The following is a 72,089-nucleotide window of genomic DNA, read 5'->3' as shown; positions in this document are numbered from 1 at the left end:
AATTTAATTAATAGATGAAATGAATTTCTTCACATATTTTTTCTAATGATTTTTTCCCATATCTATTAAAGATTTTTAAGATTTTTATATTTTTAATGTTTAATGTGAAAAGTTAGGTTTTCTATAGGTGTTGAGTCTATTTATGTATTCAAAAGTGCATTTTAAATAACAAAAAATCACAATCTTGCTCAAAATTGAATTGTGAGATTCTAACCAAAAAAGTCATTTTCCCTATTAGTTAGACTACACCATTATTACATTTATTTATTACAAATTTAAATCATTAAAGATACATGAAAAAATTGATAAAATAAAATGAGAATAAACATCATACCATTAAAACTAATATACTTATAACATTGCACTATATTAAAAAGAAAGCACTAATTATATCTACAAAATATATGACTAAAAATAATATTTAACATATCTACGCTAAAAAACTATTTTGGTAAAATAAGATGAGACTAAACATAATACCATTAAAATTAATGTACTCATAACATTACACAATATTTAAAAAAAAATAAAAAAATCACTAATTATATATACAGAATGTATGGCTACAAGTAATATTCAACATATCCACACTATAAAAACTCTATATTGACTTAAACTGTTAGGATGAAATATATTGACATGTAAAATCATTGTAAACCTTTATTATCTCCTTAAAGTAAGATTCCCACCTCTATAAGATAATAATAGTATATTCATAATCTTGTTTTCCCCTCCATAAGCCAATAATAGTATATTCATAATTTTGTTTTTATTTGCATGAGATATATACGATTCAATAAATATGTTTACGAACCAGTATGATCTTAATTATAATTTTTAAAAAGGTATATATATGTATATTCAAATTAGAAAGAAAAAATATATAAATTCCTCTGTTTTCTAAATGCATAAATAAATTAAAAAGAAATACAAATTTTCCCAAAATTTAAAGGAAAAAAGGCATTTATAATAAGGGGACAAATTTTTATGATTAAATACAAGATTCCGTAGTAAAAAGGTTACATGTCACTTATATTAAATAATTTTGTTAATTAATCGTGCAAACTATTGGATGAATGAGTGGGAAATTTTAAGCAAATATTTTCATAAAAATTTGATATGAATAAGGGGTGAATAAATATACATACCAATAGTTATATCTGGCCATTATTTATGTTTTTCTAGTCACTTATGAGTAGTAAAACTATAAATGTGTAGATTTACTAGTGGTTACTACTCACCAAAATTTATGTAAGTCCTTTTCATGACATCTCATTTATTAGTTCTTTTTTCTCATCACTTAAGAGGAGTAAAACTATAAATGTGTAGATTTACTAGTGGTTACTACCCACCAAAATTTATGGAAGTTCTTTAGAAACTTGCTCATCCATTTCACATCTCATTTTATTAGTTGAAAGACTATAAGATGATTTTCATATGGATAAATATTAGTTAGCATTCACCAATGTACATTATAATTATTTATGCAATTATTCCCAAAGAATAATTTCTAACTTGAGTTGGAGAGACTACATTACCCTCCAAAATTGGACTACAATACAAAAAATTGAATTTTATTATTTTTTATTACTTTTAAATTTCAATTATTAATTTACCAACATTTAAGTGTTTATATTCATTTAAAAACACTACAAAATCTCATAACTAGATTACTTTTAACCTTTTATTCTCTATATTACTTTTAACCTTTTAATTTTTTTTAATTGAGTTGATATATGAATGTTAAATTTAAATTTTTACAAACATTTAATTGAGCTGATATATGAATGTCAAATTTAAATGTTTAAAAACATTTTTACAACCCAATATTGGGGGATGATATAGTGATGTAAATGTTTGTAAAAATTTAATATTTAACACTTGTATGACATCTCAATTAGACCATCCTAGATGCAATTTAACCCCTATTCTATCAAGTGTCCAAAGGGATCAAATCTTTAGATGTGCAAACTTTTTTTTGAGTGCAAAACATGAGGAAGTATTTACAAATTGAGAGATTCCCAATGCCTAATAGATATTTGGTTAAGATGGATCTAAGTTGGTTTCATTCATGCATGGTCACACAAAATTTGTTGGCCATCTTATTATTCTGATCATTTTAAATATGCTAAATATGTCTAAGATTAATCTAGTCATTTTAATTTTAAATTACTTTGTTACCTTTTTTTATTTAGATGAAAAAGAATGTTAATAAATTTAATGATGAAAAGTTCTTAAATAAAATTTGAATGTAAAATTACATTGCAATAATGTTCAATAACAGAAAATGTGAATAATAACAATAATGTAATCAATTACAAATAGTCTTCATTGTGATCAATCTCAAACTATTTTCTTCTACTATTCTTATTGTCACACTTGTTAGCTTTTCCATATGAAAAAGGAGGTTGAAACTGTATACCATTCAAATCTTTAACTCTATCTATTGTATTAAATGTCATACATTGTCTCTCTTGCTCTCCAATATTAATAGTACATTTCTGCAATATTAATCATTGTGATTTATAGACTGTTAAATCCAAAATGTCAATGAGGGAAAATTGAAATAATAAGAATGTATTCAATCACAAATAGTTTAGTTTCAAGAAGGAAACATTTCAGGAAAGCGAACATTTTATTAAGATGAAAATTCAAGTATTTATTTATTGTTGAATTATTGTAACACATAAATCAATGCATGTCATCAAAAAAACATTTGTTCTTACACTAAAATCAACATACACTATTAATCAAATTACTTTGGAATTGATAAACATCATACATCTAGTTACATCTATAATAAGTCAACATATACACTGAAATCAACATGTTCAGTGTAAGAAATCAAATAGGATTAAAAATCAAAATTTATTATGAAATCAATGCATCTAGTGGAAGTAATCAAATTGGATTAGAAATCAACATATACACTAAAATCAATGTATCTAGGGAAAGAAATATAATAAGATTAGAAATGAACAACTACACTAAAATCAATGCTTCAATTGCAATCAAATATATATGATTAGAAATGAACATCTACACTTAAATCAATGTGTCTATTTTAGTAAAAAAAATAAAATATTTATGGATTTCTGAATCCAACTTCTTTTACATTTCGTAAAAGCATTAATTCCTCTTCCTCTATTATTAATAATATTCAATATTATATAATACTATATAATATATGTATTTGTCTCTATGTAAATGACAACTCCTATGTTTATAGACACTAGAACACGTCTTTGGCCTAGACGTCTAGATGTTTGTGTTAATGTTCAAATGCTCCTTAAGATTTATTCAATAAATTTTAAAGTTTATTTTGAATTATGTTTCAATTTTTAAGGCTCGCCATGAATTTCACTTGAATATCCTAAAGATGAAATCTATAATGACAAAATGAAATCTTATTTTCAATGCAAATCTATCTACATGAGGAAGGAGAAAAAAGAGTGGTGTAGCATCCAAGATGAAGCAAACAATTTTTTTTAATCAATTCCCCTAATGAAATTGTTCCAATTTGCAATTTCATACACAAAACCATAAATGCAATGCAAAATGCATGAGATTTTTCTTTTCAATCCTCTTAATTTTAAAATGAGATGAAAACTAAGATACTTGCTTAATAATTGATAAAAAAGTATTCATAAGGTGACTGAAACGATGATTCTTTCAGGCAATCAACGATCAAGCAATCAATTTGCTAATGATCTAATTGGCAAGAACAAAGAAAAATCCAAACAAATTCTTATCAAAGGCAATAAAAACCAAAAGAAAACAAGATGAATGCTTTTCAGAGACCAAGACACACTCGGTGACATAAGGAGAACTAGCTGGAACAAAGAAAATAGGAGAGCAAAGTATAAAAATGACATTGTTTTCATCAAACAAGGGTCAAAATAGGTGTTGAAAGGGCACCAGTGCTCTGCAGTGTAGGTGTAGAGAAGGCTAGGGTGCGTTGCAATGCTGTGTCTCCAGACCAGGGGGAGCGTTGATCAATATTTAGCTAAATTCTGACACAAAAAATCAAATCATGCTCAATGAAAGGTCTACCTAGGGTCAATCCAATTTGAGTGAGGCAATGAAGGTATGTTCAAGAGGTGAAACAAGAGCTAAGTTTAAGGAAACCACTAAGGGAAATAAACGATCCTGAGTGGAGTCACTAATTTATGATGCGAAATTTATGATTGCAAACAAAAGTATCTTCCCTAGACCTAGTGGACTGGTCTAGAACAACAAAAAGCAAAGAATATAAAGTTTCCCTTAGAGAAATTGAATAATGGGAAAGAGGCTTACTTGGGATCTATCGCAACCTTTACTTTCCTCCTAGATTGTAAGCTCCAATCGTAGCTCTGATTGCTATAATTTGAATATGCACATACATTCATAACAAGCCAAATATCCACAACATCTACATAGAATAATTCAATTACTCTATTCAATGGATCAATAAAGCATTGAAATACATAAATGTAAATGTAACATAACACGTATAGGAAAATAGTATATTATTTATATTAATAGAAATAAGAGAGAGATTACAACCAAGAATAGTAGTTGATCTTGTATAGATCTCCCCATGTTCACTTGTCCTTCCTTGTCACAAAGCACACCTCAATGTCACCCTAACGCATGAAGATGATGACTCTCCTATATTCAAGGAAACTACATGAGGGCATGATCAGCCTCCAAAATCCAACCCTGATGTTATAGATGGCATTAAATTTATAGGAGAGGGATGGTAGTTTAGGAATTCTTATCCATTTACCAATCTAGGCTTGAGATCCACTTAATATGGGAGGATGAGCTCAAGGAATAAGATTTGAAGTCTCCAAGGTAGGATTAGATAGGATTCTAAGTTTTTATCCAAGGTAAATGGTTAAAAAAACTCTTGGAATCTTCTAGAAGAGGAAGCTTTGGGATCCTTTTTAATTTTCACGAACTTCTAGAATCAACACACCCCCAGTAAGGAGCAAGCTATTGTTGATCAGTGCTAGTGTAGAAAGGAGAAACTTTCAATTGAACACAGGTCCCTAAATTGGCAGGGTGTGTTGGGCCTTAAAAGCATTGATTTGAAGCAGTTAGACCCAAAAAGTTAGTTATTTGGAAAGGTCATGCTTAGGACTTTGTGTAGGGATGATGAAAACATGTTCAAGAATGATGATTGATATTTTTGTAGTATTATTGACCAAATTTGATAAAATTTCCTATAACACACTCCTCCAATGCAACTCGCATCAAGCCCTAACTACCAGTATAGGGTTAAGGATGAAATTTAGAAAGAGGAGAAAAAGAGAAAGAAAAGGAGGGTGATCACCAAGATTCCTCATATCATTTCCTTGTACTTAGGTTATTAAGTCTATGTGATTTTAAATTTGGCCAAAATCATCTTTATGGAGGCTAGAAAATGATGCTATAGCAAGAACTCTCTAACATTTACCCACCCAATATTTATGGACTTTCATGGAAAGAAAACAAGTTCTACTCCACTAGGAACATTCATCTATTTGTTATCATTAAGTAACATGCACACAATTTCAATCTAAGAATCTTATACATTGATATTCAATAATTAGGTTACAAAAGGAGAGAGCTAGTTACAACATTTCGACACATTAGACATTTTTCATGCAAAAATCTTCCATAAGATTAGTTACAAGACAAAAAGAGACATATCAAAATCCAAAATCAACAAGATGACTCTAAGTGAATGAAAATTTCATCTCCAAAGATATCAAAATGCATCAATTAATCTCCAATACAACCAAGAAAAAAATGTGAAATTGTCTTCGAGAGAGTTAATCCAAGAATGATGATGATAATCAATACAAATGAGGTTTTCCTTTATTTATATGAGCCTTTACAAGTTTGAATTACCATAATTAGTATAATTAAAGCTCCTAATAATATTTTAATGTGAAAATAGCATGTATTTGTGACAATCCCACCAAATAGCTACTAAAGTTAAAGATAAGCCATCCCAAGAGGCCCAAAATAGTGCAAAATGGAGTAAGAAGGGACATTGGAAGCCCAATATGAATCCTCTATGTGTGATGATGAAGAGGAGGGCTCCATAAAGGGTGATCAAGTAGGTCGCCCCTTTATTTCTAAGAAAAACATCATGTGGTGCTCCCAAATGGTTGTGGGGCACACTAAATGGTCTCATGGGTCTCCAGTGGCTCAATACCAAGTTGATGCTCCATCAATTAGGGCTAGAATATGATACATGCTCTCCCACACCTATTTGGATGAGAAAAAACCTCATCTGGGCCCTGGATCAATATTCAAGTGTTAGCAGAAAATGTGTGGATGGTTGGGAAGCGTGATCCAAGTGCATCATCATCATCTCCATATGGTTGGGACATGAAAAATCAATGTTTGGTGCTTAAGAATCCCATGGCATGGAAATCAATGTTGTGCAATGGTGAAGGCCCATTGCTCTCAACACTCACCCTACAAGTGCCATTATGACCCTCTGGAGGGCTTGGATCCCATATAGGGATGCCAAGTCCAAGATGGAGACCCATATGTAATCATGTATAAGATCTAATGCTTCTCCTCACCTTCCAATACAACAATCCATTAGTGCAATTGAGTAAATAATCTTGCTAATCAGGGGTAAAAGTGGACACTTCATAGTTGTACGCCCTTCCAGATGGGCTTTAGAATGTACAGGTGTTACCTTTATCAACAAGAAAGGTTATTAAAACACCCTATTAGATGGTTTCAGCGTCTAAGGGAGTGGCAGGTCTATGGTACATCCATCAAATGGAAAGTGTCATATGAATTAATAATGGAACAGAGTGGGTGCAAAAGGGAAGGCTCCAAGCCACATGCCATGGTACAAGGGTAGCTATTATGATAAGGGAAGACCACACCTTGGGTGTATGAATGCAGGAGGGAGAAATCATGGTACATGAGTTATCCTGGCTTTTCTTCTCTACCCTTATTTATATCCATTTTTCCTTTTATTGATTTATCTTCCTTTTACTACTCGAGGCTCTAGTGGATGAGAGCGTGATGCATATTATGTAGAATTTATTACCCCATTAAGGTTGGGAATTTCATCACCCACTAGGGACATGGGTTCCTTAATTATGCAAGGGGTGCTCATAGGGACCCTACGTACTAGGGTGATGGCCATAGTGATAGGGGGTAGAGCTCATGTTTGGTTTTTTTCCACATGTTAAATTTTTTATGTCCTAGCCATATTTTGCATTTTATGGTATATTTCCTATTGTAAGTGACCAAATTATGCTTTTAACTTTCGTTTTAGCTGCATAAACCTCTAGGTCATTATTCAGGATTGACCCAAAGTGTGGATAAGGGGAGGGGAAAGCTAACACCTTGTGGACCCAATGGAAAATTATGGACCCAGATGGGAAAAGTGTGAAAAGGGGTTACAATGAGCAGAGTGGAGTGAGAAATATGGTGTCAGAAATTGGGACCGTGCAACCAAAATTAGGGTTTCCCATGTAGTGCCACTCCTAAAGCTAGTAAACCATAAAGGATATCCCACAAGACTAGGATACAAGATTAGCCACCAAGTTGAGGCAAGGGAAAAAGAGTACAGTCCAAGCTCATTCTTTCCATTGAATCCGACCACTAATCCATGTCGAAGTGTACCTAAGAAAAGAAAGCATAAACACCCAATTACATAATGGAAAATCATACCTTCGATGTTAGAAGGACCACCTTCAAACATATGGTCATAATAGATGAGTGAGGGAACATAATGGCTAATTTAGGTGGTGGAGAATGGTGTCACATCGAGCTATCTGGTGGCTGCAAAGGGTTGTTGGTCGCTAGCTCAGGACAAATCTAAGTGAAAATTTCTCCTATAAGGGTTACCCATTGGTGGTGGGTAACAAATCCCAATACGAGGGATATGTTTTAGTTTATGTAAATGAGTGTAAACATTTTTATGTCAGCTCAGTTAATAATAAAATGTTAAAAGTAATAAAACTAATAAAATTCAATTTTTTATATTGTAATTTTGTTTTGCAGGGAATCTTAGTCCCTCCAACTCAAGTTAGAAATTATGCTTTGGTAAAAATTGCATAAATAATTATAACCTGCATTGGTAAATGATAAATTAATATTTTTCCATAGGAAAATCATCCTATCGTCTTGCTTTGGTAGGTAATAACCACTAGTAATTCTATACATTTATAGTTTTACTCCTACATAAGTGTTGAGTATAACACAAATAATGGTGGAGAGTAACTCTCGGTAATTATATTTATTTACATATTATTCTTATCCATTTTTTATGAAAAAAATTCTTAAATTATGGCAAGAAGTAATTGAGGGTACATACGTTATTTACATGAGTAACAACTATTTTCAAGGATTTCTTTTTTGGATGGTTTTCCTGCAAATATTAATAATAAAAAATCATTACACAAATATTTTAAAATCATGCATGAATATTGCAACCATGTCCATAAATTATGGTCTATGGCATTATATTATTCAAAGGAAAATTACTAGAGCCTTCCCTTTCTAGTGACTAATAGTGATTCTATAACCATATTTAAATTTAATTAATAAGCACCTAAAAACTGAATACTTACAATAATATTACAATATATCAAGATTCTTAACCATCGATATCCACCACCACTTTACCATGGATATTATTAACTTGTAAATAGATTTTCTTACAATACCATGGGCCAATACATTGGCTTATCAATACCACATGCCAAAAAAACATAACTCATTTCACAATAAAAATTTAAAATGTAAGATATAATGCAAAATGTAAAATGTAAGGCACAGAGCTACCAATTTGATTAGAAGAAACTAGTATATCTATAATGTAAAGTTAACATAATATTGTTTCATTAATAGATTATTTCTTTATATATTATTAATGGTATAATAATCAATAATATTGATTATTATTATTCCAATATATTATAATAATAATATCCATTTAAGTATTATTATATTATACGCTACATATATTATTTTTTACACTGAGTGACAATTCTTAATCATATGGATGGATACAAGGGATAGAGGGAAAAAGATAAATGGATAGAGAGTGATTGGAGTGAGAGAGAAAGATAGGGAGGTGGGAGAGAAAGGTAGATAGATGGAAGGGGAAAGAGAGGAGAGAGAGAATGAGTGAAGAACAAATACATAGAAAGGTAGAGGTGGAGAGAGAAAGATAGAGTGAAAAGGGAGAGATGGAGAGAGAGTGAAGGATAGAGGAGAGAAGGAGGAAAGAGAGAGAGAGAGATAATTGGAAGAGAGTGAGAGGATGAAACAATGATGGAGGGGGAGAGAGTGGGAGGGAGATAGGGAGATAGGGAGAGTTATAGTGATAAAGTTGGAGGGAAGGGAGAGAGAGAGGGAGGAAGAGAGAAAGGACTTGAGAGAGAGAAGGAGAGATGGAGGGAGATATATATGGATATATAAGTGGAGAGAGAGGGAGGGAAGAAAAAATACATAGAGAGATAAAGGTGGAGGGATAGAGGGAGTGACAAGGGAGAGATGGAGAGAGAGTGAGGGAGAGAGCAGAGAAGGAGGGAAGAGAGATAGAAGGAGAGAAGAGGTAGAGGGAGAGAAGGGGGAGAGAGAGAGATGAAGGCATAGAGATGGAGAGAGAGAGAGAGAGAGAGAGAGAATTATGGGGTGGAGAGACAGAGGGAGTTGGGAGAGAAAGAGAGAGAGAGTAATTGAGAGAGAAAAGGAGAGAGTTAGGGAGAAATATATGGAGTTATATGCGGAGAGAGGTAGGGAAGAAGAAATAAATAGAGAGAGAAATTTTGAGAGAGAGGGGGAATGAAAAGGGAGAAATGGAGAGAGCGTGAGGGAGAGAAGAGAGTAGGAGGGAATAGAGAGAGAAGGAGAGAGGAACGGAGATAAAGCAGAGAGAGAGATAGAAAGAGAGATGGAGAGAGGGAGATATGTTGAAGAGAGAGGGAGAGAGTGAGTGTATGTTTCAATGATGATATAGAGAGAAGAAAAAAGGAGAAATGGAGGAAGATGGAGATATAGATGGACATGGGAGAGAGGGAATAAGAGAGAGACAAAAAGAGGGAGGGAGCGATAGATAGATAGATGGAGAGAGAGAGAGAGAGAGAGAGAGAGAGAGAGAGAGAGAGAGAGGGGTCATGTGTGTTTTTCGAGTGAGATAGAGGGACAAAGAAGGAGATATGGAAGGAGATATAGTTATAGATAGTTGGGGTAAAGAGAGGGAAGAATAGAGAGACAAAGAGAGGGAGGGAGAGGCAAAGAGAGAGAGAGAGATAGAGAGAGAGAAATGGTAGAGAGAGGGAAGAAGAAAGAGGTACACAAAGAAAAATACATAGTATATAGTGTTATATAATATAGAACATTATTAACCATATAGGAAGAGGAATTAATGATTTTACAAAATGTAAAAGAAGTTGATTTAGTAAGCCATGAATGTATTTATTTTCAATGAAATAGATGCATTTATTTGAGTGTAGAAATTGATTTCTAATCCTATTTGATTGGTTACACTTGATGCATTGACTTAGTGTGTTTTTTGACTTATAATACTATTTGATCACTTGCACTAGATGCATTAATTTCAATGTAGATATTTCTTTTTGAATTGATGTAACTAGATGTATGATGTACATATTTTCAAAGTAATTATATTAATAATGTACATTGGTTTTAGTCTAAGCAAAAAAAAATTATTGACTATTTGCATTGATTCTTATGTTACAGTAATTCAACAATAAATAAAATACTTCAATTTTAATCTTAAATAAATTGTTCACTTACCTAAAATGTTTGCTTCTTGAAACTATAAACTATTTGTAATTGAATACAATCTTATTATTCCTGTTTCCCATCACTCAGCATTGTTAGTCACTTGTCATTCAAATGAGGTAATAGAAAAAAATACCATTGACAATTACTTGGTATTTAACACTCCATAAGTTGAAATGATTAGCACTGGAGAAAGCTACCATTAATGTCGGAAATCAAGAGAGGAAAGGCATGATGTTTATTACAATAGATTGAGTTAAATATTTTAATGGTCTACAATTTCAACCACCCTTTTCATATTATAGATATGCAAATATGGAAAAATTAACAAGTGTGACAATACCAATAGTAGAAGAAAATAGCTTGAGATTGATCACAATGAAGACTATTTCTAATTGACAACACTCTTATTGTAGAAGAAAGTCTTTCGGATTAATCACATAGTTAGGACTCAGTCAACGTTTTGAACCAACTAATGTGGTTCATCCTCACGACAAGGTGAGAAATCCATAGATCAGAAGGAATAAATAGCAAGGATGTAGCATTGCCTAGAGTTAGCAATTAAAAATTAGCTTTTGGTGGATTAGTTAGAAGGTAAAGAAAATAATTATTTAGGGGCTAGAGGTAACGAAAAATATTCTATATTTAGTTAAAAATAGTTGTTGGAAAAGAAAAAAAATAGCAACTAAATATTATCTTGTCTGTTATGGATTGACTTATTCATATTAGAAAACTAGTGTTAGGAAAATAAATTTAATAAAAATGGATCAAAAATAATATTAACATGTTTAAAATTATCTAATAGAGGGGCGCAATAAAACAAATTAGAGTTATATTATATATATGTTAGTAAAAAATAAATAAAAGAATATAAAATAGAGCAGTTAAAAAGAAATATAAGTAAAAATAAATATATATATATATATATATATATATATATATATATATATATATATATATATATATATGAAGAAAAAAAATTATAAAAAGAAATAAAAAGATAGAAAATAAAGGGAAAAATTTTATTAAAAAATTAATATATATATATATATATATATGAACAAACATATAAATAAAAATTGATAAAAAAAATAAAAATAGGGAACCAGGCAAAAACAGAAGAAAGTAAATCAAAAAGAGAAGAGGAGGAGAGAGGAAAAGAAGAATGATGAGTTATGATGAGAGAGATGGAATCCAACTCTTACTCAATTTCCAACCATCATCCCTGTTAAGATTTATGGCATTCCTTTCGATCTCAATCACCTCGCTAAGCTTCCTGTGGTGGAAATGATCTACTTTAGCGATAACTTTGGATTCTTCAATGCAAACATCGTGCTTCGATTTTTCTGCATGTTCAACTAAGGTTGATGAGCGGGAGCGATTGTGTCTGATGTCTGTTGCATGCTCATTGATCCTCTATTTAATAGATCTACCTGTTTCTCTAATGTAGGGGATACCACAGGAGCAGGGAACAAGGTAGACCCCTTTTGAGTCCTTAGGGTCAATAGGGTCTTTAACAGATCTAAGAGAATTTTTAATGGTATTGAGAGGCTTGAATGAAGAAGAAACATTCATATTCTTGAGGATATGGGAAATCCTATCTGTGGTTCCTTGGATATAAGGAATATGAACTTTAGAGATAGGATTGTTATGAGCAGATTTAACACTCGGCGCTTTGCATGCCTTATGAAAGACCTTGAGGCTTTGAGATCTGCTATACCCATTATTTCGAAAAAAATTCAAGGAGATGAGATTTTTCTTGCTCGAGGTGGCTTTCATCAGAGATTCTTAGAGCACGGGTAGCAAGAGTGCTGAGAACCCTGAATTTCTGAGCCAGGAAATGATGAGAACTGGCATGGAGATACTATTCCGTGTGAGTCTTTTTTCCGAAATACCTAGTGACAAATGGAGCCATCATCCATCCTCGAGAGGAGAATGTCGAGAAAGGGAAGGTGACCTTCCACCTCAACTTCCATCGTGAACTTGATGGAGTCAGATAGAGAATTGAGGTGGTTGAGAAACAGGTCGAGTTTCTCTCGACCATGAGGCCAGATGACACAGGTATCATCAACAAACCTCTTCCATTTTTTAGGAAGAAACTGAGTAGTGGCTAAGGCCCTGGTCTCAAAATCTTCCATGAACAAGTTAGCGACGATAGGGGAAAGAGGGGAGCCCATCGCCACACCGCAAGTTTGCTCATAAAACTCACCTTGGAAACTAAAGAAAGTCGAGGTGAGGCAGAGGCCAACCAACTTGGCAGTGTCTTGGTCAGTGATGTGATTTATGATATCAATGGCTTCTTGGATGGGGATTTTGGTGTATAAGGAAACAACGTCAAAACTAACCAGTAAATCACCTGGTTCCAATTTGATATCTCTCCACTCTTGAATAAAGGAAGCAGAGTCTTTAACAAAAGAATCAGTATGACCAACAAGAGGCTTGAGCTTTTGAGCTAAGAATTTAGCAAGAAGATAGGTAGGACCACCTATTGTGTTGACAATAGGTCACAACAAGGCCCCAGATTTATGAATCTTTGGCAGGCCATAGATTCTCGGGGTAAGGGAATTGCTCTCAATGAGATTTTTAGGAAAGAGTAATAAGAGATGGATCAAACTTAATAGCGGAGGCAACCTCCTTAGAGACATACTTAATAGGATTCTTCTTAAGCTTGAAGTTTTTCAAAATAATGGGTATAGTAGATCTCAAATCGTCAAGGCCTTTCACAAGGCATGCAAAGCACCTAGTGTTAAATCTACCCATAACGATCTTATCTCTAAGGTTCATCTTCCTTATATCCAAGGAACCATAGATAGGATTTCCCATATCCTCAAGAAGATGAATGTTTCTTCTTCATTCAAGTCTCTCAATATCATTAAAAATTCTCTTAGATCTGTTAAAGACCTTATTGACCCTAAGGACTCAAAAGGGGTCTACCTTGTTCCCTGCTCTTGTGGTATCCCCTACATTGGAGAAATAGGTAGATCTATTAAATAGAGGATCGATGAGCATGTAGCAGACATCAGACACAATCGCTCCTGCTCATCAACCTTAGCTGAACATGGAGAAAAATCGAAGCACCATGTTTGCATTGAAGAATCCAAAGTTATTGCTAAAGTAGATCATTACAGGAAACTTAGAGAGGCGATTGAGATCGAAAGGCATGCCAGGAATGTTAATAGGGATGATGGTTGGAAATTGAGTAAGAGTTGGATTCCAGCTCTCTCATCATAACTCATCAATCTTCTTGTCCTCTCTCCTCCTCTTCTCCTTTTGGTTTATTTTCTTTTGTTTCTGCCTGGTTCCTATTTTTATTTTTTATTTTATTTATATATTTGTTCATATATATATATATATATGTATGTATATATTAATAAAAAAAAATCCCCTTATTTTCTATCTTTTTTCTTTTACTTTTTTTTTAACTGCTCTATTTTATATTTTTTTTTACTATTATATATATATATATATATATATATATATATATATATATATATATATATATATATGTATACTCTAATTTTTTGATAATTTTAAACATGTTAATATTATTTTTGATCCATTTTTATTAAATTTATTTTCCTAACAGCTAGTTTTCTAATATGAATAAGTCAACCCATAACAGACAAGATAATCTTTAATTACTATTTTTTTTTCTAACAACTATTTCTAACTATATATATATATATATATATATATATATATATACACTCTGATTTTTTGATAATTTTAAACATGTTAATATTATTAAATTAATATTATTTTTGATCCATTTTTATTAAATTTATTTTCCTAACAGCGAGTTTTCTAATATGAATAAGTCAACCCATAACAAACAAGATAATCTTTAATTACTATTATTCTTTTCTAACAACTATTTCTAACTAAATATAGAGTATTTTTCCTCACTTCTAGTCCCTAAATAATTATTTTCTTTACCTTCTAACTAATCCACCAACAACTAATTTTTAACAACTAACTCTAGGCAATGCTACATCCTTTCTATTTATTCCTTTTGATCTATGGATTTCCCACCTTGTCCTGATGATGAACCACATTAGTTGGTTCAAAACATCGACCAAATCCTAACTATGTGATTAATACGAAAGACTTTCTTCTACATTATGGATCACAAAAGTCTTAGATCTAACACTCTTATTATTCACATTTTTTGTCATTCAACACTATTACGTTATTACTTTTCATTTAAAATTTTTATTTAATTATTTTTCATCATTCAGGTTATTAACAGCCTTTGTTATATAAACAAACTAAGGTAACAATGTAAATTTAAAATTAAAATGACCAGATTAATATTAGACATATTTAGCATATTCAAAATAATGAGAATAATTAGATCTTCAAAAAAAATGTGATCACACATGACTAAAACCGTTCTAGATCCATGCTAACCCCAAATCTATCAAGTACCAAGACTGATAAAATCTCTTGAGGTGCAAACCTTTCGTCAAGTATTGCACTCAAAAAAGAGGTTTGCATCTTGAGAGGTTTGATCGCTCTTAGAACTTGATAGATATAGAGTTAAGATGGATCTAGTCTTATTTCAAAAACATAAGGTGCATGATGAACTAAGTGTTTTGATAGATTGATTCTTATCTACATTTACCACCATTTAATTTATATGATTGCGCTAATTTATGTGCACTTACAAATTTACGCTATTAATTTAAATAAATAACCATAGTCGATCTCTTACTAAGATTACTTTTTCTTTTAATTTAGTAAAATAAAATGTTATTTAGAAAAAAAAAAAAAACCCTTTTTCATTTATGAAGTGAAAGTACATTCATAATTACATGAAATCACATAATTATATTATTAATTTTTTTCAATATGTAAATTACTTTTAATTAAAATAGGAAAAAATATCCTTTTACCATGCATGTACATAAATCATGTCATTGAAACTTTACTAAACATGCACAAATTATTTTACTAAATCCCACCTCCATAAAAGGTCATATTTTACTATTATTGTTGCTTTATTATCATTTTTAATCGTATATGATTTTTTATTCTAATACAAAATATGGAGTTTGAAAACAAATTGGTATCATTTGTATTATATTTATTTTTACATATTTTAAATTAACAATGGTTATATAGTTTATATATAAAAATCAATGAAGATATATTTTATCTTTATTTCTATTATAAATTTAAGTATTGTAAATCTTAACTATTTTTTAAAAATTATATCTTGAGAGTTAGCAAGTGTGTTGGTATTGATGTCAATAGTTATGCTCAGAGATTCAATCGGAATTGATGTCAACTAGATTAGCATGGATGAATGTGTCAGCATGATGTTAGGAAAGAAAACATTGATGTGCTTCATGTGCCAAGCTCTAGGGGAGTCACATGGTTACTACAATCTATATTAGATAATCACCATAGTATTGTAGAAGCCATAAAAAGATGACTATGGTGGTTGGGAGTCCCATGGTTATTGCAGTACTCTTTAGAGAATCATCACAGCAGCAGACTTGTTGGAGAAGCCATAAAATGATGGATATGATGGTTGGGAGTCTTAAACGTTAGACGAGATTCTACCACAAGAAATTAGCTCAGATATTCTTGGAGTTAGCACAGTTGGTTAGTGCTCAGAAAGAGATTTCCAATAGTATGTGGAAGTCCATGAATGGGTGCTGGGATCAAAAGGTATTGACAACTAAAGTAAGGACCTTGAAGTCCTTAGGAGGAGGTCAAAATTTTTACCCCGAATTTCAGGACCTCAAAACCCAGGCCAATATTAGAACAAGACAGATATCAGAAGGCCAAATTTTGGAAGCTGGAGCCTTGGACTATCGAAGCCTAGAGAATATCATAATATCAGAGGTCAGAGACTTTATATAATTTCTTTTTAGAATGTTTCGATTTGATATCAGGGATGTGATCCTCAAATATTCAGGACCTCAAAAAGGAGGCGAATTTCAGAGGAGGAGAATATTGGAACCTCAAAACTTCGTAACCTCAATATTGTTTCCTTTCGAGAAAGTTCTAATCTGATACTTTGTAACCTCAATATTATTTCCTTTTGAGAAAGTTCTGATCTAATACTTCATAACCTCAATATTCTTTCCTTTTGAGAAAATTCTGATCTGATACTCCATAACCTCAATGTAATTCCCTTCGAAACATCAAATATCAGAGCAGGCGAGAACCTCGGCATATCGGAACCTCAGAGTTTTGTAAGTCCTTATAAATTGAATTCATTTAAAAGTGTAGAGGTTGTGAGGAGCAGATATTTACAAAGGAATTCATTGCCAAACCATGGACCCAGGGACCCCTTTGTCTCTCCTTTGATAGTAAAAATGATAGTAGGCAATTGGCTTTCAAGAGCTAATGGTGGAAGTACGGAGGACACATGTCAGTCATATTCAACATTATTGGGTGGCCTAATGGGGTAAATCCCAGCGACACGTGTCACCACTATGGAGATTCCATGTGGAGTTGATGATGACAGAATGATGTCATCTCGGAGGTCAAAGATCTCATAACTCCTATCTAATTTCTATTTGAAAGAGTTACGACGCTAGGAGCTTCTGATGTTGATTTGAACTCAGTCGTGGGAACCCAAAGAATCAATGGCATAGAGCAAGGCCTAGCACCTAACTGGTATGGAGTAGATCAAAGGTTGGAGATTTTGGAACTTTGTTATAAATATATTTTGAGAAAAGTTATGATATTTGGGAGCTTCGATGTTGTTGGAATTTGGCCGTTGAGCCCATAGAACAAAGGGAATAGATAAATAACACGAGGAGATAGGCCCCTGGTAGGATCTGAAGGGCTTAGCACCTAAGTGCTTTGTCACTAGGCACAACACTTGGTCCTATGGTGAAAAATAATAAGGGGCTAAGAAAAAGGGGCCCAAAACCTTGCATTCTCTTAATATTGTTTTAATAGAAAGTTAGTATATGTTTGGGCTCCGATATTGTAGTACATAGGTGTATGGAGGATGAATGAGTTGGAAACTGAAAGTAAATGTGCATGGTAGATTTGGTCGATGGAGTCAATGGCGACTGTCATAAGCAAGAGATAGAGACAGAGATAGTTGGGTCAAGGCAGCGAGGACCATGATCATGCAGGATTATTTAAATGGAGTCCATTAGTGAGCTAAGACATGCCAACCATGTTCTTGTGTGTATGCCTCATGGAATTAAATGAAGAATAGAGAATCCATGACAAAGTATCTGTGCAGCTCTGTGATACATGAATAAGCATGGAGAGCCTAGTTGGAGTGTATAGGTTGACTGAGTATGTATGTCACAACATGGGAACACTAAGGTGCTTATTCTCGATGTTTAATAAAGTGGCAGAGTTGAAGCAAGGCGCAATAGAAACATGGATAGCAATGTAGGGGTACTCTTGGGTAGTGTGAATGGAAAAGTGATGGTTGAAAGAGACAATGCAGGAGTGAAACAAACCCCAATATTGCAACTAAGCAATTAGGGGGAAAAAATAATTGTGTCAAGAAGAGTTGTGAGGAGAGCTTAGTGTGTGTTAGTGCACTGTTCTGTGAGGCCAAGTGAGCCTGTTCTCCATAGAAAGGTTGAGAGCGCCTATGCAGAGGAAAGATAACCTCAGAGAGCCAATGCTACTATGTAAGAGGCTGAGAGTGGATATGGGATAGAAGGGGATGAGTGAGCCAATACTGCAATGAGAGGCCGAAAGTGCTTGAGTAGAAGAAGGGGTCGAGTGAGGAATGTGTGCTATTAAGAACATATATCATAACTCCTGTGAAATTTCTATTTGAAAAAGTTATGATGACAGGGGCTTCCAATGTTAATTGGCACTTATTCATGGGGACCTAAAGATCCAAGGGTGTAGAGCAAGGCCTAACACCTAAGTGCTATGGATCATATTGGAGGTTGGAGATTTTGAAACTACACTATAAATACATTTTCAGAAACTTTATGATATGTGGGAGCTTCGATGTTGTTGGCGTTTGTTCGTTGAGCCCAAAGAACCAAGGGCATAGAGCAAGACGATGAGGAGATAGGCCCTCGACAATATTTGAAGGGCTTAGCACCTAAATTCTATGATGTTGGTCACGACACCCATTCCTATGGTGAAAAACGCTAAGAGGCTAAGAAAAAGTGGCTCGAAACCTCGCCATCTCATAATATCATTTTAATAAAATTTTACGATATGTTTGGGCTCTAATATTGTAGTACAGAGGAGTATGGAGGATGAATAAGTCAGCAGTTGAAAGTAAATGTGCACGGTAGGGTTGGTCAGTGGAGTTAATGGCAACTATTGTAGGCAGGAGACAGAGACAAATATAGTTGGGTCAAGGCAGCGAGGACCACAATTGCACAGGATGATTTAAATGGAGTTTGTCAGTGATTTGAGACATGCCATCTCTATTCTTGCGTGAATGCCTCATGGAATCAAATGAATAATAGATAAGCCATGCTGAAGTACATATCAAGCTCTGTGAGACATGATTAGGCATAAAGAGCCTTGTTATAGTGTGCAGGTTGACTGAGTATGTATGTCACATCATGGGAACACTCAGGTGTTGATCCCCAACGTTTAATGTAGTGGAAAAGTTCAAGCAAGATACACAACAACAACATGGAAAACAATGCAGGAGTACTCCTAGGTAGTATGAATGGCAGAGTGGTGGTTGACAGAGACAACCTAGGAGTGAAACAAAAACCAGGATTGTAACTGATCAATTGAGTTAAAAGTAGCATTCTGTCGAGAAGAGTTATATGGAGTGTTAAGTATGTGTTAGCATGTTATTGTACGAGGCCAAGTGAGCATGTTCTGAAGAGAAAGGATGAGAGTGCCTATGCAGAGGAAAGAGACCCCAAGAGAGCCAGTGATGTCGTGTAAGAGGCCAAGAGAGCCTATGGGATAGAAGGTGTCAAGCCCCCAGGCCGGAGGTAGTCTTCCAACCGCGCTTGGTGAGGTGCGGCACCACCGAACACTTTCTTTTCACCAATACTTATGTTCATGGACTACTCCTAACCACTTATTCCTACTTAGTTTGTGTTTCGCAACCAAGTATTATTAATGTTTCCTTTATACCAATGAACACCCATACACATTCATTATCATTAGCAATTATAAACGAGAACACAATTGCACAGTATAAAGGGAGGGGCAACTCCCTGAACAATGAGTCTGCCCGAATAATATATTATACAATCTTTCAATATTACAAAGCTTTACAAGTATACTTGGAAACACCAAGTTTCATAATTAGCCAATTTTACAATCTTCGGCAAACTCGGTTGCCCAGCTCGTCAGCGCCTCTGCACGGTCACCGCATGACTCACCAAACCTTCGTTCACCTCGTCGCACGATCGTGTTGTTTGCCCAACTTGGGCATGCCTCCAAGTCGCCACACATGGGCGCCTCCACCCGAGACACACCTTTGTCCACAATCTCAACACTTCACCAAGTCACCGTGCACACTTGCATGACGAGCAAGCACTCGCCCGAGTCACCCAAGAACCCATACCATGTCGTTGCACAAATCGGGTGCCCACACAGACCATGCACGCCTTTCTCCAACCGACGGGCAACCCTGCCTGCGCCCTTCACCCAAAACCAAGATGTGTGTTTCACCTTCGTGTAGCCTTGCCCAAGAATGGGCGCATCCCCAAGCTATGTTCCTTCGTTGCTGCGTCCACCTCTAATTTGCACACTTCTCACATGTTTGAGCGATGAGTGATTGTGTTCAAATGAGCTCCAACACACCTCCATATATACCAATCGTAGGGCGAAGTCTTGGCTGCCCAGCCGACTTGCCCAACGCCCCTACTCCATTGCAAACTCGTCAAAATACATGTTGGCTTGCCTTAAGTTGTAGGTCAGCCTCCATAAGTTATAACTCATGCCTTCACGCATATAAACTCATCCTCGCTCCCTTCCTTGCGTGCATTATCACACATAACTGTCACACATGAAGTCGTGAGCTTTCTCTTCCATCGTTCATTCAGGTCTCCAAACGTGCGCACTCCATTGGTCACGGTCGCACTTCAGGCGGAACGCGTTCAGGAATACAGGTCCTTACATCCTCCTCCACCTGAAGTCATTGTCGTCCTTGACAACATACCATCCTAGTAGCCATCCACCAAGATCAACATCAATATCTGTCTCATCCTCGGTTCATGATGACAACTCCTCCACATACTGCAAACATCGTTGCAACATATGTAGAACTCCCATCTCCATCATGTGTTTTCCTCATCCTGTGAACTATCATCCTTCATCTGCCTAATGTCAACATCTCTCTGGTACACTGCTAGCCCCCATGACTTGAACTAGTCGGGTGATCAGTCCAACTGTCACGTTCAAATAATAAGAATGTACATCCTTATGCCTTCACTAGTCTATCTCGGATTTTGCCACATCCCATACTCACCAAGAATCTCTCCCATGCTCAGGTCCATGGAAACTCCATCCATCTGCAACATGTCATGATGCTAGATGCCAAGCCATCCCTGCACCATCTGTCATACATGCTCAACCTGTTTTAAGGACTCACTGCCATGAGCAGCTAATAATGAGCCCCATCTTCTTGTCATCTAAGAATATGTGGAGGGAGTAGAGCCTGAAGGCTCACCCTCACTAATCAACTCAATCCATCTGTCAGGATCTTCTATTTCCATCCTCTGTAGATAAGTGACCCGATCCTCCTCCCGAACACTCGGCCTCACATATACCTCATCATCATCATCATCATCCTCAACCACTTCTAGCCTTCTTGAAAAATCCAAGATACTATCTGAAAGTGTCCTGATGATCAATGACTGCTCAATAATCTTTGTCTCAACCGTAGACAACCACTTACTAATGTCTTCCATCCACTTCTCATCCTCCATTTGCATCATTGCCAACTTACAATAAGGCCTTTTCACTCCAATGGTTGGTACACCAATGGGTACATCTTCCCTTCCATCGTAAATGTACATCTTCCTCAAATGTAGAAAAATCATAGCATCAAATTATTTCATGAATTCCATTCCTAGCACGGCTTCATAGTCATCAATCTACACTATAGTGAAGTCAACCTTCCTAGTCCACTCACCTAGTGTTGTGTCCACTTTTTCAACTACACCAAGAACATTATCAGGAGGAGAATTGACTGTCTTCATCTATGCCTTCACTGGTACAAATTTTAGCCCAATTCTTATCGCAGTATCTTCACCCATGAAGTTGTGAGAAGACCCACTATCCACCATAGAGAGTATATCAGCACTCCCAACCTTCATCCGAACATACTCCAACCTATTCCTCTCAGGATCCCTCCAAGAGACCACCTCTGTAGCAGCAGCACCACCAAGTATCTGCATCATCCCCACAGAAGCTTCTTCATTCTTCGTATTAGATTGTGCAATCACAACCACTTTTGGTCTAGAAGGACAATTATTCACCATATGTGGTCCAGCACATATCCAACACTTCAAGGCTTTCTTTGTCTTCGAATTATCATCCGATTTCGAAGCATCATCCTTCTTCTTCTCTTTCGGCTTATCAGACTTCTTCTTCTTATCATCAGAAGTCTCAACATAATGCTCCACCAACCTGTCCACAGCAACAAAAGCTTCCTCAAGTGTTATAATCCTCTACCTCTTCACTTCATTGCATGCCCAAGGCTTCAATCCAATAATGAAATTGAACACCTTGTCCCTCTCCTCCATGTCAGGAAGTTTCAGAACCGCACTTGCAAACTCCCGCTGATATGTATAAAGGTTCCCGGTCTACTTTATGAACTTAATTTTCATCCTTTCTTCCCACGTTTCATCCTGAGGACTGAAATGGGTCTGCAAAGCTTTCTTCATCTCATCCCACGAAGTAATGTCACCAGCACTACCATTAGCAATCTAATCCATCCTCCTTCTCCACCACATCTTAGCATCCTTTGTTAAGAACTGAGCAGCTACCTTGACCTTTGTCTCATCATCAGATAGACCCAATCGTTCCAAGTATTGCTCCATGTCCCATAGAAAGTTGCCAAGAGTCTTTGCACTCCTTGTATCATCATAAGATTCTAGTTCCTTGACTTTAGATGAGGCACTCCTCCACCAGAGTTATGCCTCATGGCCTTCTTCAACACCGCGATCTCATCTCTGGCTTCATCAAGAGATTTTTGCAAGCCCACGATCTCTGCAAGACCTTGGTCTCTTGCCTCTTCAACCTCCTTGACCCTTACTTCAAGTTGTGTAGACATAAGATCAGTATACTCGTGTTGAGTCCGGAGTTCTTCGAGCTCTTCCCTAATTTTTGAATTGGCCTCTTGATCCGTATCGACCAATTCCATGTTCTTAGTCCAGAAAGCTTCCAAGTCCTCCATCTTCTCCAACAATTTTTCCATGAATGCCATAGTAGCATCCTTCACACCGTGACTAGACCCAGCCTGAGATTCAGCTGCCATTGCTAACAGCTTCCTTATTCTTTGCGATCTAGTTTCGAACATCCAACAACTTCACCAAGATGCCTGCAACATGAACCGGCCCTTGTTCCACTTGTATGTGAAATAACTTCCTTCACCTGCAAGTACCTACTTCATTGTCACCAACTGTCAAGCTTCTTCAACCATGAATCAGCTTCAATATCTTCACTTCATCACGAGCAACCCTGCTCCGATACCAATTGTCACACCCCCAAGCCGGTGGTAGTCTTTCAACCATGCTTGGCGAGGTGCGGCACCACCGAACACTTTCTTTTCACCAATACTTATGTTCGTGGACTACGCCTAACCACTTATTCCTACTTAATTTGTGTTTTGCAACCAAGTATTATTAATGTTTCCTTTATACCAATGAACACCCATACACATTCATTATCATTAGCAATTATAAATGGGAACACAGTTGCACAGTATAAAGGGAGGGGCAACTCCCTGAACAATGAGTCTGCCCGAATAATATATTATACAATATTTCAATATTACAAAGCTTTACAAGTAAACTTGGAAACACCAAGTTTCATACTTAGCCAATTTTATAATCTTCGGCAAACTTGGTTGCCCAGCTCGTCGGTGCCTCTGCATGGTCGCCGCACGACTCACCAACCCTTCGTTCACCTTGTCGCATGATCGTGTTGTTTGCCCAACTTGGGCGTGCCTCCAAGTCGCCACACACGGGTGCCTTCACCCGAGACACACCTTTGTCCACAATCTCAACACTTCACCAAGTCACTATGCACACTTGCATGATAGACGGGCGCTCACCCAAGTCACCCAAGAACCTGTGCCAAGTCGTCACACAAACCGGGTGCCCACACACACCGTGCACGCCTTTCTCCAACTGACGGGCGACCTTGCCTATGCCCTTCACCCAAAATCAAGATGTGTGTTTCACCTTCGTGCGGCCTTGCCCAAGAATGGGTGCATCCCCAAGCTATGCGCCTTCCTTGTTGCGTCCACCTCTAATCTGCGCACTTCTCACATGTTTGAGCGATGAGCAATTGTGTTCAAATGAGCTCCAACACACCTCCATATATACCAATCGTAGGGCGAAGTCTTGGCTGCCCAGCCGACTTGCCCAATGCCCCTACTCCATTGCAAACTCATCAAAATACATGTCGACTTGCCTTAAGTTGTAGGTCAACCTCCATAAGTTATAACTCATGCCTTCATGCATATAAACTCATCCTCGCTCCCTTCCTTGCGCGCATTATGACACATAACCATCGCACATGAAGTTGTGAGCTTGCTCTTCCATCGTTCGTTCAGGTCTCCAACCGTGTGTGCTCTGTCGGTCGCGGTGGCACTTCGGGCGGAACGCGTTCAGGACTGCAAGTCCTTATAGAAGGGGTTGAGTGAGCTAGTGTTGTGGTGAGAGGCATAAAGTGACAAAGTAGAAGAAGGGGTCAAGTGAGGAATGTGTGTTATTGAGAGCAGAGAGCCGAGAGCAGAGAGCTAAATTTTGATGCAGCATTGTGGACAAAAAGCTACATGGTTTGTGTATTAGTGATGTTGTTGAGTAGAGCAGTGGGTTGTTGCAGAGTGCAGAGGAAAGAATGACGTATAGGCCAAGGGCTGGTGAAGAGAACAGAGTTGATATCAGACAGAGAGGCTTCCATGTATAGTGAACATTAGTTCCTATTTGAGTGTGGGTTGGAGCCTACATATAAGAAGTTGGTGCTTCCATATCTAGTGGTTTTCTAAAGAAGGCTTGGGGGTTGATGCCTCTTACAATTTGGTGCTTGCATAAATACAAGGAGTTGGAAGTTGGTGCTTGCAACAAATGCGTTAAGTTGGTGCTTCACATGGTGCTTATGGTAATTTGATCAAGTGTTTACAAAAGGAGGGAGTTGGTGCTTCCTACTAGTGGGCGCTAGCAAACAATTAAAGGGATTTGGTGCTTCCTATGAGTGGTGGCTCACAAACAAATTGATGTAATAGAGTATATGCTCTTATCTTACATCAATAATAATAACAAGCTTTGGTGGTTTTTTCCTAAAAGGGTTTCCACGTAAAACCTTTGTGCCTCATGTGTTTGTTGCTCATGATGTGTATGCTTGTTTTGGTTGATATGGTTGTTGTTATGGTTTGTTAATGGTTGTTTTCATATGATGGAGTCCAAATTTAAATGAGTAATTATAAATTGGAATAATATTTTTAATTATCCTTAATATTGATTCACCCCCTCTCTCATCATTAACATTGTTTCTAACAATAGTTCCTAAGTAGGTTCACACAGTGTCATGATGAACTTGGTCAAGTTGGTGTTATTGTAGAAGAGGATGATCTGGTAATCCTAACACTTCTAATCCTTCCCAATAGCTAGCATAGCTACTAGGATTTGGTAAATTGGAGGAAGAAGCTACCAAATTGGGAACTCCTATGGTCTGATTTGGTACAAGAGGAGATAAGGAGGAATAACAGAGATGTGAACTCATCCAAAGAAGTGGAAGATGACTTTGCATTAGTCAACAAAGGAATGAAGGTCAAGGGGAAGAAGTCCCATGGTGAGGTTGATTCCAACCAAGAGGGAAAGAGGAAAGACTTTTCCAAAATCAATTTATTTCACTATCATGACTTCGAGCACTATGCCACGAAGTGTCCACACAAGAAGGAAAGAAAGAAGTATCATGTAGTAGCTACAACAAGTGAATATTTGGCTTCATAGTTCAATCTTTATTTCACTCTCATCGCATGCATGGTCAACAAAATGATGGGTAGTGTGTGCTACCTAGATAGTGGTGCCTCGTTTCACATGACGGGGAATAAATAATTCTTCAGTGACTTGGAGGAGAAATATCTCCAAAGGAGCATTGAGTTTGGAGATGATGGAAGATACAATGACACTGATATTGGCACAGTTACTTTTTAGAGGGAGTCATTATCCCCTCTCAGGCTCAAATGTGTATGGTTTATTCTGGTTCTAAATAATAATCTTATCTTTGTAGCTACGTTGGAAGACCATGGCTACAACGTGATATTCAGTAAAGGTAAGGCTTTGCTAAGACACATAGCCATGGGACAGGTGAAGCATATTAGGGTTCAAGTCAAGAAATTGTATGCACTTGAGGTAGAAGATGCATGAAAAGCCTTAAGGAGCAAGGCAGAGACTAAAGATATGGTGGTTGAGAGGGAGCATGTTAGACCGCTCAACATGCAGCCTCAGAATAAGCCTCTAAAAGTAATGGAGAAGTCACAAATGGAGAAGAAGAGAGGAGGCCAAGTGAATAAATCCACTAAAGCAGAGACCTATAATAGGGGAAGACTTCAAGCCAAGTGAGAAGAGGGATCACATGCATCCATACCTCCAGGAGTGAGGTGGAACAATGTATATCCATAGTCCAAAAGTTGCAGAAATTTGGGTAGGGTCCATTGAGGTGTGTTTGTCTCATGGATCATCACCTTGCTATGTGGGCCCATAGTATTCAGTAGCATGAGGATAAATGTCAATCGGATACTGAGGTGTGCATAGAAGTGTTAATAGAATAGTAGGAGGATTAGTAGCACAGTTAGCAGCAACAAAATTTTCCTAGTGAACAATTGCAAATTGATTCAATGTAATTTTAAATTTTTTTATTTGTTTTGGATGCTTCTCAGTTGCAAATGTTGTAGTAGTAGTAGCAACAAATATAAGTGTTGCATGTAGTACATTCCAAATGTTCTAAATCAGGGTATATGTGAATAAATTTCTTGCTGAGAGGGAGTGTTGAAATATAGCAAGAAAATCCTAATTTAATTTACCTTAATTAAATTAGGAGAAATTAGAATTTTGATTTCAGCAGAATGCTTGGAGGTAGTTAACTGAGGTGACATAGCTATTTTCACTTAGTTAACTCAATAAATTTGAGTTGGAGACACTTGATTTTACTTCTACATGATTGATTGCTAATTTGTAGCCATCTATTTCAGTTAATTTGAGTTATTGTTAGTGTAACTAGTTATGATTGTTAGTAGGACTAGTGGAGGTTTAGTCAAGGTTATGTAATTTTTTCACACTAAGTGATCATCTAGTTAACTGATCAATCATCCTAAATTAACTCATGCATGCAAAGAATTCGAGTTACCCATTTGAGATTGGAGTTCAAGGGCAGTGTACTATCAGTTGTAGAATTTTCCAAGTTGTATAGGTGGTTCATGCATTCAAAGAAGGGCCTAAAGGAATTGCGTGATTCTCAATGAGTAATTTCCCTAATGAAGAGGGGTATAATTCCTCATCAAACAAAGCAAGGAAATAGGAGCTTGGAAATCTGATAAATTGGCTAAGTATTGGCTTGAGTCAGTCTGTGAGGTAGTGAGATAGATTATATTAGTGCAATGGTCACTGAGCCTTTAGAAATCATTGTATTTCTTCTCCATTCTTTGATTAATGAAATACAAATAGTAAGGGGTTTTGAGCAGTTTCTTTCCCCTAGATAAATCTCTATGTATGTGTGTTAAATCTGGATGCATGTTAATAATTTGTGTTCTTGATCATGATTTTCTTTCTGTAGATGAGTAGAGTAAATTCAACTCTTGTGATCTAGTAAATTTCATGAGCCGTTTTGAATCTACACATTGAATTTCTACACTTTTCTCTTCCTATGTTGCCTTATATCTACCCAAGATTTTCGATGCTCAAGTGTGTCTTTTGGAGGAAAATTGTTCCTCATTATATAGCTTTACATGTTGGTGCATGGGCCTCATCTTAGGCGAATTTAGGGTCTAGCCAACCTGACTCTTAATAGCTTCCAATTTTATATCAATAACAATTTTTATTTTCTTGATACATGAGTCCTTAAAGGGTCTTTTCATCATGACTTTGACTTGACTCAAGACTCAACTCCTAGAGCACTCAATGGGTGCTTTAACCTATTGGCTATTGACCCAAGCATGGAATCCATGCTTTAATAAGTCAATTTTCTTTTAAATAAAATAATTTTTCTTTCTTTTGAAAAGTACAATAATAATTACATCAAGTCATGATCCAAATACAATTATGAATACCGACACTAGTTAATTTTTCAATACTCCCTCTTAACTAGGGATGTATTCATAATTGATAGTTGTTACATGGCCAATACTTCCTTTGAAAATTTCTCATAAGAATATTTGGATTATTAAGCCACCTCATAAGCTATGTTCTTAGCTTGTACCAATGCATCTGATTATATCAACTAGCATTGTCATTTAGCAAGTCCTAGACTAACAACTCTATCTCTCCACTAGATTAGAGCACAATTTTGGGGAGACAATGATTTTCATATGCCATCATTGTCTCTCAAGGCACATACCCCATCCAGATGTTCACGAGGTATGTCATTTTAGGACCATTCCCCTCTTGGAATTACACATCCTCAAGGAATCTCCTCTCTGACTACTCTTACTTTTGGATGCCCTACCTCATCCTCAAAAAGTATCAGTTCCTCAGACTACTTCTATCTTCAAGAAGTATCAGTCTTGGATGCTTACCCAATCCTCCATTCTTTCTTTATTTATGTGAATACAAGAACAATGTGTCTATCTCTTCCTCTCAATTAGGGAGGCTCTACTTATTCCTTTACACATGAAAGGAATATATATATATATATATATATATATATATATATATATATATATATATATATATATATATATATATATATATATATATATATATATATATATAGATATATATATAAGTTCCCTCTCAACTGGGGACATTAGAGAAATTTTTTTCTTCCCTACTTTTTATCATTCGTCTATTTTTACCTTTACACTTTAAGATTGTAGGTTATTCGATGCACTTACATTTTTTCTTTCCAACTTCTTTTCTTGGATTATATTCATCACCAACACCATCATCTATTTTGCCACATTTTTCACTTTATTGGAATCTAGTAATGGGTGTAAATACCAATAAGTGGGGCTCATTTCCCCAAATAATGTCCTTTTACTAGTGCCTATAACCTTCCTACCTTATCGTTTCTACATTGTAACCACTACCGCAATGAACTAAACTAATTCTTACCACTAAAGAATATCCTCATTATATTTTTTTATTTACTCCAACTGTTTAGTTTCTATAGTCATCGTTATCTTTGCATTACTCCACTTCAACTTTAATCTCTTACTTCAACTTTCACAATTCCATCAAGTAGTATCTTTTCTTTCATCTACTCATATTTTTTTCCTTTTCCTCCATATTTAGCTTCATATCAAACAATTTCACACACAAAACATTATGAAAATAAAGAATTACCATTTGTATTTCTTTCAATATGACATTCATTCTATCATCACCTTGTTTTGACTCCATTACTCCAAAACCACTCTCTTATATACCATCATCCTCGATTATTACCCCACCCACTATTTCAATGTCACCAATGGAATGCATGACTGAGACATGAATATACTCAATGATGACAGTGGATTCAACTCTTACAAATCCAACTAGTTGCATATGTCTCCACTTGTAAGGGTTGTTGCAATTTTACTAATTCCAGAATTGGTGCTTGACTGATATTCTTCCTTAATGTTTCAAGGGTCCTATATTGACCCTTTCCCCACTAGAAACTCTTTCCACTTGTTTTTATGGCATGAAGTGGTGCTACTACTGCTAAAAACGAGGCTATGAATTTCCTCAAGTACTGTGCTAGCCCAACCAAACTCCTAACCTCAAAAAAACTAGTAGGCACCCACCATTTCATGATGGCATTCATCTTGGAAGGATCTATGTTTAGCTCTCCTCCACCTATAATATACCCATATACACCAAATATTGTTGTGCAAACTCACACTTCTTGATATTTTCTAGTAGTTGGTGCTTCCTTAATGTCTCCAACACCTATGTCAAATGTAAACGTGCTCCTCCTAGGTAGCACTATATACTAGTATATCATCCAAATAGGTAATGGAATGAATCTATAAAGGGTGAAATATATTATTCATTAACCTCATAAATTTAGTTAGTGCATTGCATAGGTCGAATGGGATGACTAACCGCTCATACAAAGCTTGCCTACTTTTGAAGGTAGTTTTCCAGGTATCATTTCTCTAACTCAAACCTAGTGACATCAAGAATTTAACTCCATATTGGTGAAGTAATTTTCTTATTGAAAATATTCCAAAAAATCATCTATCCTGGGCATGGGTACCTATTCTTAAATTTGATTTTGTTCAACACCCTGTAATCTAGACACATTAGCTAATTATATTCCTTCTTTTGCACAATGATGATGGGTGACCCTCATGTTGATGTACCAAGTTGAATGACACCATGTTCCAACAACTACAACAATTTTTTCCTCACCTCACTTACTTTTATGATAGACTATTTGTACATCCCAATTATTGACAATGGGGAGTTCAACAATAGCTAGATCTTGTGCTCCACTTCCCTCTTGGGTGGTAACCCCTTAGTCTCTCAGAACACATCCCTGTGTTCCTATAAAAGCTCTTCCAACTGTCGTCTATGTTTCTTAGTACACCCATAAAATTTCTCCCTTGATCTTATTGACTCTTCTATAGAATAATTCTCTCTTTAAAATATTAAAAAATACTTCTTACTAGAATTGATTAGTTTCTTGGCTTGTTTGGCACTTATTGGAAAAAAATTGACTTACCTTTGTGCACAATGATGGTGTAAAATTTTCCATCCTTTATGAGAGAGTATTGGTTGGATCTTCAGATGAAATTTGTATCACACATATACATAAAGGGAATTGCAAATATCATTCCACATACATCAAGGGGAACTACATATAGTTCTAATTTAGCAATAAAATCAACATTGATAGAAAATCTAATTTTGCACTAATTTGCTAGCTTTATATCTACATCCTTATTTACCCATGCCAATGGATATGGGCTTATATTATCATGGAGTCGTAATCCCTATTTTTTTACCATATTTGTTGTAATGATATTTCCTATGATCCAGAGTCAAAAGGAGCATCAATCATTATCTTTTCGACCTATATCTTGATGTGGAAGAGTTTGAGAAATTCTTACTCTTCCTATTATTGAAGGCTACTCAAATTAATCTCCTTCTTCACTAACACATAGAAAAACTTCTCATCCGCATCTAAAATACTTTCAACTCCGTTTCTCAAATCTGTGGACATGAGATTATTCTTTGTCTTAATTTTTTTTGTTCTTCAAGTTAAGCTTTGGATGCAATATCTAAAACTTCTCCTTGATATGACCATCAATATTACAGTGGTTGTAGTGGTTGTTGGGTTTTTTTAACATGTGTTTTGTGAATTCATTTTTTATGTTTTCCCTCTTTCCACTTCTTATTCTTCCTCTTCTTATAAGTGTATTGGTGATCCTTTTTCTTCAATCCACTTCATGTTAAAGTATGAAACTGTGGTCAAATTATACTTTGGAAAACTCATTTGATGGATATTATGATTTCATTTAATTCCTCTTTTTGAGAGGACAAAAATTGACCTAAAGATCACTCAAAAAAGATAAGAGAAAGTGTACTTAAGAATAAAATCCCACATGTGCATATTTGATAAGGTTGACCTTCAAGAAAAGTGGACACCTTTGAATGGCTATAAATACAAGTCACCTCTAACTCATTTGTATATCATCATGAGACACTCTTCTATCTTGGTTTTTCTCTTGCATAGGTCTAAGGCTCATCCATAGAGAAACAAGTTTACTCGAAAGTGAAATTGCAGGGTCTGGAGCTCACATTTCTATTTTAGGGTTTTGGGCCTCAGTTGCAGGCACATGAAAGAGATATATTGACTAAAATTTCTCATTATTAAGCTCATCCATGTGACCAAAACATCTTAGTCATACGCACAACTTGTCCTCTGTGCAACTGACATCTAGGGTTTTATAATCTCAGTTGTAGACTACAGTCGCTCGCTTGTAGGCTCCAGAGAGTGATTAGAAGCTTCCCAGTCACACACATGACTCCTTCTCCATGTGATAGGACCTAAATGATGTAATTTCATTTTTCTGAATATTTCGCTCAATGACCGTAGTGTTTAGTAGTTGACCAAACAATGAGAGTTCATTATAGGCTTCAGAATCAAGATTTTGAGTATAAGAATTGTTGGGTTCATTTCATGATTGTTGTAGTTTCTTTTCATGAATAGTTGTATGAATGAAGATATGGATCATTGTGCTCTATTTTGTTGAATCATTTTATGACAATTTTGATAAGAAGAATAATTTGAAAGGGTTTTCCCCATAGTGGATTTTTCCCTGGTCTCCAACCAATCATGGTGTCTCTATGTGTGAATACTTTTCTTCTATTCTTCCTTTATGTTCCACTGCATTAATGATGATGACATTTTTATTTCTATATAATTGCATATGTTGATGAATAATGATGTAAATATGAATAATGTTATGATGTTATGGGGTAAATTTAATGTGTTAATGAAGAAATGCAATTATCAAAGCAAAGAATGTTATAACCCTATGAAAAATTAGCATGGAATTAGATTTGGACTGAAGAAAAGTCATGGATAATATCCCTATTATGAAATTGTTGATGGATGCAAGAAGAGGATGGTGGAGACCTAAAATAATTCTAGTGTTTGAAGAAAACCTTAGGGAACTTTCCTATTAGGGATTGATGGATAGTATGGGGTTAGGGTTTGGGAGAAACCCTAGTTTATGGCAAAGACTTGAGATATGCAATCTAGAAACCCTAGCATGGTCAATGTGAATATGTTCAAGAACTTGTGTTGAATTTTACAAATCCATAGATGAGATAGTCTCTATTAGGCCTAGTTGTTGATAGAGTTGGTTGAAATATTGAAGGAAACATTGTTATATGGATAATGGACAGTGATAGCTCTTGAAGGTTGACTCAAGAGGGAGATAATCACCTCTCATTGAATATAAGTACTTTCCAACTTATGATGCTCCTTTATATATTTACTTTTGACTTATGGATCTAATTATTTTTATTATTATTACTAATGCTTCATGTATGTATATTTGAGTATTTGGATGCTTCTAACCTCCTGATGAGTTGAGATAAGTGGATCCCTCTTGAGGATCATGGCTAGTGTAGGAAGAGAAAAAATAGCATTGGAAAAGGTAAAGAGGCACCTGATGAAAAGGTGGAAAAGTACTACAAGTTGTCTATGTAAAATAAGAAGGTGCACAGGTATTTGAATACTACAAGATATTCATGGTATATTGTTTCAATGCTATGTTTTAGCTGCAATATTGATGACAAAGTAATCCCTAAGGGATGATGAAAATATTGATGTCATGATGTAATAGTGAATTAGTTGATGCTAAAATGATATGACCATGATGAATATGTGATATAGTTTCATTTTATGATCTAACAGATATGTTGATGCATTATAGACAGGTTAATGACTAAAGTGGATTCCCATTAAGAGGGGGAATCTCTCCATAATATCCTTCTATTATCATTTGCATTATATGTATATTTTTTACTGTTAAAATAATATTTATTGACATGAATAAGCAAAGATATGACATTGTTGATCTGCAACAAAGTTTTAATCTGAGAAGAGAGAGTTTTCTCTCACTCTAAGCCTTGGTCGTATGGAAGCGAGCTTACATGTGCGACTGTAGCCTCTCATCCCAATAAAAGTAAGGTCAAGGGTGTGACTGTAGTCTCCCAACTACACAGAAGAAGGCCTATGGATATGGTTATGTTTGTAGGACATAAAAATGAAGTTTTGTGCATGAAATCAAATGTTCACCTGAAGGATATCAGTCCTACAGACATGAAGTAGACAACATAAAGTTGTATGAGTAGTGAATTTTGAATGTTTACTATAATATGAATATGTATACTGAGTGTGTGTTTTCAGGTGACCAGGATATGCATATAGATATGTCATTATGATTTAACCATTGAAGTTTGTGCTAAAAAAGTTTGACTGGGTTTGGTTGATTGATATAGATGAGTAGCGTTTGGATTTTTTACATGATAATGACTCAGAACTTTGACTTGATGATTGAGATATGTTCTGAACTATAGATCTCACAAAGATAGAAAATTTAGGATTTGACCTGATGACTAATGATTTGATTTGATGACTGATGATTTGCCTTGATAAAAATGTTATATAGGCATAGTGACTTTCAGTGACTAATATTGGTATTCAATAATGGTTTTGTATTAGCCTCCTTGTTCTTAGCACAATGGTTGAAGTATTGACAATTTTGATTCAGTGTGAAGTAATCTCACAATAATTGAATGGAACATATTCTTAGTATATGCATTTGCATCTAGTGACATATTATGATCATGAGGATGACTTGATGAATATTGATTTGATAATTAAATGACAAATTTTTGCCATGATAATAGATGAATTCATGACTTGATGAGAGCTCTACCTAGTCTAAAGAATATGATACTGTGATATTGATGATTTTGATATTAGTTCTGATTTGGCATCTAAAATTTGATAAGTTAACTTATTTGATTCGATTATATGTGAGACTGAAATGTCGGCTTGGTAAAGTGTTATGTTTACAAAGAGAATTATATGAATCAATCTCCCCGATCTTGATGTGTCTGCATTGAACGTTAGTTGGGGAAGCTAGGATGATGTGTTGATCGAAACCTCTACTTTATAAGTGTTCCAAGATATTATTTGATTTTCGTTTTTGGTTTTATATGTTGGCATTCCACTATTGACATGTAACAAGCATCTGATGATGTAAGTAAGAGGGAGATGGCTTATGAATATTGAAATAATGTGATCCAGGAGGACGTTGGTGGCCACCCACCTATCCCATTTGGACCGCCACAACTGTCTCTTTCAGTTTTTCAGTTTCCTTAATTATAGCACAGTTTACTATTTTTAGCAGTTTTTCGGGTCCTAAACTTCCGGAGCCGTTTTGAGGCCCTAAACGACGTTTTTTGGGAAATCCACCGCCAGCGGTTTTTTTGATAAAAATTGTCTTTTTCAGCGTATTCCTTGGAGAGATCTTTCCAACGGGCTATCATGCGCGTCAAACGGAGATAATACGACCAATTCGCGACCTCGGGAAGTTGGCTGTCCAACTCACCTCAAAACGGGGCCCATAATTTGGCATTTCATCTTCTAGGGTTAGGTTTTGGAATGTGAAGGGTTTTCCATTGTTTCTCAATAATAAATAGGCCTTCGAGCCTCATTGTAAAGACACTTCGAAATAGTTCAGAGGCATGTAACCGACACATCTCTTCTCAGAGATAAGATACCACGCCCTAGCTGGGTTATTTCTATTTGTAAGCATATTTCAGTATTCTCCATTAATGAAATGAAGTATTATTTCCACTGCATCTCTATTTTTATGGTTATCGCATCTCTGTATTTATGGTTATCTCTGTAATCTATTGCGTTCCTGCTTAAATCCGGATCAGTGGTATCAGAGCAATCTGCTTTTTCTCTGTTTTTCTTTGCATGTCCCCAACGAGGTCGGGATATAAGGAGTTAGGGCTTGAATTGGTTGAACCTTTGCAAGACCAGCCTTGCAAATCTCGACGACCTCCCATGGCAGATGAGAAGAAAGACGAGGGGGCAGGAGATCCTATCAGAATCTTGCTCGAAGAAGCCCTCGAGCGGCAAAGGAACACGATGATGGATAGCTTTGCGCAGATACTTCAGCGGCTACCCAGAGGCAATGCATCGGCTTCCAACAGCTACTTTGGAAACACCACACAGTTTAAGGTACAAGTTAATTTTGAAATCCCCATCTTCGAGGGTCAAATAGACGCAGATGTTGTAGATAAATGGTTAAATCTGCTAGATGGGTATTTTTCTGTTCATGAATTTTCATGTCGGGAAAAGATTTTTTTTTCTCTTCTCAAAGCAGCCCCCCATGTCAGGGACTGGTGGGAAACATACTGCGAGCAGAAGGATGAAAGTACAGGCTTACTGTTTTTAGCCGCCCCCACTTGGAATGACTTCCGGGATGCCATCAAGGAGCAGTACTACCCTGTAAAAAGCTATGAGGACAAATACATCAAATGGACCACACTGCGGCAGGGACGAGACCAAGATGTACCAGAGTTCACAAATATTTTTCATACCCTTCGCACACAGTTGGGTATCAAAGATTCTGAGCTGCATCTGGTACTCAAATACCGCGGCTGCCTACATAGATACATCCAAGAAGAGATGGAGTTCTTGAACATCTCCTCACTCGGCACAGCATACCGATACGCTGTCAAAATCGAGCAAAAGTTCAAACAGAAGAAGCGAGACTTTGGATCTGCAAATCCGAAGCCCAAAGGACAAAGCCAAGGCGGGGTGACCCAAGACAACCCCTCTACGTTGCAAGAAAAGAACAACACCACGAAGCCGAAGAAGGACACAGGAAAGTGGTGTAAGTTCCACAAGAGTTCCACTAATAACACAAGTGAGTGTCGGACCAAGCAGTCGCTGGTGGCCGAGTTGAAGGCTTCCGAATCAGATGCATGTTCCGACTCTGAGTCATAACCCGACAAGGGGAATGACAAAGGGAAGCATATCATTGATGCGGATCCCAGCGCCACTGTTGCTACTGCCAAGATCCAGAAAAATGAGCCCGAAGATCTAGAGGAGGGGGAATGTCTTTTCCACTCACAGATGTGGGTGAAGGGTTCACCGCTGCAATTCATTGTCGATAGTGGGAGCCAAAAGAACCTCATTTCAGCAGAGGTCATGAAGCGGTTGGGCCTACCAACTACACCACACCCACAGTCGTATAGTATCGGTTGGCTTCACAAAGGATGAGATCTCAAAGTTCGCCAGTAGTGCCGCCTTCCCTACAGCATCAAGCCCTTCACAGACAAGGTATTGTGTGATGTTACACCTCTAGATGTTTGTGATGTACTATTAGGCCAACCATACTTGTGGAGGCGACATGCTGTGTATGAGTCAAGGCCTCGCACTGTCATCATTTCGTTGGATAATTCATTATACAGGATACCGGAGGTAGCCCCATCTACCGCCACCTCTTTGATCACTGCTAAGAAAGGCAACAAGCTCATCTCACAGACTAGGAAATTTATTTTCTGTCTGGTTCGCTCCCAAAGTAAGTGGAAGATCGGTTCTACATCCACGACCCCCGTGAAGGGTTCCTCCACACAGCAGCAGCAACAGAGGGATACAGTCTTGACAGAACACAAGAACAACTTCTCCTTACCCGGAGGGGTACCACACAAGTTTCAGGTGGGCGACAAAGTTTGGTTACATTTGCAGAGGGAGCGCCTTACTAGAACCCATCAGAAACTCAGATCGCTTCGACATGATCCTTACACCAGTAACAAGGCTGTGGGAAACAATGCTTTGAAGCACAGCATTCCTCCATTCCTTCGCTTGCACCGATTGTTCAATGTGGACCATCATCGACCATGCTTCCCACCATTTCTGGACACATAAGAGATTGCAGAACAACTCACTAGAGACCCAGCTCAGCAGAAGCTTCCTCATCTCAGGGAGGAACTCAACGCAATGGGGACCATTGCTTCGTAAGGGGGGAAGAATGATCCAGGTGGACGTTGGTGGCCACCCACCTATCCCATTTGGACCCCCACAACTGTCTCTTTTAGTTTTTTAGTTTCCTTAATTATAGCACAATTTACTATTTTTAGCAGTTTTTCGAGTCCTAAACTTCCGGAGCCGTTTTGAGGCCCTAAACGACGTTTTTTGGGAAATCCACCGCTAGCGATTTTTTTGATAAAAATCATCTTTTCCGTCGTAGTCCTTAGAGAGATATTTCCAACGGGCTATCATGCACGTCAAACGGAGATAATACAACCAATTCGCGACCCCGGGAAGTTGGCTGTCCAACTCACCCCAAAACGGGGCCCACAATTTGGCGTTTCATCTTCTAGGGTTAGGTTTTGGATTGTGAAGGGTTTTCCATTGTTTCTCAATAATAAATAGGCCTTCAAGCCTCATTGTAAAGACACTTCGAAACAGTTCAGAGGCATGTAGCCAACACATCTCTTCTCAGAGATAAACTACCATCGCCCTAGCTGGGTTATTTCTATTTGTAAGCATATTTCAGTATTCTCCATTAATGAAATGAAGTATTATCTCCGCTGCATCTCTATTTTTATGGTTATCGCATCTCTGTATTTATGGTTATCTCTGTAATCTATTGCGTTCCTGCTTAAATCCGGATCATAATGAATCATGGTATGATGAATCAATTTCTGAAATTGGGAAAAGAAAATCCATTTTGCGAAGCTATTAGAGAATTGTTGGAAATTGGAAATGTAAATCATTGGACACTTTGATTGAATTACAAGAAGCTATTGTTGAACCTGACTTGGAAATTGATAGTTGATTGAAGCATTAATGTTTCGTTTGCACACCCATCCACATATGTTGAGAATAGAGCCTGAACAAGTTCATGATTGAGCCACTTCATACACATTGAGATGTCGTTGAGCACCCTTTGGGATATTTGCATGTAATGGACAATTTTTTGGAGTAAGAAATTATTCTTATTATATGTGACTGCATGGGTGTAATTGTGATTTTTGGTATTATTATTTATGGGCGCATCTGGGTGTTGCCTTAGTATGATATCTACCATGATATGAGAGACTGAGGTTGAGTACGAGGTTTGTAGCATGGCTAGATATGAAGTAGGATGAAAAAGCTTTTTGGAGAGATGTTTGAGAAAGTTCTAAATATGAAATTATGATGGCAAAGAGTGGAAACTGATTGGCATAGAATCCCATTTATATCTAGGACTAAGATACCTTCATATATTGAGACAATGTGCAATATGAGACAAACTTAGGCTTGTGGTTGGCACCTCCTTGAGAGGGAGGATGATTATGGTATCCCTTTTGTGATATATATATATATATATATATATATATGTATATATATATATATATATATATATTTGTTCTAATATGATATTTGATTTGATGTCCTGTATGAACAAGACACAACTATTATTGAGACATGATGATTACCAGATATGAGCACGATGATATGTTTATGATCTACAAAGAGCAAGACTGATCGAGAACACTGATCCAGCCCTTCCCCCCTATTTGAGCTCCCAGGGTGTGGAATTAAGATGGAGGGATCTTGGGGTTGATGGATATTTGGATAATAGAGTAATAGATTTTCTCCCCTATCTATTATCCATAGGGTTGGAGATGTCACTCCCCTATCTTGGTCTTTGCAGAGTATACCCCAGTTAGCACCATACCCACAAGCTAGGCTTGTTGGGAATACCACTCCCCGTCTGGCCAATGGGTTGAGAGTGTACTTGGGAGTATACAACCCAAGTTGATTATGATGTGGGTGTTCTACCACATGAATATTGAGGTTCATTGTTCGGAAGATCGGTAGGAAATAGAATGGGTTGAGTAGTAGCTCACCTATATCACCTATTGGTCGATATGGGGTGATAGATGTTTAGATCACCCATGAGATTCTAGGTTGATATATGCTTCCCAGTGTGGTTCCAGGTTGAGATGTGCTTCCTGATGATATTCTCTTCGATGATGATGCAGGTCATAGATTTAGCTCCCCACTAATGTTTCTCAGGTGGTAGCATTGGGCTCCCCACTAGCATAGATTCTGGGTGGTAACATTGGGCTCCCCACTAGCATAGATTCTGGGTGGTAGCAGTGGCTTCCCAATGGAGAAAGGGTGGTAGGTTGAGCTCCCCTTTGATGTCAAAATTCTTCTTCTTTTAGATTCAAGAATATTCAACATATGAGAAGGGACAATCAAGACATAATAAAGTATAAGAAAGAGATGAATTGAGATGATCAATGATGATACATGATGATGAGATACTCGAGACTGGATATGATTTGTTGATAGGATACTCATGACATGATGGAGTTGGAATTATCCCTTATTGAGAGGGAGTGTTAAAATATGAAACTATGGTAAAATTCCACTTTGGACATCTCATTTGATGGATATGATTATTGTATTGAATTCCACTTTTCGAGAGGACCAAAATTGACCTAAAGATCACTCAAAAATGATAAGAGAAAGTGTACTTATGAATAAAAGCCCACATGTGCATATTTGATAAGGTCAACCCTAAAGAAAAGTGGACAACATTAAAAGGCTATAAATACAAGTGACGTATACCTCATTTGGACATCATTATGAGACACTCCTCTATCTTTGTTTTTGGCTTGCACAAGTTTGAGGCTCATCCATGGAGGAATAGGTTCACTCAAAAGTGAAATTATAGCGTCTGAAGCTCACATTTTTGTTTTAAGGTTTTTGGTCTTAGTCATATGCACAAGAAAAAGATATTTTGACCTAAATTCACTTACTACCAAGCTCATCCATGTGACCGAAGCATCCTACCTGCACACACAACTCATCCTCTGTGCGACCAGCATCTAGGGTTTTAGAATCTTAGTTGCAAATTATAGTCGCTTGCTTGTAGGCTCTAGAGAGAAATTGGAAGCTTCCCAGTCGCAAGCATGACTCCTCCTCCATATGACCAAGACCTAAATGATGGAATTTCATTTCCTTGAATATTTTTCTCAATGACCGCAATGTTTGGCAGTTGACTGTAGATAGTGACATTTTACTACAGGCTTCAGAATCAAGATTTTTAGTATAAGCATTATTGGGTTCATTTCATGGATGTTGTAGTTTCTTTTGATGAATAGTTATATGAATGAAGATATGGATCATTGTACTCTCTTTTGTTGAATCATGCGATGACAATGTAAGAAGAAGAAGAATTTGAAAGGGTTCCCCATAGTGGGTTTTTCCCTAGTCTCCGACCAATCCTGGTGTCTCTATGTGTGAATGCTTTTCTTCTATTTTTCATTTATGTTTTGTTGCATTGATGATGATGATATCGTTCTTTCTATATAGTTGCATATGTTGCCGAATAATGATGTGAATATGAATAATGTTATGATGTTATGGGGTGAAATTAATGTGTTAATCAATAAATGCAATTATCAAAGCAAAGAAGAATATATCCCTAAGAAAAATTAGCACTTCATTTCCTTTCTTCATGCCTATGTTCTCTAGGTATTGTTCTACACACAAGCCTTGTCAATTGATATTGGCATAAACAACATCACTTTATTGATATTGGCTAAGATGGAGTTACCCAGCTCTTATATTCCAATTAACCCTACCCAAAGATGTAAATTTTAATATATTTTGTTTGGATTCAAGCCATGCAGGATCCTAATTGGAGAATGGATGAGAGGTAGAGAATATCCATCAATTATAAAGTAGGGAATCTCTATCAATGAAAAGATTATCAAATCCAAATTGACTTGCTTGTTGTATTATTTTCATTATTACAACCAACCCATCTCCATTGTTGGTATTTTTACTAAAATGAAATGCAAAGATAAAGAGGATGACTCTGTAAGAATCCCAAAACACTCCTACTCCTAAGGGTCTTGAGTTTCACTTACATGCCCCATGAAAGTTAAACTTGGTGAGCTAAGGGTGTTAAGTTATGGTATGTTCTATGCTTATAACAGTTTACTTCTTTTTCTTATTATATTCCACCGATTAGCAATCACATGTACATAAAGTAAAGTGTAGATAGAACATTAAACGATCGACAGAAAACAAGCCAAGATAAGAGACACAAGATGTAGTGGCTAGCCAGGGACAAACCCCACAATGTGTGGGGAAACCCTTTGATCAAATCTTCTTTTATCTTCAATAATTCAGCAGAGAGAAATAGTACAATAAATCTGATTCATATCAGTAGTAGCAAACCCTAAATCAATAGCATCAGTATTAGCGACTTCATTATCAAACTAGGGCAGACGATATCTCACAAACCAACCGTCGGATTGACTTCATTCCACTAGCAAAAGTTTCGGCTTCCAGAGGAGGTTCAAATGAACCTACACCGTAGTTCATATGAGAAGATTTTCTAGGCCACGCAAGTCAATCTTTACTTCTACAGTTGCAGCTTCAAATTCAACAGCTTACGGCTTCACATGTGTGAGAGAGAGAGACCCATTTCAGCATAGTAGAGAAGAGACTCATATCTGCGCAGTAGAGAGAGAGAGAGATGTGATGAGATGAGTGAGTCTAAATGAGGAAAAGTCCTCTTATATTTATACACAACGTTGGTGGGTGAATAGATGCGACTGTTGGGTTTCTGAGCCTACATGAGTTGTAGGTCGGCTTGATAATAATTCCATAATCAAAATAAATTCATATCTCCATGAATACTTATCGGAATTGGATGATATTTATATCAATCCTACACCTCTCGACGAGAGGAATCTAATAAAAATATTATCAGCCATGAATAAGATGACCCACATGAAGTTTTGCCCTGGTTTCCAATTTTAACACTCCCTCTCAACCATGGAGAACTTCATCTGCAATCTGTCTATCGGTCGTTACTATTCATCCATCAAATGCACTGCCCTGTACAGCCTGACCCTTGCCCTGCTCTGCTTTATTCTACCTGTTATGCTTTGTCTTGTTCTGCCTGCACTGATCTGTAATGTTTTTCTCTATTCTGCTCTGCTCTTACATTGTTCTGTTCTGCTCTGCTTTTGTCTGAATTATGAAGAAGAAGAAATGATCGAGGATGTATCATACTGACTCAAAGTCAGTCTCAGAGTATGTACCACTTGTCCCAGACCAGTCTCAACCAACCCAAAGTCAGCGTCATAGTGAGTACAACTCCAATGGTCCCAGACCAATATCATCCTCCACTGACTCAAAGTCAGTCTCAGAGTATGTACCACTGATCCCAGACCAGTCTCAACCAACCCGAAGTCAGCGTCATAGTATGGTACAACTCCTACCACTCGTCCCAGACCAGTATCATTGATCCCAGATCAATGGAGGTCATCCTAGCATAGGGAGTACAGTAGTTACAAAGATGCCTCCATCGGTACTACTATGGTCCCTAACTTCATTTCCCTGCTCATTGATCAGATGAGAGGTACTTCCCATGAGTCCCAGACTGCATGGGTAGGATGCCTCGACAGGAGAACTAATCAATCCTGTCCTCACAGGAGAACACATCAATCCTACTACAATCACCGTGGAGAACACATCAATCCAGGCTGCCATGGAGAACACATCAATCCAGGCCTCACAGGAGAACTAATCATCCTACTACATAGGAGAGCGAATCATCCTGTTCCACAAGAGAGCGAATCATCTTGTCCCACAAGAGAGCGAATCATCTTGTTCCAGTGTGCACCACCAGGGGAGGGTGAGTCACCTTGTGGTCATCTGTGGTCACCTTAGATCTTTCCTCGGGGCTTTGACAAGGTGTATCAACCTGTACATCATCTTATTGTGATGGAGCTTCCTTGCTCATCGACTTACCATATCCCAGATGATGTCTATCTGCTGGAGCAATTGACGAATACGGGATTCCTCAATAATCGAATCCCACCTCTGGTTGTTATAGAGAATCACAGTGGTATCCAATGTAAATCCAAACATCTCACTGAAGAGCTTTCGCAACCAGACTGCCTCACATGAGGTTATGCTAGCAACAATATATCCTACTTCAGCGGTGCTCAAAGCCACCGACTTTTGCTTCCTGCTCATCCAGGATATCGAAGCAGATCCCAAGGTGAAACAGTACCCGGAAGTGCTCTTACGGTCCACCACACTGCCTGCCGAATCAACATCAGTATATCGAAGTAATCTCACATCTCCGGTAGTGTATCTTAATCCATGAGAGATTATGTCGTGAAGACATCTCAGGAGATTCTTGGCATCAATCCAGTGAGGCTCAACCAAATATGAGATCACAATGCTAACTGCAAAACATATGTTCGGACGGAGGTTCACCAAGAACATCAATACGAATGAGTTTTTGAAACTCAGAGGCATTTCCCAAGTCTGGTTCGACATCACTACCATATAACTTCTAAAAGCTAAGATCCTCGAGGTAGTCACAGGTTTGCAGTCCATCATACCAAATCTTTCCAATATATTTACCACATATTTTCCTTGAGATAGGAAAATTTCCCTTGGCTTCTGCCACACTTCAAGTCCTTGGTCCTTCATTTCAAATTCAAAATCCATCTCCCTCTAACATTTGTGAATGAGAGGGTTTGCACCTGTTAGAAAGAGGTCATCCACATACAATACCAGTATGAGAGGCTTGTCATCTTCAACCTTAAAGTAAAGGTTAGGATCGGCTTCACTCCTAGTGAATCCCAACTTCATCAAGTAGCTATCGATCCTCTCATACCATGCTCGGGATACTTGCTTCAGCCCATAGAGAGCTTTCTTCAACCTGCATACATGAGATTTTCGATCATAAATCTCAAATCCTTCGGGTTGCTCCACGTAGACCTCTTCTTTGATCGAGCCATGCAAGAACGCAGTCTTGACATCCATCTGATGTAGGTTCCATCCTTGTGAAGCGGCAAGGGATATGATCGAGCGGATGGTCGTATATCTGGCAACAAGTGAAAATATCTCATCATAGTCTATACCTCCATTTTGGGAGAAACCTCGAGCAACAAAACGAGCCTTATACTTTTCCGTGCTTCCATCTGCTGAATGCTTTATCTTGTAAAGCCATTTGGAAGTAACAACAATCTTGTCCTGGGGTCTGGGAACTACTTCCCAAACATCATTCTTTATGATAGACTCATATTCTTCGGTCATAGCATCCTTCCATACTTGATGCTTGACGGCATCTAAGAATGACGAAGGCTCATTTTGTATGATCATGCTCATGATGGTCAGGTATCCTTGATACCTATTAGGTTTCTTACTTTCACGAAAGGTTCCTCGGGGTGCAGCATGTCCTTCAGCATCATCAAGTAACCCCTTAAGCCATGAAGGCCTCTTCCTAGAAGAGGAAGGCTCATATGGAGGAGGATCAATCGGATCCATGGGTTCTTCTACATCAGGCATTGATTCATCATCCTTTCCTTTCGGTTCCTTGGTGTCGGCTTCTTGAGAGCTCCTCAAAGTCGGAAGATTGATCACCTTGCTGAGAGCCATATCTTCCTCGAAGGTGACATCATGACTAATTATGACTTCCCTTTGATCGGCCACATAGATTCTATAGCCTTTAGTATTTTCACCATAGCCCACGAAAATTCCCTTCTTTCCAGATGCTCCCAATTTATTTCTTTTCTCTTTCGGCACATGAAAGTATACAGGGCTTCCAAAAATTTTAAAATGAGAAACATCATTTTTCTTACTGGTGAATTTTTATTCAGGAGTCTAGGAACCCAATGCTTGATGAGGGCATCAATTTTGTACATATACGACGGTGATTGTAGTTTCAGCCCATAGAAACTTTGGAAGTCTTTGATCATGTACCATGGCCTGGACAACTTCCATCATTGTGTGGTTCCTCCTTCCTGCCACACCATTCTGCTCAAGAGTATGTGGTGTAGTAGTCTCCCTCTTAATGCCAGCCTTAGATATGCCTGAGTGAACCAACTGTAATACATCGGATGTCTTGCTTTGGCTTGGGGGGAACGGTCCCCTTTTGAGCTTTCCTTCGACACATCCCGTACATACACCTTCTTTCTCTACTTGGAATTCGGGCATCCTTGTCACCATTTGTTTTACACCAAGTAGAGCTTTGTAATGAAGGTGGGCAAAGCTCTGATGCCAAAGTTCGGACTGAAGAGTTGTGTCACAAGACATGACACCTAGCGGACTTCCATCGACCTGATATAATGAATCAACACTAAACCCAAGAGTAAAGGCATCTTTAACATTATTTTTCCATATACATACCTTGCCATTGCTGAAGGTTACCTTATAGCCTTTGTCTTCCATTGTCGAGATGGATACCAGGTTCTTTTTGAGATTATGTACATATAATAGATCTTGTAAGTGAATCGTATTACCTTGATTCAGTTTAAGAGAAACATTGCCTACACCTTTCGCTGGGTATTTCATGTAATCTCGAAGGACAATTTCCAGGTTAGTTTCTTTCTCTACCAGATTATAGAGTACTTCTTTGTAACCAGTGAAGTGTCTTGAGGCACCACTATCAATGATCCAAATTCCCATTGAGTCCGAAGGAGCGGAGGTAGATAGAGAAGCTAGTAGATAATATTCAGCCTGCTTATTTTCAACAGTGTTAGATTCATACCTGGAATTTCTAGCCTTCTTGAATGGTTGCCCTCTTCTTTTATTTCCCGCATTCCTTTTTCTTTTGTTGTTGAATTTTCCATTCCTTCGATTACCATGAGAGGGATTTTGATCATCGTCATGGTGAGAGTCCTTTCTATCAGGGCATTCCCTTGCATAGTGACCTGCTTTACTGAAACATCATCCTTTTCTTCCACCCTTAAATCCAACCTTTCTTTTCGATTTAGACCTAGAATTATTTCTTTTCTTAGCATGAGAAGAAAAAGCAGCAGGAGGACCTTTAGGCAAGGGCATTTCCTACTCTTCTACCCTTGTTTGTTCTTGAATGCATCTAGCCATTAATTCCTCGAAACTAGGAATTACATTATTTTTCAGAAGAGTAGTCCTGAACACATACCATTCAGATGGTAATCCTCCGAGAGTTGTGAGTGACATTTCTCTGTCAGTAATGGTTTCCCCAATAGATAGGAGATCATTCTTGATCTCAGTGATTCTTAGGAAGTATGCTTGCATACTTTCATCTTTACCCTTCTCGATTTCCCTCAACTTATTTCTAAGAAACAAAACTTGATTTGCATCATTAACTTTAAATAAACTCACCAGTCTGTCGTAGATTTCCTTGGAGGTTTCTAGATCAGAGATGTAGGCCACCAAGCGCTTGTCGATAGAGTCCCGGATGATCTTCTTTGTTTTTACTTCTTCATTTTTCCATTTGTTCTAGGCAGCAGTAGATGCATTTGATGAAGGCTCAACAATATTTCCTCTTACATGGTCTAGCACTCCTTGATCTTCAAGGGTTAGATCGATAGACATCTTCTATCCATGATAGTCAGCATTCTCATGGAGCTTGTCTTCGGCAGGAAAGAGTGTTGAGGACCCCATAATTATTTTAGGATAGCCTTGCCAATCTTCTCTTCAATGATTGCTCCTGCTCTTGCTCGGGCTTTGTCTTCACCTCAGCTCTGATACCATGTTAAGTTATGGTATGTTCTATGCTTATAACAGTTTACTTCTTTTTCTTATTATATTCCACCGATTAGCAATCACATGTACATAAAGTAAAGTGTAGATAGAACATTAAACGATCGACAGAAAACAAGCCAAGACAAGAGACACAAGATGTGGCGACTAGCCAGGGACAAACCCCACAATGTGTGGGGAAACCCTTTGATCAAATCTTCTTTTATCTTCAATAATTCAGCAGAGAGAAATAGTACAATAAATCTGATTCATATCAGCAGTAGCAAACCCTATATCAGCAACATCAGTATTAACGGCTTCATTATCAAACTAGGGCAGACGATATCTCACAAACCGACCGTCGGATTGACTTCATTCCACCACCAAAAGTTTCGGCTTCCAGAGGAGGTTCAGATGAACCTACAACGTAGTTCAGATGAGGAGATCTTCTAGGCCACGCAAGTCAATCTTTACTTCTGCAGTTGCAACTTCAAATTCAATAGCTTCCGGCTTCACATGTGTGAGAGAGAGAGACCCATTTCAGCGCAGTAGAGAAGAGACTCATATCTGCGCAGTAGAGAGAGAGAGAGAGATGTGATGAGATGAGTGAGTCTAAATGAGGAAAAGTCCTCTTATATTTATACACAACGTTGGTGGGTGAATAGATGCGACTGTTGGACTTCTGAGCCTACATGAGTTGTAGGTCGGCTTGATAATAATTCCATAATCAAAATAAATTCATATCTCCATGAATACTTATCGGAATTGGATGATCTTTATATCAATCCTACACCTCTCGACGAGAGGAATCTAATAAAAATATTATCAGCCATGAATAAGATGACCCACATGAAGTTTTGCCCTGGTTGCCAATTTTAACAAAGGGGAGGACAAGAACATATTCCCCTAGATGAAGTTTTTGGATAAGGTTTAAGCAGAGTAGACTATGAATACATCGCTCGAGCTTCCATGTTGAGAAAATTATCCTCATTATCTTGTTTTCCTTCTCCAACCATAAAATAATTGTAATGGATTCGTGAAATTTGGTTTGGTTGAAGTTCCAAACACCTTCTTTACTTGTCTGAATATGCCCTCATTATACTTTTTCCATGTTTTTTTTAAAAGGGAGGGGCTGGTTCCCAAGAGAAGCGGAATGGGGCCCTCTTTTATTACATTTATATTTTTGTCAGACGCGCTGACAACCATCACATCATACATTACATTTGCAATGTATCACATCGAACGTTCACCATGGAACCAGCATACAGCGGCAACAGCAGCAACAGGGGGAATCGAACGCTGTCGGGGAGCGAGATAGCCAACAACCCTGACCGCTAGATCATGCACTCATTCATTATACTTTTTCCATGTTATCTAAAGCAAAGGACCAAAAACATAAATTCCAAATTTTAATTAAAATATAATTTATGTATAATTTAGATTTCCAATTTTCAAGAGTTTTAAGAATATCATTGTTGTATTCATCATATTATACCAAAAAAAAAAACAAAAAAAAACTATTGCTTTTATCCTATCACACATCTACACTAAATATTAGTTATTCAATCTAATAGGAAAACACAATTATATAATGCATAAATATTAATATAAATGTCTCTTTACCTTATTAATATAAAGGTCAATGATGTGTTTCCTAATTGCTACTTAAAAAAATAACAAAGGAAAATGTGATTATACCATCTAAATGTTTTCTTTCACCTTATTAATGTAAACACACTACTTGTTTAACTGTAATATTAAATTTCTTAATTCGCGAAAACCAATACGTTTAATTTAAAAAAAAATCGCACGGTGAAAGCCAATATTTTATTTTAATTATTTTATTATGTTATAAAATATATATTAAATTATTATGTCTATCTATATTTTTGAACATTTACGTCCATTCTCTGTATTTTTTTAAATATAACGAATCAATAAATATAAAAATTCACGTTAAATAAATAATTATTTTTTATAAGAGCTAATAAATTTATATGAAATGTAATTAGTTAATTTGTAAATTGAAGTTAAGCCAGTTATGTAAGGCTGAGCTTTCATAGTCGCTAGGGTTTCCTCGGTTTTTGCTGCTGCGCAATCATGATCCGCATATTCGGCCCTCAGAAGTTGGAGCGGTGATAATCCCCGTATCCGGGGAGAATCCACATATCCAATTGTGATATCTCGCGTATTCAGCCAAGGTACTCGCATATCCAGCCCATATAGGTGAATTTAGTCGCATAACTGAGAAAAACTTGCATATCACGCGATATAACTCACATATACCGCGCTCCTAGTTCATTTAATTTGGCCTGAACCCGCGAACCTATCTAAAGGATCAGATTTTCTATATATGGAGGACACATGGTTTCGCTTATGGATTGGAGCGTCTCATAGCGCTTGGCCTTTACCGGGAACAGACTCCCAGCTTTCCTTACCGTCGCATTTCCGTTGCTCGGCTCCTCCTATGCCAGACGGCGTTCTTCGGGCCATCTCTGGTGCTACATATAGTATGTTCAACCCGGGTTCAAATGCCACAGCTCTGAGTAAAAGCAGTGGAGGATATGTAGGCATTGGTATAGTTATATCAGGGCTCACCGTATGTACCATCCAAGTCGTATGGACATTAAAGCAGCGAAGCCATTTCTATTACGTGTTTGCTTCATTAAAAAATATCGTTGCCCGACATTTTGTTTCATTCTGTCAAAGAAATTATGTTTTTTGGGGTAGATTATAATCATCCATGTAAACCAATCTAATTGGAGTTATAGTTATGCTCAGGATAGATTATAATCATCCGTGTAAACCAATCTAATTGGAGTTATAGTTATGCTCAGCAGTAGCATAGTTTTTTTTACTTAAAAGCTTACCAATTTTAAATAAATTACACATATATATCTGTTGATGCAAAACTCTCAATAGCAGCCGAGAATCCGAAAGGCAGCCCAAAACAGAAATTATTTAAGTGCTTGTGAGGCTAAAGATATACATCTGGTTGATGCATTTGGTCATTTTCCAGTGAAGCCTCATAAACGCTCTCATCTTTTCGACAGCATAAATTTTCATATTGTCTTTGAAGGCTTCATTTTCTAAAATAAAATGCTTTTATGTTTCCACTTTTCGGAATAACAAAAAATACATACTCTTTCTTCCCACACTTCTTTTGGCATTTTCCAGGGCTCTATTTAACAACGGAGTTGATGAGAATTAGTCCTTAACTGAGCAATAAGAATTTTGGCTCTCCAAGAAATATTGGCCTCTATGTAGGCTTTTTGTTGATGATTATGAATGGGATTTAACACTTCAATATAGTATTTTTTTCTTTCTCCCTAGCTCCTTATCCCAAGTGCGCTTGTGGAACTTATCCATAACAAAGTTTTTATCACTTTACTGTTTATGGGACAGGTGTTCATGCAAATACCTCATTTACTAAACCATTTGTTATTTTGATGCATCTAAGTCTTCTTTCTTTTGCACAATATGTCATTGAAGACAACCTTAGGCCATCTGCCCTCTTCCATTTGCTCAATTTTTTTTAAATACCTTATGATTCACACCATAGCAATTGCTTCAATAGTAGCAGCTCATGTTTCACTTAACAAGATAGCATAAGGAACTGCACTTTTAATTTTGAATTTGTTTGTAATCAAACGTTTTGAATTTTCTCAATTTGTTTCCACTACATCTCTACTAGCACGTTTCACAACCATAGAGAATCACTAGAAGCCCAAAAAGAGTTTGAGTGGTTTTCCGGTCCCATAACTTTACCTCTCTACACCTATTTTGAAAAGCATAAAATGCTTTCCAACCCCACAAAATTCTTTTCTTTCTACATCCATCCCAACTTAGATTTTTGTTGAACTCAATTCTAAGGTATTTGTAATCCGCAACTTCTTCCAAAATGTTGCCTTCAAAGTAGAACTTATGTTGGTTATGTTTTCTTTTCTTAGAGAAAACCACTACCTTCATTTTGCTAATATTGACTTGCATCCCCACCCTTTTACAAAAATTCTCAAGGGATAGTAAGTGTTCTTGCAAACCAAGAGCATGTTTAGCAATTAGAATAAGGTCATCTACATACAAAAGAACCCTTATAACAAACTTTCCCAAATGGATACCATCACCCCCTTGCGAATTTAACCACTCCTTCCCCTCCTACCCCCGAGCTACAATGGGGTTATATGAAGGAGAAACACATCTATAGCAAATGTATAAGAGAGCTCTTTGATCTAGAATTTTATAAAATTTTCCACTTCCTCAAGCTTCTACAAGGAAAAACTCTCAACAATATCAACTCAGATATATAATTTTTTATTGACATTAGTGTTAGAAACCATAAAAATACTAAGAGGGGGGATGAATTAGTATTATGCAAATTTTAACGATTATTTAACTAGCTAAACAAATTCAACAACATAATAGAGTATCAATCACTTAAAGCCTTAAACATGGGATGTTAACATGGAAACTCATAAAGAGAGAAAACTAAAATACTTCTTCATTTGGAAGCACCAACTTCAGTTTACAACAACTGTTTATAGGCACCAACCACCAAAATCTTTTCTCTATCAGCACCTATTTGCTAGAAGCACCCACATCCACTAGTTGCAAGCACCAACCTACTGAGGAACCAACCTCCTAAGCCTTTTAGGCACCAACTTGAAGGAGACTATGATCCCCTACTCTGTAAGAACCTACCTACTTAGTCACTCTAATCCCTCTTTCATTAATTTATAAAATTAGATTAGTGACTCCGCTTACACAGAATCATATATATGACATAGTTCAGGTCTTCTAATCAAAATATACCCACACACACACCCACAATATCACCAAATGTTTGACCTCTTTCAAAATACATACCGTGTATAGATCAACCCTTATATGTTCAACACTCATGTCACACAGGTTCGATGCAATTATCATACCACATCTCCTCTCCTTCTCATTCATTTTACTAACTATGTTGATCATACACTTTATCCACATTTCTATGTTTGTCTCACGAACTAGCACATACTATCTCAACATCTCAACTCACTTTTATCCTCTATAGTACCTCACATTGTCATTCACAAATCTCTTTTCTTATATTCGTAGGTTGAGCTTTTTTTTTTTTTTTTTTTTTTTTTTTTTTTCAGTATTTTCCTCTACTTTTATAATTTTTGGCCCTTTATTTACCATGGGTATCAATAAATTGTATTTACCCATGGTAATTCTTTCTTCATTGCATCAGTAAACCTCCAAATTTTTCAACAGTACCGAAGCACTTGAGCTACATAACTTTTGGCACTTTCCTCATATGACCACTTGTTAGATTAGGGGCTAAACATTTATGTCTAATATTCAACATCTGATTGTTTTCCTTTATACCTACACAACACAACAAGTAGATCCCGAGATGCCCATATTTCTCTTTCAATTTTCCCTTACCATTGGGTGTTGACCCCTTGGCTTCTCGTGACCTAGGGCTAGAACTGCATCTTTTAAAAATCATTCTACACAATATCTAGCATTCGACCCTTAGAACTATATGAGAGTATCCCATGGGTCAACCACCTGGATAGCTAGATTTCTTTCTAAACTTGACCATGGAACCAGAGTCAGCCTAGAATTTTGACCATCTATTTGACTTCATGCACAACTAGATATGGGATTAAGTTACCTGTGCATACTTTCTTCAACCTTATAGGAGTGGATGCCTACATGAATCATTCTCATATAGAATCATGAGCACAATGGAATGTTGACCAACTCCTCCAATCCGAGGTCCAGGCTTAATAGTGCATACTTTCTTGCTACAATTTCGAAGGGGTGGATGCCTAAATAAAATGCATAACCCCTAATGTGAAATATTTTAGTTCCTCCCTTCCTAAGCTTCCATTTGGCACAAAAATACAATTTTTCAGCTACTTTAGAAAATTGAAATACAAAGTAAAACTCTACCAAACCATACTCGTAGCGCGACTCCTGAGATGCCACATCATTTACCATGTCACTGCCACATCATTTATTTTCCACTTGCCATATCATACTACCTACCACATCATCTCTCTTCCACCTATCATGCCACATCACTACGACGTCACTACCATGTGCCACTCAAAATAGGGCCAGTTTTCCATCCAAAAGTGTTGAATCTACTTGTCGCATGTCATAACCATAGATTTTCGCGTCATCATTCATCCCACATCACTACCACCTAGATTTGCTTGGATGCCACATGTATTACCATTTGTATGCCATGTCATCATGTGAAATGTCATGTCTTTGACTACCACATTATCAACTTGTCACTTGTTCTTCCATTTAGATGTCATATATCATGGGGTCCACGACTAGTTTAAGAAATCTAACATCCAACCTATCTCGTAGGTGTTTTTCTTAGGAAAACCTTGGGTGCTCAGATGCTTGGATATTCTTGGAAAGCTAGGATTAATCTGGCATCTTCCCATTTATCCTATTGTTTGAGTAAGAACACCTTGCATATCCTGAACCTTTGATGACTATATAATTTCCAATCATGATGAAACCTTGTCTCATATGGAACTATTCGTGGAATCCTTCACTTAACAAACAGGTTTTTCTTCATTAATAGGGAGTTAGAATAAGTTCCATATACCATTGGAAATCTCTTTATGAGGGCTATCCAACCAAGAAATTTCACTCCAATAGCTTGCATGATATAAGGCCTTGAATATGTTAGGTACAGGAGGATGCCAATCATTGATCTGAATATCCTTTGATTGGACTGAAGTGATTCATCGTCTTTTTTTAGTTTACATCTAGTGACCATCAGAGTGTTTACAAGTGAAAATTAATCTGTTCTAAACTTCTTTAGCATTTCCTTCAGGTATTTGCTTTGAGAAATAAATAATACTGCTTCTACTTGTGCAATACGCAAACCAAGAAAAAAATAAAGTTCTAACATTGACATTACAAACTCAACTTGAATTTCAAATACAAATTTTTGGCTTAGTAGATCTGCATCAGTTCCAAATATTATGTTATCAACATAAACATTAATAATTATCAAATTTTCATTTTTAGATTTGATATATAAATTTCTATCAACTATCCCTCGCTTGAAGCCTTTTGTTGTAGACCTTATTTTTCCAATCTAGAATATCATGCTCTATATTCTATACCAGGCCTCTTTGAGTTTACATACACCATTGAGACTATTTAACAACTGAAACCCTTTAGTTTTCTCTATATATACTTCCTCTTTAAGTTCTCCATTTATAAAAGTTGATTTTATTCCCATTTGATAAACCTTGAACTTCTTATGATAGGAAAATGCTAAAAACATTAGATTGCCTTCATTCTAGCAACAAGAGTAGAGTCTCTTCAAAGTCTACTCAATCACCTAGGCATGCTCTTTTCACACTAATATGACCTTGTTCCTTAAAATTTTTCCATCCTCATTTTGTTCCTAAAGAACCATTTTGTGCCATTGACATTTTTATTTATTGGTATTGGAAGTCATTCCTAAGTTTGATTTTCTCAATCTCGTGTAATTCTTCATTCATGGAATTTACCCAGTGCTTATCTTGACTTTCCTAAGAAAAATATTTTGGTTCAATCATAGATAGCAAGGAAATGTGTGCTTGACTAGAAGTACCTGTCATCTTTCTTCCAATTTGAATTCATACTTCCTTATCACTAATAATTTTATTTTTAGGGTGATTATTTTGTACATACCCTTAAGGATCTTTTGAATGAGAGCATGCTACCTCTTTTTTGTCATCCTCTTTGATTCCTCATGATGTTCATCCTCTTACTCACTACTAATTTGGTCAACAATATTAATATATTTTGACTACTTTTCTTTGAGAGGTAAAGTTTCATCCAACTTTACAACAATGTTGTCAACAATCTTGCACAACCTTTTGATATAGCATCTATATCCTTTTCTCTCAGTTGAATATCCTAGAAATACTCCCTCATCATCTCTGGCACCAAAATTACCCAATTTGTCAGTATATATATTGATGTAGCACTTACTTCCAAAAATGTTTTAGTTCAAACATAGAAAGCAATGAAATGTGTGCTTGACTAGAAGTATCTATCATCTTTCTTCCAGTTTGAATTCATACTAATTTGATGTAGCACTTAATAATTTTTTCAAAAATATTAATATATTTTGACTGCTTCTCTTCTAGAGGCAAAGTTTCATCCACATTTACAGTAATTTTATCAACAATGTTGCATAATATTTTTATATAGCATCTATATCATTTTCTCTTAATTGAATATCCTAGAAAGATTCCCTCATCTCTGGCAAAACAATTACCCAATTTTTCGGTATAGATCTTGATGTAGGACTTACTTTCAAAAATGTTTTGGATAAATCATAGATAGCAAGGAAATGTGTGCTTGACTAGAAGTACCTATCATCTTTCTTCTAGTTTGAATTCATACTTCCTTATCACCAATAATTTGATTTTTAGGGTGATTATTTTGTACATACCCTTAAGGAGCTTTCGAATGAGAGCATCCTACCTCTTTTTTGTCATCTTGTTATGATTCCTCGTGATGTTCACCCTCATACTCACTACTAATTTGGTCAACAAGATTAATATATTGTGACTGCTTCTCTTCGAGAGGTAACGTTTCATCCACCTTTACAACAATGTTGTCAATAATCTTGCGCAATATTTTGATATAGCATCTCTATCCCTTTTTATCAATTGAATATCCTAGAAATATTCCCTCATCATCTCTAGAACAAAAATTACCGAATTTTTCATCTCTCCACCACACCATTTTGTTGTGGGGCTTTTGCAATTGATAATTGTCTTCTTGGTCCATGTCCTTCATAAAATTCATCATACCCTCTTTAGGTGAACTCCGTACTTTTGCTAGACCTTAGTAATTTTAATTTACAGTTAGTTTGGTTTTCAACAAGGCCTTTAAATACATTAAACTTATCAAACACTTCATATTTCTCATTTAAAAATGAAACCCATTTAAACCTAGTATAATCATCAATAAGCATCATAAAATATCATTCTCCACTCGGGATTTTAGTTATTGAAGGTCCACATAAGTCTGTATGAACTAGCTATAGAAGTCTCGTTGATAGGTTTTCCTTAGTCTTGAAGGGTAATAGAATTTCTTTATCAATTTGACTTGATTTGAAAATTGTATTGCTTGCCTTTGAAAGATTTGACATCTCCCTTACATCTTGCTTTTTGCTGAGTTTCACTTTGTTGAAATCAAATTTTACGTGCCCCAACCTTTTGTTCCATATCCATCTCTCATTAAGCTTCCTAAAACAAAACTTCTTGTTTTCCTCTTTGATTTTGTACACATTATTCAAAGTCCTTACAGCCTTTTCTAGTTCGTTCATTGTGTTTTTTTTCTTTATCACACAATCTTTGGAGCAAAAAGTAACATCATATCCCTAGTCACACATCTGAATCACACTTAACAAATTGTGTTCAAGTCCATCTAAAAAACAACATTCTTATCCTTGTTGCATCCATTATCAAACCTGACTATGCCCTTTCCCTTGATTTTGCTTGGAACATCATTACCAAAGGTAAATTTGGTTGTCTTGTATTCTCTTAGCTACAAGAATTTACTCTTATCACCAATAATATGTTTAGAGAATTCTTTGTCCACGTACCAAATGGCTACCTTGGTTTTGGGAATATAAGACAACGCTGCATTTTTCTTTCCTTTCTACCTTTTTCTTATTCAATGTCTCGGGTTCTTCTTGTGCTTGCTTAATCTAAGGTGTTGATTTGATTTCATTGGATCTACAATTAGTTGCTTTATGTACATATTTATGACAATTATAACACTCAATATAATCAAATAAAGGAGCAAAAGGATTGTTGTATTTGAGATCATTCTTATGTGGATTTGCAAATATGCTATCGTTGTTCCTTGTTGATTGAAAAGATTCATTTCTTTTATTTCTGATATGATTATTTTTAAGATAAGCTCTACAATTTATAGCCTTATGCTCAAAATTCATGCATAAATAACAATAACCATAGAAAATATTTAGGCACCTAGGATCATTTTTCCTTTGAGGAAATGGTTTTATAATTCTTTGATGGTGTTCTCTTTGAGGTCGATAAGGCTTCTTATGATTTATTGTTTGATCCTTTTGGATATTTGAATTGCTATAATTTGCACTCCTTTTCCCCCACTAAGTTGTATTAATGTCCATTATTTCCTTCCTATCATTTTCTTCTCTTTGTTTCTACTAAATTTGACGATTGTTGTATTTAATTACCTTGTTTTCATTCCTTTTTATTTGTTGTTGTTGATTATTATCATTTCCTTGGTTTCCATTATTGTTACATCCTTTGAGTGCTTCAATGAAGCTAATTGGTTTTTTTTCTTCAAGTTTCTTAGTGCTTGTTTCTCCTTCGTATCCAAAACTAGTCTTGATAACAAGAGATATCTAAACACTCAGAATTTCACTTAGTTTCTTGGATCCTTTAGCAAATCCTAGATTATGGTTGAGAAAAGCTAGGGTATTTTCAAAATCTTTCCTAATAGAGACAACTTTTTCCTCCATATTTTCACATTGCTTCTATTTCTCTTTTAGTTCTTCCAAAAGAGTGTCTTTAATCTTCTTGGCTTCCTCCAACTCCACTTTCTGAAGAAGAAAATATGTGTCTCCAGTTTCATCCCTTTCTTTTTCATATTTAATCAACAACTCTTTCCGCTTATTTTTTTCTTCGTAATCATATTTATTTATTCTAAGTAACTAACTAGTTCACCTTCCAAATCTAATTCATACTCTTATTCATCTAATCCATATTCATCTTTCCCTTCATCTTGGGTTTCTATAACCATGACCATGAAATCATTCGTCTTTTCTTCATCAAGGGGTTTTTCATCATCATCTTCTAAGGAATTATTATCATTTTCAGTGTAGAAACTCTTCTTATTAAAGTTTTTGTCTTTCTTGATTCTTCTATACTTATTCTTATCTTTATTATCATGTTCATTATCTTCCTTTCTGTATCAAATTTTAGATGTGTAGTGACCTAATTTTCCACAATTAAAGCAATTGAAAGGAAACTTACCTTTGTATTTTTTGGAACCTCTCTTCAATATTCTAATTAATTTGGCTTTTGTATCATCAGATCCATAGCTTGAGTCTCCTTAATATTATTTAGTCTTATTATTAGCTTTGAAAGATATGTCCCTTCAAACATATCTTCCTTTTACAATTCTCATTTCATAGGAAGTTAATGTTACATGTAATTGATCCATCGTTAATGTGATGAGGTCTTGCATCTTCTTAATATTTGATACTTTGGCGTTGAATATAGAAGGAAAAGATATCAACACCTTTTAAACTATTACGGACTCCTTCACAGTTTCATCAAGACCTCTTATAGTGTTAGCTATTTCATCTACATGAAGAAATAAATTTGCTATGTCCTCGTCCTCATTCATCTTCAATGATTGAAATTTCATTCTATAAACTTAGATTCTAGCCTTCTTTACCTTGGAATCGCCTTCATAGCATTTTTGTAGCTTATCTCATATTTCTTTGGTTATGTTGTAGTGCCTGACTTTTGAACAAATTTAGATTTAGATGATCCACTTAGATTGCATTGATTGCTTTAGTACTATAAGAAAAATTGAGCTTGTCTTCTTTTTAAACCAATACTTCTAGATTTTCATAACCATTCAACATTATAGCCTAGACATGTGCACCAAGGTACATTAGGTAAGCCCTCATTCTTACCTTCCAAAATGCATAATTTGTTCCAGTGAACAAAGGAGCTTTGTTAGTGAGATTTTGATCCTGGATAGACATGGTTAAACTCTAGATCTACCTTCCAATTGTTATATTGTTGTTGAAGGAATTAGGTCTAGTGTCAATTGTTAGAAACCATAATAATACTAAGGGGGGGCTTGAATCATTGTTATGAAAATTTTAACAATTATTTAATGGGTCAAACAAATTCAACAACATATGAAAGTATCAATCACATAAAGATTTGAAAGCTAGATAGTAACGTGGACACCCATAGAGTGGGAGAACCACGATACTTCTCGATTTTTAAGAACCAACCTACAGGAGGCACCAATCCCCTTCCTCTCAAATCATATAATTGTTGGAAACACCCACTTCCACTGCTTACAGGCACCAACATGTTGAGACACCAAACTCCTAAGTTTTTCAGGCACCAATTTAAAGGAGACTATGATCCCCTTCTATACAATAACCTACTTTCTCAATCACTCTTATCCTTATTTCATTAAGTTTCAAAGTGCAATCAGTGACTCCTCTTGCAAAAAATTATGTATACAACATAGTTCAATTCTTCTAATCATCATATACTCTCTCTCTCTCTCTCACACACACACACACAATGGCGCTCGATTTTTTACCTATTTCACCATATATACCTTGCGTAACTCAACACTTCCATGTTCAACATTCATATCATATAGGCTTGATGCTTAGCTATGGTTATGTTGATGCCTCGAAAATCGTTGCAACAACATTGGGGAAACCACCCGGTCCGGACCTTAATACAACTCCTTTTCCGTTTGGAATAGTGGCTCCGACTGGGGATAATGGGACCAATTTCCCAAAAATTATAGGTAAACAGGATGGATGAATGACTTATAGAATATGCTGGCGATAAGCGAATAACTAAAACTATCAGCAAAAAAAAATATAATAACTATGATCTACCTCGGGGACTTATAGATTTCTAAAGCGTAGCGTTTGATGATCTGTGCTTTAAGACAGGCATATAGATGACTCCATCTCTAAAACATAGATATTAAATCATTCAAGACTGCTGTGCATAAATAGTTACGCAAAGTGATAACAGCGAAATTACCACACTTTATCATTTATATCAATGTTACATGCATGATTAAAGGAAAAGGCATATCGCAAAACATCCAATAGTGGGATGAGATAGAGATTTGCTGTTATAGCACATACATGTATTCAACAATAGCAATAATAATTACACAACAATTCATATAAAAGGAATGAATACAGACGCAGATAAAAGTACCATATAAGCTACTTAACACTCTCATATATCAATCGTTATGTCGCAGTTCTTCCTTCAACTCAGAAAACATCCCCAACAAAAGACAGTAGTGCGTAATTGCATAAAGAAACTTCCTCGTCAACTTAAGAAAGATTGGTCGAGTTTCATAAAAGAATATAGGCTGAAGCACAGTAGTGCAAACTTCAGTCTTTAAGTCTATTACAAAATTTTACGACCCTTTCTAAAAACATGAAAGGGTCTATAAGTACTAAATTAATCTAAATATCTAAGAAATTGAAATGCTATTAAGTTGGCATCAATAAATATTGATCCTATCTTCCTTAGCGATCTGGCAATCGGTGGCAATGATTCATCAGGTAGGCTCTTTGCCTTTAAACCTGAGCTGACTTATCGCTAGCATTGGCTCTACTTCAGGCGGTTTGTTGAGGCGCGAACTGAGCTAAGCAGCGTATGTGGCATCTTGAATATCGGGAATTATACACCTGAGTGCATCAGTTAAACACTTGAGGGCAGACCTTTGTGTGTGTGGCTTGATCAGAAAGAGTCAATATGCATCAAAAGTCAAAGTTTTAACCCCAGTGATTAATCTCCCCTTCTCCTCTAAGTCAGGATAACTTGTTTGCTCAATCATATTTGTTGTTGTGATGCTTCCAGGTGTACACTGGGAGATCATGTTTGCCAAGTAGAGGGTGTTGTTGACCAGATCAACCATATTGCTGGCAGTGAATTTACATCTTGAAGCCGCCCTTTCTGCTTTCATCACTTGAGTGTGCCATTCTGTAAAGAGTATGTCCTTGTATGTTTCTTGGATTCTAGGAAAATTCGCTACTTTTCCCACATCAGAATCTTGCCAATCAAGATATGCGATTATGGTTTCTTCAGCTTGGTCTAACTCACTCCTCGCCTTCTCTACCTGCTGACATACTGATGTAGTTAGCTTGCACAATGGTAATGCCTCAGTGAGTTGATGACATAGGAGCCTAATCTGCGATATTAACGCATTGTTTATTTGCGATGCCTTTGCTCTGAAATCCTCCACTTTTGGGGTTCCCTTTATGACTTCGAGCCGTGATGACAATTGAGCTATTTGCTCGTCCTTTGTTTTCATCATCAGCTCATTTGTTGTCCTCAACTGTGCCAATGCCTCCGATAATTCCTTTTGTTTCTGGATCGCGCTTTGGTCGATCCTCTGCCTCTCTGTTTGCAATTGCTAGGTTAATAAATTGTTCGTTTTCTGTTGTGCCAGCAACTACTCTTCTGCTTGTGCTACGTTCTGCTTTGCCTCGGTCACTTCTGCCTGTAGTGCAAAAATTTCTTGGTCCTTAGTCTTCAGTAGAAGACTTACCTCTGATGCCTTATCAATAGTCTCTGCAGAATAGGCACCTGCATACTGTGACAGCTTTGTTAGGTCATCGGAGGGGTCCAATTCCTCCTTCCATACTACATTACCCGTGAGTGTTTGCTCTGGAAAGATAGAAGGTTGATCAGTCCTTCGTCTTTTCCTTGATCGCTTTACAAATGCTCTATGCCTTGGGTTGTAGAAAACATCCAAGGGAGGAATATCTTCCACCTGGAGAACGATTTGATCGGAAGGGTCTTTAGGAATTACCTCAACATCCTTAGAAATGGGTGGGCCGCTGGTTCTGCTTAGAACCTGAGGAGAAGTGATGTCCTATGTGTCATTTGTTTTGGAGGTGTCCGTATCTTTGGAACATTCCATTCCACTGATAATAGAGTCAAATTGCTTCCACTGTTGGAGCAATTCGGGATCAATGGTGGTTTGTTTCTACTTCTCGGCTTGGGACTCGCTCCGCTCTTTTTCCTGCTCTTTCCTCTGCTGCTCCTCTTGCTCTCCCCTCTGTTTTTCTTCTTGTTCCATCTTTTGCTGTTCCTCTACCTCTTTCTTCTTTTTCTCTTCTTGTTCCATTTTTACTCTCTGTTGTTTTTCTGCTTGTTCTTTCTTTTGCTTTTCCGCTTGTTCTTTTCTCTGCCTTTCTACCTGTTGCTTCTTCTGATCTTTTGTTATAACAGGAGGCTGGCTTGACTGTTGCTGACCAGGCTCGCTTGAAGATGTCGCTGGGGTTGTTGCCAGTAAATCTAGAGGCAGAGTTTGCAACCTCTGCTCTCTAAGTTTATTGAACTCAGTTAACCCTTCATCATTATATTTCAATCGAGCAAGTTCTTTAGCTTGACCTATTGTTTCGACTGAAACGAATAGGTCGTCAAACCAATCTTCTTGATGGTCAAATTTTGTTAATTTGGCCTGTTCCAATGCAGTATAGGCATTTTTCTTTGGATCATATATCCTATTTGGGATAGTGTCCAGGGTTAAGGACTGAATCTTTGTGGCTTCCTTTTCTGCATGTTTGAGATCATGCAGAGTATAGACACCAATTCTCAAGGGAAAAGAGGGCCAGCCCCTCTTCTTTTCTTTCTTGAGAGTCTGTGTAGTACTCTCTGCCATAATCTGATAGGCGATTTCTCTTGCTAGCAGTTTATCTGGAATATACAAAGGGAGAACACGCGGATTGGCTTGGCTGCCGATAACCCTAATGTAGGTAAATCTCTCTTCTCCAAACCAACTCGCCACCACCGGTAAATCAAAGGAAGCTAGATAGGAGATTTTAGGAATGGGCTTATCAAAAATAGAATAATGAATGGGAACCATAAAGCCATTGCAGATTTGGTACAAATGGTGCTTGTAAGAAGATTTCCACAATTTTTGGTGGTATATATGAATGGGTTAGGGGTTTTGGGCAGTCCACCTCCAACCGAGGACGGGAAACTCAGAATTGAAACATAATGTATCTAAAATATATGCACTGTAATAAAACGGGGGAATTTTCCTTTCAGTGACAACATAATTAGCTCTAAAGTCACGAATAGCTACGGCTAGCTTATGAGAGAGAATAGTGGCCCAATCCATAATTATGCTGTTTACTGCTGCTTCCATTAGAGGAACCATCTCTATGGTAAAGTTAGCAGAGTCATGTAATCCCCATAGCCTACACATCATTATCCCCGCATAGTAATAGGGAGAAGCCAAAGAATCGACTGAGTACTTACCGGAAGACTCGTGCTTGTGTTTGGCTGGATTCTGCCTCCAATCCCAGATGGGTTCGGATTCCACTTCATTATCACTTGCAAATTTCTCCAGGAACGTCTTGTTATACACTTTCTCTGGCTCAGGAAAATGATACATTTGCCTTAGATGCTCTGGCTTGAACGATCCGAAAATCCTCCCATCTCTGGTGCTAAAAGTTCTGTCGAGGATTGAAATTTCCTCAATTGCCCATCGCACGATGTCTGTGTAGGGGAGAATCTATTCTCTGGCCGCTATCCTGTGAAAGAAAGAGTCGGCTAAGTCTTTGAGAGTGCAATCAGACTTGCGAGTAGGATCTGCAGTAGCTTCCGTCACTGTTACCACTGGTTGTTCGGCTTCTAGCAGATTATACGTGCCTTGCCATGTAGCTCTGGTAAGACCCGTGCATGTAGTATCTGATATTAAGCCCTTCTTTTTATCTGAGGCAGCTTGTCCTGCAACTGATGTAGCAGCGAGACCTGCGGTCTGCTTAGATTTCTTTCCCATCTTGCTCAGGCTTCTCTTGAAAGATGAATTCTGCACAAAGGCAAGAAAAACCGTAACATATAAATATAATAATGAGGACCTATGGTGGGAGAGATATATCAATCGAAGCGTGCCGAGAGATTAACTCTCAAAAATGGCTGCGGATCCAATCAATGAGAAGATATTACAGATATATTAAATGGCCGTTTAAGTCCTGCTACTCCCTAAATGCTTATTACACCGTTATCCAGCTGAATGACTCCCTTAAGCGTGCAATGGATATTTTAGCGGTTGAGCGCAGGTGATCGTTAATCGAAGGGGAAAAACTTTAAATACGAATACATCACCTTATCCCTCCATTTAACGGTTTTTTCGAAATCCGCGCCCTATCGATGGGATATCAATAATACTTTAGATCTTCAAGCTATGCCTTTTGAAATTCTGATCGCCGATAGCGATATCGCATCACTTTAGGAGAATAGGTATTATATAATCATAAGCATAGGATCCTCCCGAACGCCGATTGCGACGTCGGATCGGATTAGTGTGAAGAAATATAACAAGGTGCATTTAGAGTAAATTGCCGATTCCCCGATCGCCGATATCGCATCGCATCGGGGGTAAGACCTGGGCGCCTTATTAATGTGCATGGGATGTTTCCGACTGCCGATTACGAAATTGCATCAGATCGGAGTAAATGACTTAAGATGCTTTGACCGCATACGAAGTATCGCTGATAGCCGATCGCCGATATCGCGTCGCGTCGGAGCTTATGTTATGTGCGTTTTTAAGATGTGTATGGAGTATTGTCGATCGCCGATAGTGAAATCGCATCGGCGGAGACCAATGTGACGCTTATATGCGTTTTCCATGTCATTGCGATATGCGATCTTGCGATCGCTTTATCGCAATAATAAAAGATTGTTTTATTTGTTGAAAAATGGTTGTTCGAAAGGCTTAAATAAATGAGCTCATTTGATTATCAGACCCTTTTGAACTATAGAATTATTGATACCAATTAAACTTTCAAAGGGACCCATTCCATATGTTAACCTTTATAAATAAAAATTATATGAAATGGGGGGGTTGTTGTAGAGCACAACAATTGGCGATTCGCTGGAAGAACCAGTTATCTCTGAACTGATAAAAACACTTAAGCTTTTTCAAATAGAGTCTCAATTAGAAGGGGAAAATTCTAATATAACTAGATATCTATGCATTCTGAATAAAGTGAAATTATTTTGTTAACTTCCTCCCTTTTTTAAGAAAATAAATGCATTCTAAGCTTTAAAATAGGCCTTTATTGGTTTATAATGGTAAAACAGAAAACTTTTCCAAATCAGCCTTTAAAATGAGCTCCTCTGTCATAGGTAGAGCCTCTGCTGCCAGCAAACGTTTATAGTCTCGATAGGGATACCTTTTAACCATGCTATTGTCCATTGTTCCATTCACTTAAGAGTGTGACTAACAGAATGAATTCAAAACATGTTTTCATATTTTGTATTCCATTTCCTTTTTCTTCTTTGTTATTGATAAGATAAAAAGCCATTGTCCTGGTTTGGTGGCCAGCTGTTGACAATGCCATTCACTGGTAGTAATCTAACTGAACAAGCTGGCTCGTGATGAGACCCCTTGTCTTGTAATTTCAAGCCATTACCCTGTTTTGATATGCAGTATTGGTAATGTCAGTCAAATTATTTTCCTATGAGCATGGTAAGCAGGCTTGTAATAAGACCTCTTATCTTTAATCTCTTATATTTTAGCATTACACTCTGAGTAATCATAAACTTTAGTGAATGGGGTGAACAATCTTCTCCTTAAGAGCGAATGGATGACAGGTCAAGAGTTGAAGGTGCTGGAATTGGATTAGCTTCTATCTTAGTATGGATAACCTTTGGAGACCAATTTTAAAAACAGAAAATGATTCACAGAACTTCTATGTTTTGAGAGGAGTTTACAAAAGTTGGACTGTGTTTTCAGAATACAAAGATATCTAATTTCCTAGAAATTATCCCTTTTGGTTACGAGTTCTATTTAAAAGCAAATATTCATACTACTCCTGTGAGACAACTTTTCAAATACAGCAAAAGGTCAATGGAAGATATTCTACAACTTTATTTTCTGCAAATCCTACAAACTATGAAAATCTACCAAACTTAAAAAAGGAGAAGGGGTTACCTCCTCAATTAAAGAATTTCTTCAAGATCAGGCCATTAACAGGGAGAGAATCTCTCAACCCTGATAAATCTTGCAGTACAAAGGTCGAATGGCCTACCTTTTCACAGATCTGAAATGGTCCAAGCCACATCTTCTGGAATTTGGTGTGCTTTCCTTTATCTTCATGGGCTTTGTCCCATTTCAGAACTAAGTCACCGACTTGAAATTGTTTTGAACCGGATGAGACTGAGTCAAAAGATGCTTTAATGATTTGCTGATGTTTGGCATGAATAATTCTAGATTTTTCTCTTTCCTCTTCTAATTTAAGAATTTGATCATGTCTAAGCTGGATAGAAGAAGAAGGATTCTCCTCAATGTACTGTACTAGGGCTAAAGAGGGAAGAACAAGATTTGTAGGCAATACTGCTTCTTTTCCATATACCAGATTAAATGGGGAAGATCCTATAGAAGCTTTTTGCGTTATTCTATCAGCCCATAATGCAAACATCAAAGATTTGTGCCAGTTTTTGTGATTCTATTCAATAGTTCGCTTAATGATTTTGATCAGATTCTTATTAGTAGATTCAGCTAAGCCATTTCCCTGGGGATAATAATTAGCAGAATACTTCAGTTTAAACCCCCTTTTAATGGCAAAATCAAACATAGCATTGCCTGAGAAATAGGAAGCATTATAAAAAACAAGAGCATTTGGGACACCAAACCTGGTAATGATGAATTGGTCTATGAATTCAATGAATGCCTCTGAATTTGCTGTCTTCAAAGGAATAGCCTCCACCCACTAAGTAAAATAATCAGTAGCAGTGAGGATATACCTATGTTGTTTGGAAGATGGTGGAGTAATATCCCCAATGATATCCAATCCCCATTGCTCAAATGGTTGTTCAATGTTGACTGGTTGCAGAGGGAAGGCTGATTTACGTTGTCTTCCACTAGAAGTCTGGCAGTTGAAACATTTCCTTACATATTCGTGGGCATCTCTAAACAGAGTAGGCCAATAATACCCAGCATGAATAACTTTGTGAGCTGTTGTGTCTGCTCCAAAATGTCCTCCTGCCGGTCCATCATGTAGCTCCTGCAAAACCTTTTGAGCTTCAGGTTTCTCAAGGCATCTTAACAAGATAGAATCATAATTCCGCTTAAAAAGCACATCATCAATAAGAGTAAAATTCTTTGCTTTTAATCTAATGGCTCTTTTGTTTTTGTAAGACAAATGTGTGGGGGCATAGCCATTCCTTAAGAAAAAGATTAAATCTGCATATTGTGATTGAGAATTAGTGGCAGTTAGCTGATTGATTTCTTCAATTTGACTTGTATCTCCTGATTTTGGAAGGTTGGATGCACCTGCCAATATCCTGCAAAAACCTTGACCTCTAACAATCTTTGCTGGTTTAATTTCTAAGTCATATTCTTGAAGCGCTGTGACCCAATTTGCTCTTTTTTCACCCAGTTCCCTTTGGATTAATAGTTTCCTAACTGCTGGGAAAGGAACTATAACTTTTGTGTGGGTTTTAAAAAGGAAGGGTCTGTAGTGCTTGACTACTTTAAATACGACAAAGGCTTGTTTTTCTACGTCAGAGTAATTCAATTCAGCACCCTGAAGATTAGAGCTAAAGAATGAGATAGGTGCTTCCAAATTGTCATCATTTAATTGCGTAAGCACTGCAGCATAAGATAAGTCGGATGCAATAGTATACAATGTAAAATGATTGGAAAAATTTGGAGTACTTAAGGCTGGGGCACTGGTTATTGATTGCTTGATTAGATCAAAAGCTTCCTTTTCCATTGATCCCCACTTAAAGACTGAATTCTTCTTAATCATTGTTTGAAGTGGCAAAACAACTTGAGAAAAATCGGGAACAAATCTTTTAACGAAATTGATCTGGCCTAAAAATGACTGCATCGATTTTTTATTGTGAGGGAATGGGATTTCAGAGATTTCTTTGATCTGATCAGGATCAATATAAATGCCATTTTTGGACACAATAAATCCCAAGAGCTTCCCTCGATCAAGAGCAAAGAATGACTTTTTCGGGTTCAGAGAAATACCATACCTCTTGCATCGCTGAAAAATTTGACTTAAGTCATGCAAATGATTAGACCTCTCTTTAGACAATACAGTTATATCATCTAAATAGACGACTACTGTTTTATTAATCAACCCTCTAAAAGTTGTATCCATAGCTCTTTGGAATGTCGCTCCTGCATTTATAAGTCCAAAAGGCATTTTCTGATATGCATATGTCCCCCATTTTGTTCTGAATGTGGTTTTAAGTTGATCATCAGGATGAACCAGAACTTGGTTATATCCTGAGAATCCATCAAGAAAGGAAATCAATTCAGAGCCTGCTACTGATTGGAGTATTTGCTCCATAGTAGGTAATGGGAAGTTGTCTTTCAAGCTTGCTTTGTTTAAATTTCTGAAATCAATACAAATTCGAATGTCGCCATTTTTCTTTCTGACTGGCACCATATTAGAGACCCAGTTTGAGTGTCGGACAGGAAAAATAATTTTGGCTTTCAAGAGTTTGTTAAGTTCCGACTTTATCTGGCTCTCTAAATTTGGATGTATTTTTCTTAACTTCTGCTGAATTGGTTTCTGATCAGGAAGCATAGGGATGGTGTGCTGGATAATTGATGTATCATATGTCTTCAAATCATCATACTTCCAAGCAAAGACCTGTTTGTTTTTTCTTAACAGTTTAATGAATGCCTCCTTCTCTTCCAAGGAAAGTCCTAATCCTAAATTAATGTTTTGAGGAGCATGGTCAGTACCTAGATTTATCAATTCAAACCTAAGGGTAGAACTTTGGAGCTTTGCATTAATTACATGTTTAAACCTGTCTTTGATATCATAAAGATCTTCGAGCTTTACCACTGGTTTAGGAATTGAATTTTCCTGAGGTGTTTCTTTCATTTGTAGATCATGGTCATTCTCCTCAATAATTTGATTGTCATAGGAATTTTCAGAAGTTAGAAATTGCAAGATATCTTCATCATGGTTAAATACTCTCCAATTCGTGACATTGTCGGGAATTGAAGGCCTAAAAAGAAATTCTACGGAAAATCTATCAAGGCTGTAGTATTCAGAAGGTAGAAGCTTGGAGGCTACATTGGTTAGTAGGTCGGCTGCTGAGTTTTGCGACCTAGGAATGGAGGAAATATTAAATGCTGAAAAGTGTGAGGTAAGATCCTGTACTAGCGATTGATAATGCTTGAGGTGATTTGAAAGACAATGAATTGCATTCCTCACCTGTTTAACAATAATTTCAGAATCACCAAATACTTTTAGATATTGCACTTTAAGGCCGATTGCTTTATATAATCCCTGGACTAAAGCTTCATATTCGGCTGTGTTGTTAGTGCATTCAAATTCTAACCTACAAGACAGCATTGTCTTTTCTCCTTGTGGACTAACCAAAATGCAACCTGCTCCTGAGCCCTCGCTGGACTTAGAGCCATCAAAATATAAAGACCAAAATAAGGAGGTATTAACAAAAGTATTTACATTTTCCTCAGCATCATTAAAACATCTAGACTTATCAGTTTGTGAAAAAATTTCAATGTGAGATGTAAAATGATTGACTAAAAAAGGAGATGGTTGGGCAACAAAGTTGCCAAAAAATGACTCTGACGAATAATTCCCCAGAATGTTGTTGTTGAATGCTACAGGTTGGTTTTCTTGCTCAAATTCAGTAACTGTGTGGGTCATGTGCTTCTCTCGATCGATCCTTATTTGATTTGGATTTCCCTTGTAGGGAAGCCACATATGTGACCAATTGGTGGAAATATACCCATGCAATTTCTGAGACCAATCCTTACTCAGAATTAAACCGTAAAATTCAGGTATATCAACTATTAAGATGTCAATCCTCTGTACAATTCTGGGATCGGCAGACAACCTGATAGTTACGGAATTAATTTCTCCCACAACCTGCACTTTGGTCCTGTCCAACTGTACAATATGAATAGCGGACTTCTGGGGTTCAATGTTCAGTTTAGAGCAAACTGAAGCTGGCATTATGTTGGATGATGCCCCTGAGTCAATTAAACAGTTGTGCAGGTTTCTGTTATAAATCTCATAGGTCAGCAGGAAGGGTGGAGTATGAGAATTAGATCTATCTCCGATTAGAACTGAATCGGTAGCTTCAACCATACCTGGAGGAGGTTGGCCTGAATCATTAGCAGCTTTTGCACTGGGAAGGGGTGTAGAGGGAATAGCATTCAATTCTTTAAGAAGTAATTTTTGCTGATGCTTTAATTTACTAAGTTCAAACATAGTTATGTTTGCTTTAGTTTTCTTCATGTCATCAACAATGTTATATTCCATTGAATCGGATACCACTAATGTTTTGGATGTTGAAGGAGAATTAGAAGTTGAAGGCTGGTTTTGGGGAACTACTACAGGTGATTTCTTTGGAGGAACTTTTTCCTTTGTTGTGGTAGCACCTGCACTCCTTTTCTTTGAAGTTGCCTGGGCAGGTTCAGGAGTACTTTTACTTCTAGTAGTGACCGGAAAGGCTTCTTCTTCATTATCGGTATCAGAGTTGGGGAGTATAAAATCCCACATTCCGTGGCATTCAGCTACTTCTTCTTCATCATCAGTTTGTGAGGTTATTTCCTCTTCCTCTTCTTCTTGCTCTGAATCTGCGTTATATATGACATTCGATGGCTTTGTTTCAGTTTTCTTATAAGTCCTAAATGGTATTTTGTTTGAGGTTTCGGCCACCTGCTTCTTTATTTCAACCATTTCGTTAGACAAAGTTTTCAGGACTTTTTGCAAACCCTCCATGTCGTATGGGTCTTTTGGGGTTTTCTTCTTGGAATCCTCTTTAAATGAGACTTTTTTGGCTTTTCTGTCTTCCAAAGCAGCTTTCTTCTCTAGAGCATTGATGCGCTTTTCCACAGCAAGTGCTTCTCTCATGTTTTCAGCTAAGGTAGGTTTGCCAGCCCTGTCTACAAAAATGGCTATATTGGCAGGTAGGGCAGTAATATACCATTCGCTTCGAATTTGTTCACTTGGTTTGGAAGCTGTAGGGATTTTATTCAGGAGTTTATTAAATCTAGCATTAAATTTCTTTATTGGTTCCCTATGCTCTGTTCTCAGATTGGAGAGGTCATTTATTAAAGTAGCTAAGGACCTATCATCTCCATATTTGGTAAGAAACTGCTCTTGGCAAGTGTTCCAACTGGTAATTGAACCAGAGGGTAAGGAAAAATACCAGGATCCCGCTGATCCTTTCAAGGTGTACGGGAAGAGTCTAACAACAACATCTTTTTCTGTTACTCCTTTCAAGTTGACTGCTAACATAAAATTATTAATGTGTTCTTCAGCCTGGGTCCCGTCATCTGGGTTAAATTTAGGTAGCCAAATTTCAGGAGCATCTGGTAAAGGATGCAATGGTGCAGGCATGTTGACTACACCTAGCCTAGTCCATGGATCTGCCATTATAATAGCAGCAGTGGTTGATACTACTGTTGGAATTCCAGATGTATGGGAAGAAATTAATGCTGAGGAGTTAGCAAGTTGGGATGTTGAGGATTCTAATCCCTGGTGAACGACAATATGTAATGGGGAAGTGGATGGTTGACTTTGCAGAGGGGAAGATGCAATGGAGGATGTGGATGAAAGCTCTCCACTATGAGATCCTTCTGTAATTTTCTTCGCCTTTTTCCTTCTGGGTAAAGGGAACTCGGTAGGTTCAATACCGAGTTTTTCACTCTGAAGTCTGGTGAGAGGATGGGGTAATTTGAACTGCGAAGTCGCACTGCTTTGCGATACCTCAGATTTCTGTGGCGAAATCGAGAAGCTATGAAGTTTGTGGATAAGAGACTGGACTTCAGGTGATTCAAGACTCAATTGTTTTGAAGTATGATGGGTTTGAGCAGTGGTAGTTGATTCCCCTTCTCCTTGTTCGGATACTGGCGAACCAGCATGCAAGTGGGAAGATCGAGGGGATACGGAGGGAGAATTACTCTTAGAATGGCTTATAGGTTTAGGTTTGTTTGCCATTCACAGTCAGGCCCTCCTTCTAGCGCCAAAAATGTTGATGCCTCGAAAATCACTGCAACAACATTGGGGAAACCACCCGGTCCGGAACTTAATACAGCTCCTTTTCCGTTTGGAATAGTGGCTCCGACTGGGGATAATGGGACCAGTTTCCCAAAAATTATAGGTA

Source organism: Pinus tabuliformis, chromosome 7, assembly GCF_031772625.1.
Source record: "Pinus tabuliformis cultivar Carrire ecotype Pingquan chromosome 7, CPIR1, whole genome shotgun sequence".
NCBI lineage: Eukaryota > Viridiplantae > Streptophyta > Pinopsida > Pinales > Pinaceae > Pinus > Pinus tabuliformis.
This window is presented reverse-complemented; position numbering follows the sequence as displayed.